The sequence below is a fragment of the Falco punctatus genome, assembly GCF_963210335.1.
Source record: "Falco punctatus genome assembly, contig: scaffold_103, whole genome shotgun sequence".
Taxonomy (NCBI): Eukaryota; Metazoa; Chordata; class Aves; order Falconiformes; family Falconidae; genus Falco; species Falco punctatus.
In genome coordinates this window covers 128,206-199,477 of record NW_027660142.1, presented here as the reverse complement: position 1 = coordinate 199,477, position 71,272 = coordinate 128,206, and the positions used below count along the sequence as shown (strand labels likewise).

At 45.9% G+C, this 71,272-nt stretch overlaps 2 protein-coding genes and 2 long non-coding RNA genes across 8 annotated transcripts in view; 1 reads left to right on the top strand and 3 right to left on the bottom strand.

Annotated features, from left to right (window-relative positions):
- Positions 1-3,926, top strand: part of LOC308057850 (endogenous retrovirus group K member 5 Gag polyprotein-like) — a 5,838-nt gene extending 1,912 nt beyond the window's left edge. The window contains exons 1-3 of one of the 2 annotated variants that reach the window (XM_080411872.1): positions 1-449; positions 597-670; positions 3,326-3,926. The exon at positions 1-449 is cut by the window's left edge and continues 1,912 nt beyond it. In XM_080411872.1, coding sequence (XP_080267998.1) covers positions 1-158 — 158 coding nt within the window. In that variant the 3' untranslated portion in view covers positions 159-449; positions 597-670; positions 3,326-3,926. Of the gene's footprint in view, positions 483-596; positions 671-3,325 lie in introns of both variants that reach the window. The other variant, XM_080411873.1, reaches the window with a different exon arrangement.
- An 18,753-nt stretch (positions 3,927-22,679) lies between these two features.
- On the bottom strand, positions 22,680-26,141 carry LOC308057853. Of its 2 annotated transcripts, XR_013925497.1 has the most exons (3): positions 25,723-26,141; positions 24,558-24,710; positions 22,680-24,221 (listed from the first exon to the last, which is right to left on the bottom strand). It is a non-coding gene; the product is annotated as an uncharacterized lncRNA (long non-coding RNA). The 2 variants fall into 2 exon arrangements; XR_013925496.1 differs by having other exon boundaries at positions 22,680-24,710.
- Positions 26,142-43,095: 16,954 nt separating this feature from the next.
- LOC308057848 (uncharacterized protein) lies at positions 43,096-53,551 on the bottom strand. Of its 3 annotated transcripts, none has more exons than XM_080411870.1 (6): positions 53,338-53,551; positions 50,483-51,767; positions 48,825-48,853; positions 48,650-48,716; positions 48,518-48,562; positions 43,096-44,434 (listed from the first exon to the last, which is right to left on the bottom strand). In XM_080411870.1, exons 2-6 carry the CDS (start codon positions 50,613-50,615, stop codon positions 44,289-44,291), a joined length of 420 nt encoding a protein of 139 aa, XP_080267996.1. In that variant the 5' UTR covers positions 50,616-51,767; positions 53,338-53,551; the 3' UTR covers positions 43,096-44,288. The 3 variants fall into 3 exon arrangements, with proteins under 3 accessions (XP_080267996.1, XP_080267997.1, XP_080267995.1); XM_080411871.1 differs by having other exon boundaries at positions 53,347-53,551; XM_080411869.1 differs by lacking the exon at positions 53,338-53,551 and having other exon boundaries at positions 50,483-51,873.
- A 3,878-nt stretch (positions 53,552-57,429) lies between these two features.
- Positions 57,430-63,710, bottom strand: LOC308057849. The gene is made up of 3 exons (XR_013925494.1): positions 63,213-63,710; positions 62,298-62,437; positions 57,430-58,942 (listed from the first exon to the last, which is right to left on the bottom strand). It is a non-coding gene; the product is annotated as an uncharacterized lncRNA (long non-coding RNA).
- Between the last annotated feature and the right edge of the window lie 7,562 nt (positions 63,711-71,272).

Genomic DNA, 71,272 nt, shown 5'->3' with positions numbered 1-71,272 from the left:
CACCCCTCTTTGTTCCGGGAAACAGGGACAGCCGCGTTCTGAGGGACGCGGCCAAGAAATATCCCCAGAACCCAACAAAATTCATGGCTGCCTCGGCGAGCTGTATTCAGCCACCAGAGGAAGCGCAGGAGTCGATTTGGCCGTGGCAGAACCTGTAAATATCACTGATGAAAAGGTACATGTACTTCCTTCTACAGTTAGTGGTCCTTTGGGTTATGGTTTATCTGCACTCCTTATAGGACGCTCTTCTGCGTCAAAAAAGGGGATTTTTGTTCTTCCTGGTTGTATTGATGCCGATTATACCGGACCTATTGGAATTATGGTAAAAGTTTTTTCTCCACCTGTTCATATTCCAGCAGGAAGCACTATTGCACAGCTCATTCCATTCCAAGCTACTGTCCCTCAAAAAGGAGAAAAGGACAGGGGTCAAGGTGCATTTGGCTCAACGGGTATGCCTAACATTGCCTTTTGTCAACTTATTGGTGCCGAGCGGCCAAAACGTAATGTTAAGATATCTGGTCCACAAGGTCTAAATCTTCCTAATGTTTCAATGATGATTGATACTGGTGCTGATGTTACTGTTCTTCCTTTTTCAGTTTGGCCTACCATGTGGGAATTAGATAGTGCGGGTTCAACCATTTCAGGCATTGGGGGAAGTCGTCTGACACAGGTCAGTAAAAACTTCATTCTTTTCATGGATCAAGAAGGACATCAAGCATGGGTAAAACCTTATGTCCTACACACATCCTTGTCCTTGTTAGGTAGAGATGTACTTTCCCAATGGGGAATGAGAATCTCTACAGATTTTTGATTGGGGCCATTGATAGCAGCTCTCGCCCAACCTTAAAATTAAAATGGAAATCAGAAACTCCCGTATGGGTTGATCAATGGCCCTTACCTCAAGAGAAGCTGCAACACATTCAAGAATTAGTCCAAGAACAATTGGATTTAGGCCACATCAGACCTTCTGTTAGCCCATGGAATACACCCATTTTTACAATTCAAAAGAAATCAGGAAAATGGAGATTATTACATGATTTAAGAGCAATAAATGAAAAAATGGTTGACATGGGTGCCCTTCAGCCTGGACTGCCTTCTCCCACTATGTTACCACAAAATTGGGACCTATTAATTATTGATTTAAAAGATTGTTTTTTCACTATTCCTCTGCATGAGGATGATTGTGAAAAATTTGCATTTACAGTACCAGCTATAAACCGTGCCGCTCCAGCAAAAAGGTATGAGTGGGTAGTACTACCTCAGGGTATGAAAAACTCCCCAACAATATGTCAGTGGTTTGTGGATTTAGCTCTACAATCTTGGAGAGAGAATAATCCTAACCTTATTACCTATCATTATATGGATGATCTCTTAATAGCCAGCCCTCACACACTAGCCCCTGAAAAAGAACAGGAACTTATACAGAGTCTGCAGACCTTTGGATTGGTTATAGCAAAAGAAAAGGTACAAAAACTAGCGCCCTGGAATTATCTTGGTCTGCGCATCTCAGAAACAAGAATCCAGCCACAAAAAATTATTAGTGTCCCAAATATAAAAAACGTCAACGATGTCCAGAAACTAGTCGGAGACATTCAATGGTTAAGAACTTTCTGTGGAATTACCAATATGGATTTGGCTCCTTTATTGGCATTATTGAAGGGTGGCTCGTCACCCGCTGATCCCAGATCTCTTTCACCTGAAGCTGAAAAAGCCCTAGAGAAAATTACACAGAAAATTCAAAATGTTGGAGTGGACAGGCGACTATTGAATTGTCCATTTACCCTACTCGTGTATAACCGAGACACAGAAATTGTGGCTATAATAGCACAATTGCCCGTTGATCGATCTATGATTCTGTTAGAATGGGTTTTCCACAGTAACACCTTAAAAGCCACAGTTACTACTAGAGTGGATGCAGTAGGACAGTTATTGCTGAAGGCACGAGAACGTTTGCGTACTCTCGCAGGCTGCGACCCTGAAAAAATTATTTTACCTGTGAAAAATTTGTCCTTGGCTGACTGGTGGATTCAGATTTCTGAGTGTTTTGCAGTGGCAACCCTAGGTATTCAATTAGATAATCATTATCCCAATCATCCCTTATTTAAAACTTCCTTAGTATTGGAGGAAAAATCTTTACAGCAACAAAATCCTATAAAAAATGCACTTACGGTTTTTACCGACGCTAGTAGCAAAACTCAAAAGTGTGGCTATGCCTATAGGGATGACAGGAACAATTGGATTTCTCATATAGAACAAATGGAAGGTTCAGTTCAAGTTTTGGAATTAAGAGCAGTGTTAATGGTGTTTCAGGAATTTTGCAATGTCCCTCTTAATGTTGTGAGTGATTCTAAATATGTTGTTGGAATAGTTTCGCGTCTTTCGCGTTCCCTTTTAGGGTCTTTTACGAATGACAGACTTATGGCCCTAGTTATTCAGATGTGGAATGAAATAAATTTTAGACAATTTCCTTGGTGGATCACGCATATCAGAAGTCATCTGGATTTACCTGGTGTCTTATCAGAAGGTAATGCTTATATAGACACTCAGGTGGCATCCCCAGTATTACAAAATTCTCCTCTAAAACAAGCAACAGAGTCACATGCCTTTTTTCACCAATCTGCCCGGTCTCTCCAAAAACAGTTTGGTCTGTGTCGTCAAGACGCTAGGACTGTCATAGCGGCCTGTCCTGATTGTGCCAGGTTAACACCTCTTCAACAGGAAGGTACAAATCCTAGAGGGTTACAACCTCGACAAATCTGGCAAACTGATGTTACAGAATTCACCCCATTTGGAGTACTTAAATATGTCCATGTCACAATTGATACCTGCTCGAAAGCTATCTGGGCGACTGCTCATAAATCTACCAATGCTGTTGCCTGTATTCAGCATTGGACGTCAGCCATGGCTGTGCTGGGCCGCCCAGATATGGTAAAAACAGATAATGCCCCTGCATATCTTAGTGCCAGAATAAAGACCTTTTTGCTGCAATGGCAGGTGAAGCACGTTACCGGAATTCCGAATAATTCTGGTGGTCAGGCAATTATTGAACGTGCCCATCAATCATTGAAACATTACCTGTCTGTTTTTCGAAAAGAGGGGGAGAGGAGTCCTCATGTAATAGTGGCAAAAGCATGCTATGTACTGAACTGGTTGAATCCCAGAACGGAATGTACTGAACAGCCGATTTTCTATCACTTTTCTAACAATCCCAACGATTTTTCGAATCGTGACATAGCTGTCCAGGTATTTGACCCTGTCTCAAATTGTTGGTCAGGACCTCATAATTTATTAACGTGGGGTCGGGGTTATGCATGTATCTCCACAGGGGCAGTGACCAAGTGGATTCCGGCAAAATGGGTTCGCCCGTGGATTGAAAACCGACCCACTGAAAAGAAAAAGCAGGGTGACTACGACAGGATTGACTCCTAAATGAACAGGAGGGATCAGTGGGCTCAGTGGGCACAGCATCGAGAAAGGTTATTCCGACCGCCACGACCAAATGAAGAAAAGCAGCTTGTAGATAAGTTAACATACATTATTCTGCCCATCTTGCAGCAGTCACCTCGGGAGATACAATGTCAATTACCCTCCGGTGAATTGTCTTTGTTACACTGTGACCGTATCGTGCGTGCGTTGCAGGATCTTTTTGGGCAAGGACCGATAGAAACAGAAAATTCTTGTCCTATATGTGCTACTTCTTGTAATTCAACAGTTACTCTATATTGTGGATATTGTAAAAGGGTTGGAGCATATAGGCGGAAGGTTTTCCTACGTTTCAGTTCCGGCGGTTTTTCCCTTCTTACTGGGACACATGCCCCTACTTTTCAGGTATAAATGAGGCCTTACAATCTTATGAAGCCTTCGGACAGATATTTTTAGCAGAACATCGAAACGAACTCATCTTCTGGGTTCGCATTATCAGAAAAAGTTTTGAATCTCATATAATACAACATTATTGTAAATGTGAACGATGGCATTATTTTTAGGAATAGGCCTAATGAATATTGCTTTTGCTTCTGCTTTGCATAATATATTGTTGTTTGTTATTCTTTTGTTACTTTTAGTGCCTTGTCTTTTACAATGTTTCCAAAGCTGTATTAATGCTGTATTTAAAAAGAAAGGGGGAGGTGTTGGGGCTTTTGCTGTATTGAATGATTATACTGAACTTTGAAGCAAGTGGAAAAATACTGAAGAAATAAGACGAGGGCACGGTCAGAACAGTGGAATGAAGAGGGAGGAACAAATTGCAGGTGCTTGCACAAAAACAGGGCCAGCAGGACGCGATAAGAGGAGCTGGGAAACAACAGAAAAGAGCCTACGTGCCTGAAAAAGTAGAAACAGAAATCTTGCCAATAAACAATTGTTAACCAATCATATTATTATACGCTTGTAAGATAGCCAATCATATTATCACACGCTTATAGAGTGCCTTATAAAAGTGTACCTGGTTTGTACAATAAACGGATCAGATCTTGAACTCCATGAGTATTTGAATCTGACTCCCGCTCACCCAGAATGCCCGCAGCACCGGACACTATCGGAGCGCTACTCTGCTAGCAGTGGAGAGCCAGATGAAGATGCTTACGGTAAGTGGTTGTTGTGCCTTAAGTTGAATGGAAAGGTTCTTGTGTTGAGGGTTCCTGGGCCTGTACAAGTTCAGATAGTCGTTGATGAATGGGATTCTGTATTCTGCTTTAGATAGCTTTTCCTACTGAAGAGTACATCAGTTAGGAAACTTGATTGCAGGAAACGGAATGAAGCTGCGTCAGGGGAAGTTCAGGTTGGACATTAGGAAAATCTTATCCACTGAAAGGGCGTTCAGTCAGGGCACCAAACCTGTCAAGTGCTTAGGGAGCATCTGGATGATGTTTTTAGTCATATGGTTTAGTTTCAGGTAGTCCCGCAAGGAGCATGGAGTTGGACTTGATGAATCCTTATGGGTCACTTGCAACTCAAGATATTCTAGGAAATCTTCTTGAAAAATGATCTTAACGTAATAGAGAAGTCATTTAACGTGGCTTTGTGCAATGACTGTCTTTCATAATAGCATTATTTTCTTTTGCCATAGGTACGAGGAAAGCTCTTTGCAGAGTTACAGAGAAGAAATCAATTATACCTCTGCCTCATCCTGTGAGACCAGAAGACATTGAGTAACCGTAAACTGTGATTCTCAGACAACCTAGTAAGAGTGTCAGTTTCCTTCTCCCCAAAGCCCCCAAGAACTCTACAGATGAGAAATATTAGGCTCAATGTTTTTCCCTGTGAAATACCAAAAAGCAATATTGAGAAGCTTACCAACGCTGCTTCTGTCGGTATTGGCTGCATATTCGTGCTCTTACCCTATTGTTCTTCCTTTCGAACCGTGACACTTTGGAGACTATTAAAATGGAATTGCTTTCTGTATGGTGGTGTCATGGTTTTCCTTCTCGGCCACAAAACAGTCCCCTCACTTTGTCACTCCCACGGAGCCCTGCTCCGAAACCGAAAACGTCTGGCCGCTGCTCCTACACAGAAGGTGCCAGGAAGGAGTTCTGTTGCTGGCTCTCGCCTTCCCTTTGCAGCCATATAACTGCTGCGACAAAACCTGGGCTCTGTTCTTTCTGAGCCACAAAACCAGAAATTGGGTACATCAAAATATACTCTCCAGAACTCAGAGGTCTCTGTTTCTCTGTGCCTTTTACTTACCTCATTCCCTAATTTAATTCTTGGATCCATCTGTCCCTTCACAGTCTGTCTGGATGTCACAGCTGCTGTTACTTGGAGGCATTGACCAGGCACTTAGTTCCAACACAGGTTTCTGTCACTGTCTTCCCTGCAATTTCTTGGAGTGCAGAGGAGTGAAGGCAGAGGGTTGATGAGTATTGATAACATGCAGCTGTGACCTTGCCTCCAAGGCAGTGGGTTGAGGGACATGGATGATGAGCAGCTGTAGCTCGTTCCCGCTAAGTAGTTAAATAGCCCTGAGGAGTGTGGGAGAGGGGATCTGATCCCATCCCATCCCATCCCATCCCATCCCATCCCTGGAGGAAGGAGAAACAGCACAGACAGTAGAATCTGACTGATGGTAAAAGCCTTATTGCAGCCTGATAGCTTGCTTGTGCTGCAGCAGTGGGTGCCCTGTGTGAGGCTGCCTGAGTTGGGCTCCAGCTACAGCAACTGGTGCCCAACGTAGCTGAGACAAGCGGGAGAACCTGTGACCCATAACAGACACGGTGAGAGGCGAGCTGTTGCAACTAATCAATATGGGTGTGTTGTGATATTTGTTTTCTGTCTTAACTCAGATCGCAACTGAAGAGGATGTGTATTACTTGTGCTCATAACAATCTCCAGGCAGGGTTTTTTCTTTTATTACAGTCCTGGGCACGCAGGCTTTTGCTACTATTCTGGTTTTGCTGTTCTCCTTAAGTGCCCAGTGAGGTTTGCTCTAGTATCAGTCATGGCAGTTAATGTTCTCTCGTTCACCTGTTGTGTTTTTAGCACCAGCTTCTGTAGGCGCAAGGGGTCTATTTTAGATCTTTGAGTCACCGTGTCGTGCTGTTGTGGTTTTTCCATTGGCAAACTGCTGCTGTAATTCCCTAAGGGGCTTCCTAGGTCAGGAGGTAGCGGATGGGAGCAGGTTGCCACCCTGGGTCAGTGGTGAGTGCTGGCATGTATCATCTGACCTAGAGCTGATGTCTGTCACCGCTTTAGCTCTGGAATTACTCTGAGACCCAGGGAACTCTGGTTCCCTTAAGCTGCAACCTTGGAGCTTTTCCAAGCAGTGGATGAAATTCCTGTCACAAGCTCTAAGGCACCTTAAGGAGAAGGGGGCACAGTCTGAGTTTTCCTCCATGCAGGTGTCAGGGAGGTACAGTTCTGAGCTTAGTACTGGCCGCTACTGGGAGACGCTTTCAAGTGATCCGAGTGCAGCTCTGGCTACCCAAAGCTGGACAGGGGTGGCAAATGCTGATGTAGAGTTTTGGTGGTAAACTTGACCAGCCTGTCTTAACGAGCAGGCATGTTCTTTGTTTGCAAGCACCGTTTAGTCCTGCCTAGGCTTCCCGAAAGTTTGAAGGGCCGTGGTCACATCTTCCCTTGGTCACACACAATGAACGGTTGCCTGCGCAGAGTTGCTTTTTAAGGAGCATGCTGTGGTTATATTTTCTCTGTTTGGCTTTGCGTTTGGGAAATAATGTAACAGTTACAGCTGAACTGAAGGAGCACGATACCTGATGTGGCAGAGAAGGAGGTGCGTTTTACTAATTTTTTGATGTGCACCAGTTTGACCGCAAAATGACATTGTGTCAAAGCTTGTGGCCAAGTTCCGCTGTAGATGTTGACTTGGGGTATGAATGGCTCCAGGTGTGCTTTAGGAGAGCTCTGTTGGTGTAGGTGTGCTGAGTAATTGCTCTGCTGTGTGTGCAGCTGTTCTGGTTTGGCTTCTAGGCGTGAGCATGCAAAAGAAAACTCGCCAGTGTGGTCAGCCTTGCTGTAAAATCAGAACGCTTTCTGCTGCTGCCTGGATATCCGAGAGCCTCCTGAACGTTTCAGGCAGGCAAGAGATGTGCTCCAGTACGTCTGAGAGTCCACAGCTCTGCAGTTCCCTAGAGGGGCACTCACTACAGGTAAGGCTGTAAGATCGCAGGGCTCTTTGCAAGTTACGCTGACGGAGTTTCTTTGGGTATATATTTGGATACATGTGCCAGCTGAAAAGGTATTGTTTGCTTTCCTGCTCAGTAAGCACAGGTCACTTGGGTGGTCATGGACACTTGTCATTTACTGAGGAAGTTTCCACTCGTTGGATGGAAAGGGAAACAGTTCAGAGGCACTGTTTAGGGTTTGGGGCTTTTTTGTTTGTTGTAACACCTGGAGTCTTAGCATTTTGTTCTGTGTTGTCTGTTAGAGAAAAAGTATTTTGAATTAGGAAATGTGAAGTGCTGAAGCAGCTAAGTGGCAGAACCACGCCTTGTCCCTAGTGTAGCCCTAATCCAAGGCTGGTTTAAAGCCCAGTCCAGTTAATCAGTGGGAGAGCAGAGAAACAACAGATGATCAAGTTGTGTACACAGGTGTTCTCAAATTCAGGTGTTTTTGGAAAAATTTGTCTACTGGAATAGTAATTGCTTGTTCAAAGACTTAAGTGTACTCGAAGGAGTGTGTGAGTTAAAGCAGGCAGAAAGAAGATCAAGATCTGAGGAGCAGCCTGGAACTGAGGAGATGAATCACCTGGGACAGGTGATGGATTTGCAGAACTGACAGGACCAAAGGAAACTCCTAAAAACTTCAGACGTTGACCAATGGTTTGAGAAGCATATCTAAGCCGTGCTGTATCCCAACGGTTTGAGAAGCATATCTAAGCCGTGCTGTATCCCTTTGCTCCTGCCACTCGCTGGGGTGGCAGCCCGGCTCTGAGTTGTGACTAAAGCAAGCCCAGTGGTACCCGCATCTGTTTAAATTTCTCCTGGAACAACAGCAATCGCCGGGGCTTATCCGTAGGACCCCACCATGCACCGCCCCCCCTGCACCTTGTGCCAGGGGTTCCCCATGCTGCTGCTGCTCCCTCCTGGTGGGCCGGGGGCACGGGCAGAAAGAGCCACCCAACTGTAAAGCTGTCAGATGCAAAGGATTTAGCCACTCGAACCACGCGGGTGCTTTTTAGTACGGAGGCAACGGGTAATAGCGGCTGGGCTGCGAGTGGGCGAAGGGCAGAGCGCAGGGCACCCCGCAGCCGCAGCGGGCACTCCCGGGCTCCGGTGGCGTAAACTGGGCTGAGACCCCGCCCAGTGCTCGCGCGGCCCGTGCTCAGCACGGGGCTGGTGGGGCGCTGCTGCCACCTGGCGGCCAGAAATTGGGTGCTGCAGCCGCGCGCTTGGAGCGCTTGGTTAGGGTTAGGCGCCGGTTAGGGTTAGGGTTAGACGTCGGGGTCGGGTTTAGGGTCAGACGTTGGGCGTGGTTAGGGTTGGGGGTGGTCAATGGTGCTTTAAGGAACTCTCTCCTCATCAAACTATTTTCACAAAATGTCTTCTCCAAACCACCTTCCCTACAAGTGCCCTGTATAGCTGTGTGACCAGTCTCAGTAGATCAGTACTCTAACCCTAGAGGAATTAAATGTCGGGGAGAAGTGAAGGAAGTTTTATCTGGGAGACAAGGACTAACTCTAAACTAGCTGCTCCATTCTTCTAAATCGTGAATAACTTCACATGCAGGGAACGCGTTTTCTGTTCTCTCTCTGACTTGGTATACTGGTTACACTGTAAACAGTCACCTGGCCCACAGCTCAGAGACCTTTGTACGCTGCTGCACATACTGCACAGCGAGAATCACCCTGCAACTGCCCTAGGAGGCTGGCTGTGCACCAAGTGACCATTTTGCTTTGTGATGTGCTGTCAAAGGACATGGCACTGGAAAACCTATGAGATGGTAGGAGGACTGATGCGCCGCTCTTCCTTACTGGTTGAAGTTCAGCTGTCTTGGGGTTATGTAGATCAGAATCAACCTTGAGATCTGTACAAGAAGTTTAAAGGGCACAATCCGATTTCCCTTAAAACCAACAGCAAATTTTTACTGACTTGACACTTCAGTGTTCTAGTCCTCCACAATAGAGCAAGAGATTGCCCTTCTCTGCAAAGGTTTTGGGAAACAAGAAGTTTAGCTACACTCAAGTGATGTCTCTATGATGTAAAAAACACATTTACAGAAATCACTAATGGAATAAGGCTTTAAGTATCAAAGCTGCTCTTATAGTAACTGTTCTCTCTGACCATTGTAAGGCAAGAGCTGCCACCTTTGGAGTCCCAGTTGCTGGACAGCTTCCCTGTACTTCTCTCTGCATTTACTATACTTCTTTGTGCATCCTGCAATTAAAAATGCATCCTTCTCTATTCCTCTGTCCTCAGAGGTTATTTATTGCTAATTCATAACTGTTGTGAAAGACTTGAGATACCAGAGATGTAATGCAGAAGAAAGCCTCCACCAGATTCTCTCTTTCCCTTAAAGCCTTTGTTTGTGCTACTCCACTCTGCACCACTGCTCAGAAAAATTCCGTGTATCAAAAGATGGTGAAACGACAGTCACGTATTAATCTAAAGCTTGGCTGTGTCCCAACACTTGTGTATATACTCTGTGCTACTCCACTTCCCTAACTTCCCGCCTGCCTTCCCTCCTACAATCACAGTAACAAAAAGATACCCTGAAAAACTGGTTATCCAAGAATCAGGGTATGGTTGGAATCTGTTGCTGGGTTAAAACAATTAAAAAATTGTGACCGTTGGAAAGATGATAACATTAGGCATGCCATCCCAACATCAAACAGTGCCACAGACAAATAAGCCATGGGTCTCTCCCTTAATTCACATGCATATACAAATGTGGACAAACAGCACTTTTTTTAGGATAGGCAGGTGAACCTTGTTAGCTACTCCTTTGGAAGTAGTGTTTCAGAAGAGTCTAGTGCAATCAAGGTGTGACTGCTTTTAATACATGCTAGAAAGATCAAATTAAACACTAGGTAGAACCTGCCTTGACCAATTTAGGGGGTGCTAAAGTACACACCACCTGAGCTGGCTTACAGCTGTCAAACACATTAATTAGAGCTGACACGTTCAAAAGTCTTTCAATCGTTCACTGGGCATCTCTGCAGACAGGTTTTGTATTGTTCTTATTCTCCTCTTCTAGAAACTGATGTAGTGTAGTCACTGCCCTACTAATGGTGGGATGAGCATGCATCACCTCTTCACTAGTAAAACTGCACCCCAGGAGAGAGCTGTGCAAATGCCGCTAGGAATGTTTCTGAACAATTACTGTTACAGCAATGTGAAACTGTGTACAGATAGGCCCTAGTCAGAGCTGTGTCTATACTGCAGTTTCAGATATGACTGCAAGTGCCCGTCTGCCATAGTTCAATGTTCCTAAATTAACACTGGTACTCTGAGAAGACATCACATAGGAGCTCCATCAACGCGGACCTACGTTTGTGTAGGGAATTCTCACTGAAGTTTGTGCTGCTGTGCTTTCTCTGTGATTGTTTCATGGACTACCTAGATCAACGCCGGTACAGGCAGGCAACTGTAACTTCAGCGTCACTGTGACCAGAACTCTTACATGGTCTCTTCTACCATGTACATCGTATTTGGACACAACATACTCAAAGGCATACCTACAAACAGTCACAGGCACAAGCAGAGCCTCCAGTGAACTCAAGGAGACAAATGCACATGAACAACTTTGCGCTCACTCCTCACTCACACCTCCTCCATGACTATGAATAAATGCTGGGTCAGGACCACATGAAGGCTTATCTTGTCTGAATTTGTTTTTCTTTTCTTTTAAATCTTACATTCCTAAAAAAGAGACTCAATGAAGTAAACTTGTTGCTGTGACTACACTGCAACAGAGTGCTTAAATCAAACAAAAACTTAGATGAGATTAAGAAAAGAATAACAAAAACTAAATAAAGGGAATTTCAAAAAAAATATGTAAGCAGGCATTTACACGTTTGAATCTTCTCATGGGGATTTGAGTTCCTTGGAAGATGAGCAACTTTTCTGCTCCTTCCTTTGCATTGCTTCATAGCAAATGCAGCATGCTTGTGGACAAGAGAAGCTGCCTGCTGCAACTAGTTAGCACCAACTTTTATTTGTTTGTCAGACTTCCAAACCTGAACTTTTCTACAGGTGGAGTCAGGCATTCCCATTTCTATTTCTGCCTATTTTGCATCACTGTGTGACGGCAGCAATTCACCTAGTGACTCCAAACTCAGGTTCTTCACTCATGAAACAGAGAGAAAACATCTCTGTAAAGCAGAGCGGGGAAGTACTGCTCTTCAGGTGCTCACACTCTTCATTCATTTCCATCTCATACTATAGATTTCTATAGCTCTGTTTCTCTCAAATTCAATAGCTCAGTCACTGAGCAAAACCAAGTAATTATGAGCCACAATGCACCACAAGCAGCAAATGCAGAAATGTCAGAGCATGCAGTTTGCGCATAATTTTCATGCCTGATGCCTAAAATTGTTCATCCTAAACTCTTTGGAAAATACTTAGAAATAACTATTTTGTTCACAGCAGGAGAAAAAGATTTTGTTTGTCATACATCTTCCTTTTCCTAGCCAAAACTAATCTGCATCCAGACATGGCACAAAGCATTTTCACTCACTCTTCACACTCAAAAGGCACACATGCAAATAAATACGTTGTCAGCACACACTTAGAAAACTACTCTGTACATAGTCAAAAACTTTAAAGTTTTGCACCAAAAGAAAAGGATAAAAAGGCATTTTGAACATTGTGCTGTTTGCAAAAACTATTCCTTTCGTCTGTTGTCTGTAGCACAGAGTTAGCCATAGCTGCGGATAAAATGAGGGGAACAGCTACAGTCCTGTAGCACTTGACACACGCAGTAGTAGTGACAGCCTGGCACCAAGGGCCATCCCGTGTTAGACACAGACACACAGAGATGCACGGGCATGTGCACTCAGAGAATAGATTCTGGGTAAACAAGAAGGCTAATTTTTCTTTTTTTTTGTGCCCTGAAAAAGAGAGGAAGAGCTAAAATATCAAACCTGAGGTTCTGTGCATATCAATTGGTAAGAGACATGCTGCTGAAACATTAGTTTGGCTTTATGGAAGCAGTCATCAGAAATTCAGTCGCTAACATTTCAGCCATATGGTAACGTGCATCTCATCCTCAGCAGATGAACAGATGTGCCAACAGCTGAAGGGGCAAAAAGCTGGGTTCCAACACACATTTCATTTTTCACTACCTGGAAAAGACTTAGGAGGAAGTTGGGGCCAATTATGGAAAATGAGTAGGGCAGGAAAGAGATCTTCTTAAGTTCCTGTCTTCCCTTTTAAGTACATCAAGCATGCAGAAATTTCTCACACATGCTTTGCACCCAGAAGCAATGCTGGCATTAGCCATAAACCACTGCATATAGGTTAAGGCTGCACTGACCCTCAAATAAAAAAGCCTAATCCATTGTAAATATGCAGAAGACACTCAGTTCTGTTACCACCCACTGCTTGCTACTTTCATTCAGTTTTTAAGGAGTCTGCCTCTGAGGTATGGTCTCTAATTACAATTACAGCAAAACACTGATTAGGATGCACATGGCAACATCATAGGAAACAAATATAAAATTGTCTTGACAAAGTAACTGAATGCATTTATTGGGATGGTATTGCTTTTAAATAGCCTTAATTTCCAAAGAATTATTACTTGCTAAAAAAAAGAACATCTTTATGGATCTTTAAGTTTTTGAGTGCAAGATTCTCCCTCTCTCTCCTGCTAATACCTGAGAGAGTAGACCTAGCATAACTCATCAGGGAATTTGCTGTATTTGACTGCAGGAATGCTCATTGTTCCAATATATTTGGGGGTTTTGTTGTTTACTACAAAGATTGTATGGGTTCTCAGTGAATGAATATGGAAATCAAGTCCCAGTCTGGATTAACCTTCAGACTACCACAAATACATTGTGCTTCTTGGAAGTAATCTGTGTGTTTGTACACACGTGCACATAAACACACACACACACAGAGGCTATATACATCTGCAATTTTATACCTCATTCTGATCAGATTTGTAGTTTGCTTCATGAAATACAGTAATGCAAACCAGGCCACTCATTTCTCTCTGTAACATGAATGTGACCCTATTAGCGTCAACCTTGAGAAGTCCAGGACACAGTGCAAATCCAGGTAAATGGGCTTGGTTAGGGATGTTATATCCACTTTATTCTGGGCTGAGCCTTCATTCTTTCTCCTCCCTTCACTCCCTTCGTTTCCTGGTCCCCATGGCTAATGCTCATAGTCTGCATATGCCCCTACCGTTTGCTTCCATCCTCACAGAAGAAACACCCTATGCTGTTGCTGTCAGGACGTCTGGTGTGGTACACTAGGAGGAGGTTCTAGATACTAGAAGTCGTAAGGCCAACTCTGGGACAGCAACTCAGGAGTCCTTTCCAAAACGGCTGACATCTGTCCAGATCCTTAATTCTACTGAGAGAAAAAGGGGTTTAAACTAAATGAATCACCAACGGGGGTTTCTTTGGAGGAGTCTCATCAAGCACAGGCATAGGCCCCATCCTGCTTATTGTGGTGGCAGGAAAATAAGCAAGCAAGCACATCGTTCAAACTAAGATACAGTTTTGTGCATGCCCCACACCTTTTTGCACATTTTAGACCCGTTCAGCAGTGCAGTTTTATCTTCACTTTGAGCTGATGGCAGCCACTGCTGCATGAAAGCCCCAAAATGGCTTCAGCAGCTGGAACGCCTGTATCAAGACAAAGCAGGGAAAGAGATCTGCATGACCTACTAGAAACAGCTTGTGCTCCAGTGCCCAGACATGAAGATTCACATCATCTAAGAAAAAAAGATTCCCAAAAAAATGCATAAAACCAGCCCCAAATCTCAGCTGCAGGAGCAAGACAGCCTGCCCTTGATTATGGAGATCAGCACAGAAGTCTGTTTAACTCCCAGCCATCCATGCTGAAAATTCCTCAGTATTTGCTTCCTGTCATATTCTTTGCAGAGCAGAGCTCGTATTCAAGAAGTCAAGGACTGTGGTACCCATAGTGCGTTCACAGACTCTGCAGTGTGAACCAGTTTTAGATTCCACCACTTGCCTCCTCAACTGTAACTCCAGAGTGGCTCAGGGCTGAGAGGTTCCCATCCCTGTTCCCTGGGTGTCTCAGCACCACCAGAGATGTTACCTTTGGTACCCCTTGCTGAGGATTCTTCTGTGCATTTTAACCTTTATCTCAGGAGGCAAACACAACATTTTACAGAGGACAGAGACACTCTCTCCCCTCTGTGCTCTTGTTCTGCCTCATGAGAACACAGGGATGATGGGTCCCAGTCTCCTGCTTATCAGCAGTCCTGGAAGTGGACACGGCTCCATGCAGTGCCCGTGGTCAACCGCCAAGTAAAACAGACAAGAATGGGCATGCCTGGGTGAATGCAGCTTTTTCTTCCATCTGGAGCTACAAGCCTTGACGATAAGTGTGTGACTGGGTGTTTTCATCCATAAAGAGATCTTCAAGACGTTGTTACAGGGAGTAGCTGACACATCCCATCTATCTATCTATCTATGTCACTATGGTATCTAGGCACTGTATAATTTCACATTATAGCTGATTATGGAAAACATTTCCCTAGAAGACTGTTGGCCCTTTAGTAACACTAATGCCCTCTTTTGTGACATGCCCCGGGACTGTTACAAGAGCGGGGCTTGTCTGCACTAAGAAATTTACCATTAAAATTATACAGCCATTTCATACTGCATAACTCCCACTCGGGATGCTTTTCCAAAAGAGGCACTTTTCTGATCTTATTTGTGTTACTCAACTGGGGAAAGGCATTATTCTTTGGAATAATAATAGAGATCATGCTGTTACACCTACAGTACTTTAACTACGCTGATAACTGTTGTAACTTTTTTTCAAGCCAACAGACCTTTCTCAGTCTCTGTCATTCTCCATTCATCCAGTACTGTGCCACAGGAGAAATTCTGGAAATCCAAAGAAACCTGCAATGACAGTCTGTAATCTGAGCTTCTGTGAGACCAGGCGTTTTGGGATTGGATTTGTCTCCTCCTGGAATAGACAGGAAAAATCTTCCCCAGCTGATTTCTGCTAAAACCTTGATCTGTGGCCCATCAATGAGCAACTTATTACAAAACCTACATCTTTGTATTTCAAGGTGTTTTGCTTTGGTTGGATGTACTGTTCATGAAAAGATCTAGGTGCCAGAATCAGGCTTTCAACATGCATATTTGCAATGACAAATTCAAAATTCCCTTTCCATTGATGTTCTTGGAGGCATCTTCAGACTTGCTGCTGCAGTCGCTACCACTAAATGCCACTAAATCAGTAAATCCATTTATTGAAATAGTCATACAGAGCTGCAGCAATGACACACAAACTCAATCCAATTCAAAGCTCTTCTAAGCAGAAGGAAATAAAGATTCAGCTCTGTTCTCTGTGAAACTTGAGTAAAAAAGGGTGGAAGCTTATGGATGTATATGGTAAAGAAAAGGCCATTCAGGGGACAATACAAATGAACCCTAGCAATAACTCAACAGGGACAAGAAGGTGAATGGTGTCCCACTCCTTTAGCAAAGCACTGAAAATACCTCTGGGATTGTCCAAGGCCCCTTGATTCAAGATATGTCTTTCCATCAGCTCTCTGAAATGCTCAGCAGTAACATCTGGAACCCCCATCCAATTATCAGATGAAATGCAGGAGGATCAAAGAGAGAGTTTCCCAGCTCTCCTGAGAACAAGCTGGAGCGTGGGATAATCAGCAGCTTCTGACTGCTGCTAACCACCTCTCACTCATTAGCATTTTCCCCCGGCCTCCCCACCTGCATGTGCAGTCCCCTCTGCCTCCAGAGTACCAAGGGCCCCTCCATGCGTGTTTCTTTAAACCTGCCTGTAACAGTCGCTGCCCTGACACATCCTACAAGTTTATAGCGGTCTCTTTTCTCCTCTCGCCATTAACTGGAGGCAACGCCTTTTGGGACATACTTGCACTGCTTGGGAGTGGGGATGAGGGCAACAGATGGGAGGGTTGGGGGGGGTCAGGAGCTCCAGGGATCCTGGTGCATCTCCAGACGGGTGACACCAGGCGAAGAAGGTCCCCCGTGGAGAGTCAGCCAATTCACGACAATCACACCAATATGGCTACGTGCCGTGCTCACTTTATTAAACAAACAGGTCGTATTTATAACTTAAACCGGCCGCCCACCCGACTTTACACACAGGTGATTGGATAAAAGACTCTGGCCATGCGGGCACCCGTGTCACATGCTGCAGGCACCTGATCAGAGTGTGCCAATGACTGTGTCGATTCTGCGGTTCCCAGGACTTGCTCTGCACCTGGCTTCTTGTTCACGCATAGCTTGTTTTATTTCTCACACTGCTTGTTCCAAGGACAATTTAAAGTTGCTCTGCAGCTTCAACTAACAGGCCTTGGTTGTCCAACCTGGACAACGGTAACATATGTCCTCGGTCCTTTAAAAATCCCTCTACACCCCTCCAGCTTTCCTGTCAGTCCCTTCAGGTACGGGGAGCTGCTCTAAGGTCTCCCTGGAGCCATTTCTTCTCCAGGCTGAACAAACCAAACTCCCTCAGCCTGTCTGCACAGCAGAGGGGCTCCAGCCCTCTGAGCATCTCCACGGTCTCCTCTGGACTTGCTCCAACAGCTTCATGTCTTTCTTATGTTGAGGGCCTCAGAGAAGACACAGCACTGCACGGGGAGGGTCTCACGAGAGCAGAGCAGAGCAGAGCAGAGGGGGAGAATCCCCTCCCTCGCCCTGCTGGGGATGTAGCCCACGGCATGGTTGGCTTTCTGTGCTGCAAGCACACGTTGCTGGGCCAAGTTGAGCTTCTCATCCACCAACACCCCACAGTCCTTCTCCTCAGGGCTGCTCTCCATCCATTCTCTGCCCAGCCTGTGCCTGCGCTTGGTATTGCCCCAGCCCACACGCAGAACCTGGCACTTGGTGCCTCTTTCCTACTTTCCGTTAGATCTAGAGATGTGGGTGACTTCCCTTCTACGGAACGTGCAGCAAGAGCACTATGTCAAATCAAGGTTCTCTCTCTTTGAGTTTCAAAATTTTTTCACAGATTGGTACTTGCATAACGGCTGCTTAGAAAAGAAATCTTTGCCCAGAGGAGCCTGCTGTGTGGCCCAGCTCCCAACGAGGTGTTCAGGCCTGGACATAACTTTTAATACCAAAGTGCAAACCACTTCTGTTTTGATGGAGTTCTGAGAGTTCCGACACCGTTTAGGTAACAGCATGAAATGTTGGCATGTGGCTGAACTCTGTTGATTCAATAGCTGGTAAATATTCCCTGGCCAGCCTTCCAAAAGTAATCTGCCCAGGGGGATGCAGGAGGCTTGGCAGCAAGTAAAGCAGGGCTCTGCAGGGTAGGGGGGTGGTTTCTCATTGAACGTGTCCTCAGGGAGACTGACATGTTTGAAGCAAATGGGAGGCTGGTGGAACAGGTGCACACAGCCAGTGTGCATGTTGTAAATAGATGTTGTGATTGCTAGCCTTAGGCTCTGTGTTAGCAATTACTATATCCAAATATAAAAACATTGGAAAATATCAGAGCTGCACAACACAGGACAGCCCTGGGAAGCACAAAAGCCAGGAAACAAAACCAGTGCATTTACAGGTACCTTAACTCCGCATCTTCGTGTTACATGGTTTGCTGTTAGATGCTGGCAAAACAGAGTGTATTACCTCTGGAAGAACTAAATTCTGCAGCAGAGTAATAGTGAGTGCTGCTTATCGTATGGAGCCTTCCCCTCTTTGTAGACAAGTCAGCTAAGAAGTTAATTGTATTTGTGATTGTTTCGCTAAAAATGGTCTGGCGCTGGAGGCTGTCCCAGTGTGCCTCCCCAGCCAAGGGCAAAGCCGTGTCTTTTTGCTACTGTAACGTTTTTCCTTGCTTGCTAATACCGCTGTAATGGTACCCAGTAATTTACAAGCGGAGCTGCAACCCTTTGCAGCCTGGGGTCAGATGAGAAGATGCCGACAAGTGATGTTACAAGGTGGGACAAGTGCTTGCCCCTGTGTCTCTCTCACTTTCGTGCACTCTTCAGCCTTTGCCCTCAAGACTGAAGCCTTTTGGCCAGGAGGCTCCGTGAGGGCCATGGCTGCTTCTGGAGTGCCTTGTGCAGATTATGTAACAGATAATAAAAACGATTATTGGTAATGAATTATTTAAGATTTTGTTACTCCCCTGTTTTCCTTTTTCCCGACGCAAAGTTTCCCTTACTTTCTGCTATGAGGTCCCCCTTTTTTTAACTTATTACTGTGAGATTCTGCCTTATTCCGTCCTGCCCCCCGCTTTCCATTGCGAGGCCTCCGGGCTTTTAATAGGATTTGGCAGTAACCTTGGTTTGCTCGATCTGCCCTCAAGATCGCTAGCGACCACCCCTTGGTCAGCAAACCCCCTTCCCAAGGTACCTTTTCCTCCTGGGGACTACGCTGCTCACCTGACGTCTCCATGCATCTTACCAGCCTCGGTGGCCACAAGCCAGCGATGCGCCACTGCTCCAGCGGCGTGCTCAGAGGCTCTACCTGGGAGGTGTCCTTTAAACACCCCTAAAAAACCCAAATCCAGCCACACCCCGGTGACAACAACAAAGCCACAAGCTCTACCTCCTGCACCAAGGGCTTCAGAGTCGAGAGGGAGCACCCACGTCCTCGTGAGCACCCGCTGGCAGGGGCCACTGGGTTTCCTCTCTCACCTGAGGCTACCACCCAGCACGGTGCACCATCTAGGCTTCCCCCCCCACCCTCACAGCCGGCTGGGGAGCTTCACAGGTGAGCAAGAATGGCTCCCACCAGGGCAGCGTGCCCCCTGGGCTTTGCCGGGGATGTGCAATAGAGTTCATTGCATGTGACAAACTGACAGGGGGCAGGAGGCAATGAAGAGGTCCGCCAGGCAGCTCGCTATCCAAATGCGGACGCTCATCTCCCCCCGAGCTCTCCCCATGGCCAGCCCCACGGATCCCACACAATTCAGCCACCCGCCCCATCTCCCTGAGGGGAGCAGGTTTGCAGGCGCTTGCCTGACCTGCAGCTGCTCCATCTGCCTCTCCAAGGCTGCCACTTTCATCTTCCAGCTCTTCCTCAGCTGCTTCTCTTGCTGCAGCACCTCTGACTTCTCAGAGAGCTCGTTCATCAGCTTGCCGCACCACTCCTGTAACCTGGCCACCTCAGCGTTTTGCCTGCACCAACAGAAGCAGCGTTATTGCAGCCCGCAGGCCAGTCAAGCATCCCTGGCGTTACCCAGGGGGAACACATCCTCCTGTGGGCCTGATAACAGGGCTTGAAACATCTCAACGGTTGTGTTGGCCTGCTTCTCGGACACGCCTGGTCCTTCAGGGATGGGGTGGAAGGAGCTGACACATCAATTTCAAAAGCTCCTCCATCACAGGAGACATTCCTTTCTCATGAAATAGAAGACGCAAGGATCTGTGTTCCCAGACACAGGAGAAAGCACTCTAAGCAGCTGGAGTCTGCTCCGTAATTAATTGACCACTGTTAATCACCAGGCAGTAGGGGTGGTGGTGGGTGGTGGGCTCTCAGCTTGCCATTCCCTCAGCCAGAATTCAGCAGGACCCCTTTTTCTTGCCTGACCAGAGACAGGTCATGCACATACCGCACAGCCCAAGTGTGATTTGCACGTCCCTTCTCCATCATGACCCCCAAAGCTGCAGTGCTGGGGGGACAGGACACGTGTCTACCCAGTCCTGCCTGCGTGGAATCTCTGGTGTGTCTAATATAGAGGCTGAGCACACGCAGACTTCTCTGGGAACAAAATGGAGGCGGGTCTGGCCTTCATCCCCCTTCCTGGCCTTGGTTCTTCACACACCCCAGAGGTACCAAGTACTCTGGGGGCCTTTTCCCCCCACCAGCTCCTCAAATCCCACTGATGTCAGCGCCAGGCTCAGCAGCTTTATTGTGAGGAGGCAGGCACCAAGCTGTGACGTGGTCTCTGCCATTTCCCAATAAACCAACTTGAAATAAAAAAAAAAAAAAAAAGAAAAATTATTTAAAAAGAAGAAAACCTGGGGGAAAAAGGGTGGTTTTGTGTGGAGTTTCAAAAGGAAAGCCACAAGAAGGGGAGAGAGAAGGCAGTGCCCAAGGACCTCCACCACACAGCACCCGCAGGGACAGAATTTCAGGGGTGCGCTGAGGCTTAAGAGAGCAGGAGCAGCCTGCGCTGGGCTGGCGAGGCTGTGCTGCTGTGCCCTGTCCCCATGCTCACGCTGCTGTGCCCTGTCCCCACGCTCAGCCTGACCCCATGGCAGGGGACCTCGGGGTGCAGCCAGTGTGAGGACACTCGTGGCTGGAAGGGAAGGCTTCTCTCCTTTGCGTATCTTGGAGAAAAAACAGAGGGGATGGCTGTTTGCAGCACAGCAAGCAAGGCGGGGAATAAAGGATCTGCTCCCGGCCACAGCAGGGTCCTTCTTCAGTGACCCCAAACACCTGGCTGGCTTGCAAACTTAATAAAAAATTAGTAAATAATAACGGGAAAATGAAGCAAGGATAAGCTCTTTTCACTACATCATTGTAAATGCATCGACACCCAGAAATACACAAAAAGATACGTGCCAAGAGCCACCCATCAAAGAGAGGCTTCCTTCCATGCTGGGTCTCACTTTCACACTTCTTGCACTCCAACAAACAAAAAAACCCAAAACAAACCAAAAAAAGTAAAAAAGAAAGAAAAAAAATAATTTCACCAGTTGATGTACAAACAGAGTCTTCCCTTTTCACAGATCTGTGGGTTCTGCCTGCCCCGATGTGGTCGGTGCGGTGCCCTTGGGAACAAACGGTAGTTGTACAAAACAGTATGAAGATTTTCTTACAAACATATGCCTCCAGTGTTTACTGGTTGGGTTTTTGTGTTTGGGGTTTTTTTTAAGTTTCAAAACTAGGTTTTAGGTCACAAATGGCTTGCAACTTTTTTCTACAGTAAATCAGGCATATATTTTTAGTTTTAGTTTTAGGAATGTGTAAGGCATTTTGGTAAGCTGACAGTAAGGTCTAGGTCACAGACTCATCAAGCTGAAGTCCCTTCCTTCAAACTGTCCTCTTCCCCCTGGAGAAGGAAAAGAGAGGTGGGTTACTCAACTGGGTCTCAACCTTATTCTCATGGCAGCTCAAGTGTTATCGATTTGTTAATAAGTTAAGATTGATTGATTATATTAGATTGATTGATTGATTTTATAAAATCATTTAATAGAATTAAAATATAGAGGAATAAGAAAATTTTTATGGAAAATTTACAGCTATATAGTAGAAGTAGTTATGACATCTTTTGTACGTCCTGTACCAAGGCTAGAAGAAGGGCCTGGAACTATTGTGGAAAAACTTAGGTAATAACTTTAGGGTTGAAAGGTTCCTTTGTACTTAACCAGTCTTCTTTACGTAGAGGTGCATTGAAATGTCAGAGGATGAGATTAATGGGAACTGGGGAGAGTCGACTGGAACAGCTTGTAGGTGCCTGCCAAGAAACTGTGAACTTTAGTAAAAGGTAATTCCGGCAGGGGGAGATCGCGACCACCGACTCATATACCACCTACCCAAATCGTACCCCAGACCCATTTCTAGACCTTTCTAAGCTTTACTGCGCAGAATCGGATATAGGAGGAGAGTATGTAAATGATTTATGGGAAATGTTATGATTATGCATGAATATTTAATGAATATGTATATGTATGAATATGTATGAATAAGTTCTATATATGGAATCTGAGTGTGGGACCTGGTGTGCGTTGATCGTGAGAGGACTCGTCAATAAAGAAGTGTCTGCTTATCTACATCACATTGGTGTCGATAAGTTCTTCATTCCGAGATTTCGGTAACACAAGCATCAAAGCGTTTCACAGATGGGCCAGGTCCTGCCTTTTGAGAAGGGAGAACCATGACCACCATCTCCTGTGCTCCCAGAGCTTCCCAAAAGCCACCCAGATGGTTTCTGGCAGCAAGTGCCACCTTGTCTCCGGTTTTCAACCGCTGCCTGACAGGCGCTTCCCCCTGCCCTCCACCAGCACCAAGGGGAGGGATGGCTGTGGCTACCACCAGTACCGTTTCCTGAAGCTGTTCTTTACACTTCTTCATTCTCCCTTTGGCCAGTTGGTCCTGGGTAACCTTCAGTCGCTCCTGTAGTTCGCTTGCTGCCTGGCCCCGGTTCTTTCTCTTTTTTTTTTCCTAGTTTTTCCTACATGGGAGTCAAAAGAAGGCATCTGCCTGAGTCTCCCTTGGCCGTCTGGTGACACTCCCCCCTCCAAAACATCTCGGGTCACCTCAGGTCTCCACTGAGCTGCCTCGGTAGCCACAAGCCAGCGATGCACCACTGCTCCAGCGGTGTGCTCAGAGGCTCTACCTGGGAGGTGTCCTTTAAACACCCCTAAAAAACCCAAATCCAGCCACACCCCGGTGACAACAACAAAGCCACAAGCTCTACCTCCTGCACCAAGGGCTTCAGAGTCGAGAGGGAGCACCCACGTCCTCGTGAGCACCCGCTGGCAGGGGCCACTGGGTTTCCTCTCTCACCTGAGGCTACCACCCAGCACGGTGCACCACCTAGGCTTCCCCCCCCACCCTCACACCCGGGGGGAGCAGGTTTGCAGGCGCTTGCCTGACCTGCAGCTGCTCCATCTGCCTCTCCAAGGCTGCCACTTTCATCTTCCAGCTCTTCCTCAGCTGCTTCTCATGCTGCAGCACCTCTGACTTCTCAGAGAGCTCGTTCATCAGCTTGCCGCACCACTCCTGTAACCTGGCCACCTCAGCGTTTTGCCTGCACCAACAGAAGCAGCGTTATTGCAGCCCGCAGGCCAGTCAAGCATCCCTGGCGTTACCCAGGGGGAACACATCCTCCTGTGGGCCTGATAACAGGGCTTGAAACATCTCAACGGTTGTGTTGGCCTGCTTCTCGGACACGCCTGGTCCTTCAGGGATGGGGTGGAAGGAGCTGACACATCAATTTCAAAAGCTCCGTTTCCATCACAGGAGACATTCCTTTCTCATGAAATAGAAGACGCAAGGATCTGTGTTCCCAGACACAGGAGGAAGCACTCTAAGCAGCTGGAGTCTGCTCTGTAATTAATTGACCACTGTTAATCACCAGCCATTTCAGACTTTCTACAAAAACAGAGTGCCAAATTCTTCCCCCTAGCTCCTGGTTGCTCTGTATGCACCAGGCAGGTCTCGGTTCTCTGCAGCACCGCTCCCATCAAAGAGCCAGCGACATTTCTTCTGAAGTTGGTGAGCACAAGCTCTCCGAAGTGTGGAGAAATGCTGCAGCGCCTTCTGGTCCCCTCTGCCCCCTCCGCTAGCATCAGCACAGGTGACTCCAAAGCAGAGAGGGCTTCCCCTGCCCTTCCACTTGGGAAAAGCATCCTTGTTTCCCCTGCCAGGCCCACAAAAGCCATTTGGCAATCTCTTCCTCACTCCCTCCTCTACCTCCAGCTAGCTGGGGCGTCTGTAGAAGCACCCTCAAGAAAGGGGGTGGCCAATCATGATGGACAGCCACCCCCAGGGCTTGCCAGAGGGCGGCCCCAGGCTCTGCCCCCCACCCCCACCCCTAGTCTTACTTGCTCTCCATCTGACTTCTGATCTGGCAGGAGGCATCGCTCAGGATGGAGTTCTCCTGCTGCAGGCGAGCCAGCTGCGTGTTAGGGCCATTCTCCAGCTGCTCCTGCAGGGTGCGGATCTAGGGAGAGACCAACAGGGGTTAATGCCGCCGCTGCCAGCCCCTCAGCTCTCCCCTGAGGAGCCCACTCCATGGGCAAGAGGGACTGGCAAGGAAGCCACAGCGAGGTGTCTGCTGATGCTGACAGCCCCTGCGGCTGCTGCATCCCATGAGGATGCTCCCACATCCCTCTTCTAGCGTGAGCACCACGGCTCAGGAGCACTGCGGGGCTCTCGCCCCTCCCCGAGGCTCTGGTCCCCTCGTCCACCTCGGTCTTCTCCAAAAGACCAGGCAGCTGCCACCGAGGGCCAGCCGGCAGCCAGCGGAGGAAGCTGCAGAGCACCGCGTGGGGCTCACCTTGCCCTGCAGCTGCTGCGTTTCGCTGACATGGTCCTGGTAGCTGGCCTGCATGCGTACCTGCACCGCTGCCATCTCCTGCTCGCGGGCCAGCAGCTGCTCCTTCAGCTTGCCCTCCAGGGTTGTCGCCTTGGCCCGCTCGGCCGCCAGCTCCTTCGAGGAGAGAAGCCACCCGGTCAGTTTCAGCGTAGGAACTTCCCTGCTTTAAGGGGACTCGAACCAAGTGGCCTCCTAGCTCAGAAGACTTTAAGAAGTGTAACCCTTTCGGCGCTGCCCCCAGGCCCAGCTACACCGTCCGCACTTACATTTCCTCCTGCATTAAGCTTTGGGCTCAGTGGCCACTGGATGCCACTGTTGTTCCACATTGGGCCAGCTAAGAGACAGGAGTGATGGCCTGGAATTTTATTCCCCTCCCCGGCCCCAGGATCAACATCATCACATCAAGTTTGCGGCAAAGCAGGAAAACTAAAAAAAGAAAACACCCCCACAAATGAAACACAGACTCCCCCTCCGCCCCCTGCCAAGGCAGGGGTGCTCTCTTGGCCGGCTGGGTGATGCCGTGCCGCTGCCCTGGGCTGCCTGCACAGGCCGGGGTTTAGCACAGCACTCAGTGCACAGGGTGGCTTCGCCCTCTCCTCTCCTGCCTGCAGGCAGATGGACCTGCTGCAGCAGGGTCCTGGCGGCTGCGGGGCAGGAGGTGCTGAGCACGACGCGCCGGGGGTCCCTTCTAACTTCAACACCCAACGAGAGGTGGAGGCAAGGGGCTGAGTCAGGCAAGGCGGCTGTAAATAGGATCAGGCTCCTTAAAAAGGGACTGTTCAACACCTTCTCAGCTCAGGGGCTCTGCCAAGAGATGAGAAGGGCTTTATTGTCCTCCGTAAAGCAGCAGAAAGCTGCAGTCTCTTACGGGCACGGCTTTAGCCCGCTCCTGCTGCGGCTGCCAACAGGGCACGTGCCTCCCCGGGCTGGATCAGGCCCAGGAGAGGAGCTCAGGTGGGCATCTCCTCCCCTTTTTGGGGAGAAAACAGCAAATGGATGAAGGGCCCAGAGAACCCCTGGGCTTCACCTCCAAGGGCGGGTAAGACGCGGGGAGAGGGAGGCACATGGCGAGCCGTGAGGCGCAGAGCCTGTGCCAGGGGTGCTGGGAGGGCTGCGCGGCACTTACCTGACTCAGCTCCTCCACCTTGTTTCTGGCAGCGGCTGCAGCCTCCTGCTTAGTGGCGAGCTGCTTCTCCTTCTCCTCCAGCTGGCGTTTCAGGACAGTGACAGGGTCACCCTTCTGCTTGGCCTGCCGGCACAGGGTGGCACATCAGCGGGGACCACCACCTCCGCATCCAACCCCTCCACCCCACACGCACAGGGTCCTGCCCTCTGCTCCAGGGGAAAATTCAGCTCCCGTCTCTAAGGCTGACCCTCGGGGGACAGCCTGCCCGAAAACGGGCTGCCTTCGCCCCTCCGCACCCCCGGAGGCTTGGCCCAGCCCTGGTGGACACGACGCTGCTGGCAGCCCTACCGCGTGCCAGGTGTCCTGGACGATGCCCGCTTTCTCCGTCAGGATCTCGATGAGCTGCTGGGCCTCCCCCTCACTGAACACCATGCTGCTGACTGTGGACACAAGCGTCTTGTAGGGCAGGTAGAGGGGCCCATCCGAGTCCGCAGGTGCTGGGGAGGAGAGAGGAGGGTTTGGGAGTGCTTGAGCCAACGGCAGGGCTGAGTAGCATCACCTCAGTTGACTTCAACCCCATAACTGCCATTTCACGCCAGCAACCGCCCAGATGTCCACAGCCAAGTTTGATACCTCTCTAACTGAAAGCAACGTGACGAGTGCTGGGGACGGCACCCACCACAGACAAGTGTTCCCTGAGCCAGCTGCCACCTCTGCCTGGCTCTGCTACTGCTCCTGCCGCCCTGCCACCACCCTCCATCACACTGAGCGATTCCAGACGGAGCTGGGCACGCTTTGCTAATGCCAGGGAGCAGAGACATGGTGGGCATCAGAAGCTGGACTCCATCGTGACACAGCCTCGCTGGGGGACTGTCGCTCCATGCAGCGGTGCCAGTGATGCAGAGCAGCAAGGTCATCTCCTGCCTTTCACCAGGTAGGTTCGTTCCAGCTCTTTGCTAAGGGAACGAGATGACTCCAGCCCTTCTTCGATCCCTCTGCCGGCTTACCCGACGGGGATATATGCAGAGGAACTTGGCCTTACCTGGCTCGCTCTTCTTCTTGGATGCAGCCACCTTCTTGACAGGTCCATTATGCTTCTGCTCCTCATGGGCTGGAAGAACATTGCTTTTCTTTATGGTGACAGAGCTGACCACTGGAGCACTTTGGTGCGCCTCTGGGACCTGTCCATTAGGTTTCTCTTGATTTTTCTTTCCTTTTCCTTTTTTCTCAACAGCTTCCTCTTTCTTCTTTTTCTCTTTTTCCTTCTGCTGAGTCTTCTTAAGCCCTTTGCCTTGCTTGGCCAAGGCTTCCTCAGAAGGACGGAGGACCTTCTCCACGAAGGTGAACACCAGGAAGATCCCAATGGCCGATACCAGCATCAAACCTCCAAAGAGCACAACCTTCAGCATCTGAGGGTCATAGACACCCATCCTGCCTTATTCTTCTGTGCCTGCAAGACACCAGAACAACAGTTGCAGGAGCGGTCTGCAAACTGGGACCATGCGCGGCAATCAGTTAGCTGAGGGGAATTTGCTCGAGCTTGTCTAGACAACAATTAACATGATGAGGCATGTTTGCAGAGCACAGGGGGGTGGGAGACGGATGGCGCCAAGGATGGCGCCAAGGAAAGGTAACACCTTGCTGTTGATTGCTGGTAGTTAACCACCAATCAGGGATTGCCTGGTATGCAGTGCTTAGCTTCAAGAACCAATTAGTTTGAAATGCGCAGCTTTTGAAAGTGTTTATAAACTCGTGTTTCTGTACAATAAACTGACATTTGCTTGCATCAAGCTGCGTCCCGTCTCTTCATTCGCCGCAAATTGGTGACCCCGACGTGATCCGTTTAAGGATCTATAGTGAAGGGCTCTCGAATCGCCTATCTGAGTGACATGCAGCGAATCCCACAGAACTTTGAATGATCTGCTGAAAGGAAGCAGGAGCCGGCCAGAAATCCCTCCGGAGTTGAGAGGTGAGCTGTGGGAAATCCGTAACGGGGAATCAGGCTTCGTCCCCAGAAGGAGACGTTTACGAGCTTATGAAAGGTCTTCTTAATAAACATAAGAAAAATATCTCTGGGCAAGACCTTAAAGCAATGCTCAAGTGGGTGCAAGTAAATATGCCCGCAGTGACTGCATCTACAATTTTTACGCGGGAACTTTGGGACGACACAGGGGTGAAATTATGGGATTCTGCGACAAAAGGCAATATTGAGTCCCACCGTCTGCTTTCTTCATGGAGAGTTATTTTTGAGACTATGAAAGCAGAGGAAGGAGAGGAGGAGGAATCGCAAGCTCCTATAGCTCTTTCCTTATCAGCCTCTAAGTCACAGTGCTCTAGACCCCTGGGTGTCAATGCAGTGGGGTATCCGCCAGAAGAAGATCCTTTTGACGCAGGACCGATAGACTGTGAAAAAGAACCTGATTTATACCCTCCTGATCTACGTGATGTGTGGACAAAAATAAAGAAACAAGCCTTAAAGGAGGGGGATTTAGAAATGGCTAAAACTATAGTTGCTCCGGTCTTGTATTCTCAGGGTCGGGCAGGGGGAGCACGATGGGAGCCTCTTTCTTTTTCGGTTGTTAAAAAACTGCGCCGCACAGTCACAGAACATGGTATTTCTTCTCCCTATTTTATAAGTCTGTTATCTTCTGTGTTTGATACTTATATCATGACTCCTCATGATTTGAAATCTTTAGCACGATTGCTATTAACCCCGACTCAGTATACGTTGTGGGAGTCGCATTGGAAAGGAGGATTGCAAGCACTCCTGCTCACGTATGTTAATCATAATGATCCTGTATTAGCTGCACTGACAATAGAACATCTTACGGGCACCGGTGCACATGTTGATCCGGTAACACGGGCTCAACACTGCCCCCGTGCGACTCTCGAGGCAATTAGAGAAGAGGCGAAAAAGGCTTTTTTCCAGGTTCCTGACGTACAAAAGCCACAAAAAGCCTTTACTAACATCACTCAGGAGTCTCGAGAACCTTATATGCAGTTTATTGATAGACTAAAACAGGCTTTGGAACGTCAAGTAGATAATGCGGAAGCTCGGGATATATTGCTAACAAAACTAGCTGTTGAAAATGCTAATGCTGATTGTAAAAGGCTATTGAAGTCTCTTCCCAACCCAAACCCCACTCTGGTGGAAATGGTGGAAGCATGTAACCGAATCGGTACGGTTGACCACAAGTTTGAAGCTATGGCTGCTGCTTTTGCAGCGATGTGTGGTGTGGGGAATTGCTATGGTTGTGGTAAGCCTGGTCATCTAAAGAGAAATTGTCTTGCTCGGGCTGCGGGGAATAAACAACAACCTCCTGGTCCTGGAGTTTGTCCGACATGTCAGAAAGGGCGTGATTATGCTAATCGATGTCGATCTAAGTATGATTTCCAGGGACAACCGATACAGGGAAACCGACCGCGGAGCGCGGGGCAGCGACGCGCGCAGACACAAGTGCCACAGCTGACATTTCAACAAGCTCGGAGAGAAGCACCGACACCTCAAGTCTCTGTCCAGCAACCTCAGGCAGCGCAGGATTGGACCTGGCAACCTCACACACAGTAACGTTGCTCGATTCCTCGGTTCATTTATTATCAACAAATGTCAAAGGATCATTACCCCCTGATACACAAGCTCTGTTAATTGGTAGATCTTCCACAACATTGTCTGGTCTATTTGTTTTACCAGGTGTTATTGACTCTGATAGTGTGGACGAAATCAAAATCATGGCATGGACTCCATTTCCACCCTGTACGATACCTCAAGGTAGTAGAATAGCGCAATTGATTCTGATCCCGGCAGGGGTAAGCTCTCTTACCACTGATCACCCTCTGCAGAGGAGAGGAGGTTTTGGTTCTACAGGGTTGCCTCACATTTTGTGGGTACAATCTATTTCTCCACAGCGACCTATGTATCAGTGTACCCTTATTTACAATGACCAACAAATAGCACTAAATGGGATCATTGACACTGGAGCTGATGTCACAGTAATTTCTCAAGCCAAATGGCCTCCGCAATGGCCACTGACTAATGTCTCTCAGACACTGGCTGGGATAGGGGGGACCGGTAACAGTCGTCAGAGTTTGGAACTAATTCGAATTCAAGGACCAGAGGGACATGTGGCTTCTGTTAAACCTTTTGTGCTACCTGTCCCTATGGTTTTGTGGGGACGTGATGTATTGTCACAATGGGGAATGTCCATCCGTACACATTTTTAGATGGGGCCATTGAAGTGCGTGACACCCTGAAAATAACCTGGAAAACTGATGTTCCTATTTGGGTGGATCAATGGCCCCTTCCTTTGGAAAAACTTCGCACACTTCAAAACTTAGTCTCAGAACAACTGTCCAAAGGACATATTGTACCCTCTACCAGCCCATTGAATTCACCAGTTTTTGTTATTAAAAAACAAACTGGCAAGTGGCGCTTGCTCCATGATCTCAGAAAAATTAATGATGCTATGGAAGATACGGGAGCCCTCCAACCTGGTCTCCCGTCTCCAACTATGATCCCTCGAGATTGGCATCTAACTGTCATAGATCTTAAAGATTGTTTTTTCAGTATCCCATTGCATATAGATGATACCCCAAAATTTGCCTTTTCCATTCCAAGCATCAACATGCAAGCTCCATTGCAGAGATATCAGTGGGTTGGACTGCCACAAGGTATGAAAAATAGCCCTACAATGTGTCAATGGTACGTTGCAAAAATACTCAGTCCTGTCCGAAATGCTATGCCTACTGTGTTATTGTATCATTATATGGATGACCTTTTAGTGGCAGCACAACATCACGAAGTCATGGAGAAAGCTGTAGCCCTTGTCACAGATGCCGTGAATTCGGCAGGTCTCTGTATAGCACCAGAAAAGGTCCAGAAGTTTCCCCCTTGGAAATATCTGGGCTGGCGAATAAGAGCACACACTATTGTTCCTCAACCATTGCAGATCAATACCAATGTAAGAAACCTGCATGATGCACAAAAATTACTGGGAACAATAAATTGGGTTCGACCATTATTGGGAATTTCTAATACAGACTTGGGTCCTTTGTTTGACCTACTAAAAGGGGACACTAATCTTTGTTCTCCACGTAGTCTTAACTCTGAAGCAGATACATCTTTACAAAAGGTTGCCTCAGCTATCGCTTCTCGACAGGCCCACCGATGGGCTCCTGAACTACCTTTTTACTTGATTATTTTAAACCCTGCACGACAGCCTCATGCCCTGATATTTCAATGGGACCTTCAGAACTCAGACCCCCTGTTAATTATTGAATGGATCTTTTTACCTAACCAGTCTACAAAAACTATTTTGACACAACATGAAATGTTTGCCTCTCTGATTGTTAAAGCTAGATCACGCCTGTTAACCTTATCAGGGAAGGATTTTGTCTGTATTTGTCTACCAATAACAACAGTATACTTACAATGGCTTTATCAGCAATCAGACACCTTTGCTATGGCACTTGCTGACTATACAGGTCAAATAACTTCCCATCCACCTTCACACAAACTGTTTAACATTGACTTTCGTCTGATGTTAAAACCCAGAAGAAGCGAACAACCCTTACAGGCACTTACTGTCTTTACAGATGGATCAGGCAAATCACATAAATCTGTTCTTCTATGGTGGGATGATCAACGGAGACAATGGGATTCGGACATAGAGACAGTCTCCGGTTCACCTCAAATAGTAGAACTGAATGCAGTTGTTCGTGTTTTCCGAAAATGGAACGTACCACTCAATCTTGTTACTGATTCTGCTTATGTTGCAGGTATTGTTACACGAGCTGAAGCTTCTGTGCTGCGAAATGTTTCACATTCACAACTTTTTACCCTGTTACAGGAACTTATTTTCCTTTTGGACTCTCGATCTGCACCTTATTTTGTTATGCATATTAGGTCTCATACCTCACTACCTGGTTTTCTTGCAGAAGGTAACCGACGAGCTGATCTATTGACGTGACCAGTTCAAGTACTGCCAGACCGTATTGCACAAGCTAAACTGAGTCACTCCTTTTTCCATCAAAATGCTGGAGCTCTTAAACGACAGTTTGACCTTACTTCTCACCAAGCATCAAATATTATTGCTGTCTGTCCTGATTGTCAAAAACATTCTTTCCCATCAATTGCTGCAGGAGTTAACCCTAGAGGATTACAAAGCCTACAATTATGGCAAACAGATGTCACACATTATTCTGAATTTGGTAACCTTAAATATATCCACTCTTCCATTGATACATTTTCAGGTGCCTTGTTTGCCTCTTGTCACACAGGGGAAAAGGCACGAGATGTTCGTAGACATTTAATGCGTGCTTTTGCTACATTGGGTATTCCCTTAAAGATAAAGACAGATAATGGTCCAGCTTATGTTTCAACAACTATAAAAACCTTTTTTGCCCTATGGGGCATAACTCATATTACTGGCATTCCTCATTCCCCCACCGGTCAATCTCTCATTGAACGGTCTCATCAGTCTCTAAAACGTTTATTACAACAACAAAAAGGGGGAATGGGAATGGCTATTCCGGAGGAACGGTTACAGAAAGCATTGTATGTTTTTAATTTTTTGAATTGTTCTTTAATAGATAACAACCCACCGATAGTTCGACATTTCACTGCAAATGCCTCCTTCGAGGCACGGGTTAAAGCCCCAGTATTGGTCCGAGATCCAGAAACAGGTAAAATTATGGGACCATATCCTCTTGTTACATGGGGAAAAGGTTATGCTTGTGTCTCTACAGAAAAAGGACCTAGATGGATCCCAGCGAAGAATGTAAGACCTTTCCGTGAACCTTTACCGCAGACAACTGATAGCGACACTGACCCTACAGAATGAAATAAAAACTGTGTGAGGATTACTGTTTTGCATTAATGTTAGATACCCAAAATCAGGACATAGAATATAGATTTCGCTTTTTACAGCGCCTAGAACGAACACTATCACCCTGGATCAAACCACTTAACAAAGGTAATACTCTTGGACTAAGCATGGGAACAGGACAACTCACAGGACAACTCGGACAATGATTCCATTGACACTGATGAGGGGAATGGAGGATTCATAATGAGAGAACAACTAGGTATTGTGAAGGAGAATAGGAAAGATAAACATGATTATTTAGTGTTTAATAGGTGTCTGCACAGTTGTAGAGATATATAGCTATGTAACTACATGAATGATTCCTGCCCTGAGCCTGGTGGCGCATACAGCTGCGGTTTGTGTCCTGGCTCAGAGATGTAAATAGGGGCTTCTCTGTTATGGTAAAGTGTCTCTCTTTGCATAAAAAAGAGGGAATGAAGGGAATGACCCCAGAGGTATGTTCAGAGAAGGCATGCTATGTTTCGGACTTTTTGACTGAACCAGTTCTTGTTTGGTGTGCCCTTCCACCTATGTATAATATTAATCCAAAAGAAGATGATATTGTTTACACTTTGTCGATAATTGTTTTTCTGTAGATGTTAAAGTAGTAGGAGGCTATGATGGGAACGTGTCGCAGCGGTTCTTATCTTACCCAGAGTAACAGCAGGGAAAGCATTAAAGAGTTAAATCACCTTGTTTGGTAGGCAGTTAAGAATGTGAGTCAAAATTGCCACTGTTTTTTGTTGTTGGTTCAGGGACATGGCTGTGAGGATTTTGATGGTATGTGCTGCGTGGATTTTAGGCGCCCCATTGCAGCAACATGTTATCAAAATCTGAGAAAATTTCAGCCTTTTTGGCATTCATTCAATCAATTGGCAGTATTGTTTGTTTGCTATTACCTTGGTTGCTGTCATGTTTGCAAGGGCCCTGCAGAACATGGCAAACCTGGTACTAGCTGTTCAAAAACAAAAAGGGGAAATTGTAAAATTGTACGGAACAAAGACAGTGGGTTATTTTGACACTGATAATATGTCTCAGTTTTTTATTTGTTCTATTACTTATACCTTGTTTTTACTTGTTCGGTTTCAAAGGTTCTTTTTGTGCAACAGGAAGGGGGAGATGCAGGAGCGGTCTGCAAACTGGGACCACGCGCGGCAATCAGTTAGCTGACGGGAATTTGCTCGAGCTTGTCTAGACAACAATTAACATGATGAGGCATGTTTGCAGAGCACAGGGGAGTGGGAGACGGATGGCGCCAAGGATGGTGCCAAGGAAAGGTAACACCTTGCTGTTGATTGCTGGTAGTTAACCACCAATCAGGGATTGCCTGGTATGCAGTGCTTAGCTTTAAGAACCAATTAGTTTGAAATGCGCAGCTTTTGAAAGTGTTTATAAACTCGTGTTTCTGTACAATAAACTGACATTTGCTTGCATCAAGCTGCGTCCCGTCTCTTCATTCGCCGCAAACAGTGGGGAAAACAAAGAGGCGCAACGGCCTCTCTGTGAGCAGCGAGTTTCCCATGTCCATCTGTGTTGTGTGGGCAACCTGCTGACACCCCCCGCCCCCTCCCAGGTTTGCGCTCCTCCGCTGCGCTGCCTGCACACAGTGCTCCAGCCACACCGCAGGGGCTGCTTGCACTGGCTGCAGCAAGCTCCAGAAGAACCAAAGAGGGGGAAGAAAAAAGCAGGGATGCAATCAGAGACAGCCACGAGCAAAGTGCCCATGACATGTCCAATGGGACGCTTTTGCACAACCCTGGGCAATACCTGCAGCCCTGCGGCAGTAAGAGAGCCCGTTTCCAGACTGCCTGGTACAGTTTGGACAAGACCTGGGCTCTCCCTGGGCCACCTGGCCTTATCTCTGCACCCATAGTGCATCCAGGGTCTCAGTTTTGGAATAAAACACCCCCCTGGAAGGGGAAAGCATGCACGGGAGAGCTTTCCCCAGCTTTGCAACAGCCCTGGCCGCCTCCCTTTGCCACCCGCAGCTTGCAGCACTGCTGGCCTCTGCCCAGCCTGGCAGGGAGGACACACAGTGACCACATCCCACTGGGTCGCTGCTCCCAGCCTCCAGTGATGAGAACCACCCCAGCAATGATGCTACAGACGCCACACAGAGAACCAAGACGCTACCATCTCCTTGCAATGCAAACACCAGGAAAAGGCCTAAGTTCAAGCCAAAAAAAAGCAAAAGCATGGTCATTAACCATCTCATCTCCCCAGCAGATGCCCACAGGAAGAAACGAGACTTGCAAAGGGAGCACTGGATGTGGTGCTTCTCTTTCCACCTCTGCTGTTAACTGGCGGGCATCCATTCCCACCCTCCTCTCCATGCTCAGGTTCTCCACCCATAACACACGGAGCCACAACGGAGACTGTACTGCCTGGTCTGAGACCTGGCAGGCAGGGTGCAACCCCACGTGGAGGAAGATGCTGCTGCCTCCACTCTTCTTAATCGCTAACCGAACCCCGTCCCGAGTCTGGAAGCCAGTCTCTTCCCCGCTGTCCCACTCGTGCGTTTCCCCCATGGGCATCACCTCCATGTGGCTCACAACTCCCCCCCCCCCCCCGATGCTGCAGTCAGGCAGTTCATCTGCGCAGGGGCACTCCCCAGGAGGTGCCAGGCTGCGCTTTCTTGTGATCAATGCATCAAGCCCTCGGCTATCAGAAGTTCCCATCCCTGCGCTTAACTGTAAACATCATTGAATTTCCTCTTTAAGAGGTTGTGGGCTGGGGACGGAGGGAGTGGCTGGAAAGGGAGGAGGCAAAAATAAGAATAAAACTAAAGAGATCAGCATCTTTTCAAAACCTCAGTGCTCACAGGGAGAGACCTCAGAGCCTTTCCCTTTCTCACAGCCGACAGCGGCGAACTCACTCACAGCCGAATCTGCACTGGTGCAGCCAGGGGGTGACAGTGCAATGGAAACGTCGTCTCCAACCCCCAGGGGGGTTGTTGAGGGCTGTTTCAATCAGCAGCCCAGCTCTCCCTGCCCGCCTCGCCAAGCATCCCAGACAAAGCAGCAGAGAGCCGGCAGGCGGGCAGGCTGCCAACGCCAGCTGGAACCAGCCTCCCTCCGGCAGGACCAACTTTCTACACCAGGGCACCGCGCGAGATCCCAGCTGATACTACAGGCATCGCTATCCTGGTCCATCCCAGTCGTTTTGGATTTCAGCGGCCTCAGCCGGCTCCATCCCAGCACAGCTGGTGCCAGCCCCCTCCCTCCTGACAACGCAGCATCACTTTGGGATGGTCCCCATCGGGACAGAGGGATTATTCCTAACCTGCAGGGTGAAAAGGGATGGATTTCCTCTTCCGGGCAGGAAACAGAAACGAGGGTCCAGAGAACATGTACCCATGTCCTTCTGCTGGCTTTAGGGCCAGACCAATGTGCCCCGGAGCTGACCGGGGCGGAGCTGAGCACCCTGCATTCCTCACCTAGCAACCCCAACAATGCGCTGGTACCAACAGAGCTGCTGACCTCACACTGCCACCACGTCAGACTTAGATCAAAATTCACCACACCAGCTTAGGGCAAGGGCGTCACTGATGGCTGGCAAATGCTCTCCAGCCCCGTCAGCTGCTCCCGCCACCTCCCAAAGCAGCTGGATGCTGGATTGGCCTTTGGTTTTTGGTTGTGGATGGCTGGGTTTTTTGAGATACTAGTGAGAGATGAGAACTTCATAAGTGAAATGCCCCGTGATGCAGCTCAAATGAGCTCTGGCTAAAACTTACACTGTCTGACTGAATTTTAGAGGCACTAGAACTGTGCGCAGGACAAGAGCAGGTTTTGCAGTGTCTGTGACACCATAGCTGTACCATGCAGAGCAGCACATCTGCACCATACAGGCTAGAAACCATTAGATTCCTTCTAGAGCTGCTGCTGTGGCAGAGGACGTTCAAGCCTGTGTCTGTTGAAAGACATGATCTCAAACATCCTGTGCAACAGTAGTAATTAACAATGCGCTTGATTTAGAGATGTGGTTGTGATTACTCATTTCAAAGGGCATTGCATCTCCACGTGGAGAAGCAAAGTTCTGTTCAGCCTGTCAGACACCGTTAACCAAGGAGTAAACATGTTGCTGCAGCATTCAGAGATTTCATGCTCAGTCGGCCTGGCTTGTAGCCAGGGAGCGCTGACCCCCTTCAGTTCCTCCTGCTGCACTGGGCCAAAATCTCGCAGCCTGCAAGACAGACAGGATCGTTGTGCAGCAGTGCCAGCCTTCACACGACAGCTGGCCAGTGGACTCGAACTAGCCAGGGAGGCTGTGCTGCACAGGTGGAAGTTAAAAAAAAAAAGAAATCCTGAAGAAATTCAGCTTTTCTCCACATCAGACGGGTTTGGGTTGGGCTCCCTGATCTCCAAAAAAAGAATCCATTGTTGATCCCTTGGAGCAGCAAAGCCTTTCTGGTCTCTACAGCCCAGATTCTCACTCTGATTCTTCCACCCACCTCTCCAGAGCCAGCGGGAGCTGAGTCAGCCATTGGAGCCTGCCTGCGTGTAGCTTCCTCACCCGCCATACCCAGGGTAGCCCTAGAAAGGAGAGATGCGCTCCTGAGAGAGCCTGCAGTGAAAAGGGGAACAGTCTGAGCACGGATGTAGTGAAAACGTTCTCCCCGGTATTTCTGCATTGCTATTTGGCGTGTAGCCAGAGGTCTGCTCTGACACACGTCAGAGAAAACCATCCAAATGCCTAAGCCAAGGCAGGGCTTACCTGCTTGGTGACCCGATTGCCTCTTCTAATGTTACTACCAAGTACATTTGATTGATTACTAGCATGCTGGAATACCACATTGAGTGTTTTGCCTCTTTTTTTAGGCATAAAGCATGAATGCCAAGCAAATGGGCCAGAGGACCTGCCCCGAGCTTGCACTGCTGAGAAGCCAGGAGGCTCCCTGGTCGTAGCTTTTGAAGCAAGTCCCTTGTAGATGTCATGCAGTGCCACAACTCTACAGGCATTCCATGTTTTAATAGATCAGTTATGTAAAGCAACCACTCTAGGCAAGGGTTTCACTAACTGCAGGGAAGCTGTCTGGTAGAATAAAGCACATTTTGGAGATGTAGCTCGTATGTACAAATGACCCTCAACAAATCAAATCTAAGGATTTCTCTTGGTTTATTAGTATTTGCATTGGTTGTCCAGCAGCCCAATACTGTCCCCAATGGATTAACACTAAAGGTCTCCAAAAATGTTGGTCCAAAGCTGCAAAGTGTCAATGTATCATGGGATGAAAGGGGGGGGTGGGGGGTGGGGAGTTGAGAACAAACTGGTTCCTGTTCTTAATTTTCTTTGTTGTAAAAAGCAAAATTCAGTCAGTCTTTTTGAGGCTGCTGGTCAAATGGCCAAACTCAGAAACAGTTTCCCCTGTAACCACTTTATACAAAACTGAAAACCTGTAGTGAAAGTTAGGCTAAAACAACCTGTTGGCACAAAAACTGGGTTAAATTCTTAGTGCTAGCAGTTGCAGAGCAGTACTAATAAAGGCTAATCCTGAAGTGAAACAGACATAAAATAGACACATTTTTCTGGAGAAATAGTCCTAATCCACTCTTGTAAACTCACGGTGCAGTAATAATATTTAAAGGTTCACTTGTTCTAGAGGTTCAATGTTCTTGTTATGAAGTGCCTTGAGTTCTCCTTCAGCCTGAGGGATTCTATCAACTACTTTTCTGTTGACATAGTTTAATTTAGAACTACCTTCGTTTCTCTAATACACACTTACTAGTGGGTCAGATGCTTCTGAGGCTTCTACAAATGCAGATACTTCTATCAGAGTGCTCCAGTTCTATGGGTAGTACAGTGAAAAGAAACCACATCTCAAAAAGTGGTATTCTCAGCCTCAGGCTTTGGTCACTTGGTCCATTTGTTCATAATCACTATTGATCTAACTTGGTAGAACCAATCAGCCTGACTAATATGGCTTGATCTGGGCTTTTTGTCTGTTAGCTTCTTTACTTCTGTAGAAATGCATGGAAATATCACCTAGACAGTCTGACCTGAAATTGAAATGCCTTTTGTATGGGGGGTAGAGAACATTCCTGTGCCAGCTCCAGAGATCTTAAAAGGCTTCCACGTTTCACCGGTGGTTGCTTAAAGCTGTTTCCTTTGTGCGGTGTGTACATGGGAGTTGCATAGAGTTTTCCTCTATGTCTGTAGAGAAGAAGAAAAAAGAAAAAAACAAAACAAACCCCTTAGCCTCCCATGCGTTACTGGGATATGTTCTGTGCGTGCCAAATTCAAGTAGCCTAAATAAATGGGCTTTCCCTTCCCTGGGTCAGTGAGTGATTCCTCTGCAGCCTGCGGATTAGCCCTCCTGCAGCGGGGCCAGCGCTGCCGGCTGAGCGTGCCAGTGCCCCGCGTCAGCCGGGGGCTCGGGAGGCTGGTAAGTGCCTGCTGCAGCTGCCGCACGGGAGAAAGGATGGGGGTACGGGGCGGGGGGAGCAGGCTGGAAGTAAGAGCTGGTGGAGGTGGATGGAGCGGGGCGCGGGGAAGCAGGTTCACCTGCCTGCTGAGTGACAGCCAGCCTGCCGCGGGCTCTAGCTCCCTGGCAGCGCCTGCTCTCGGCCCGGGGTGCTTCAGACCCAAACGTCCACGCCTTGGGGAGCTTCCTGGGAAACTTGTTGCAGTCCGAGCAGGAGAAACCCTGCACATGTCAGTCACTTCCCCTGTGAGAACGGGGGGGGGGCTTTCTCTGGCCGGCCGCTGGAGCCCAGGCGCTTCCAGGCCGCCCCCTCCCCTGAGCTCTGGGCAGCTGTGTGGGGACAGAGCGGCACTGTCCCCACCGCTCCCGGCACAGCAGCGGGCTGCGCTGGCTTAGCCGCAGGGCCAGGGAAATGATGGTCCGTGACCTCTCGCAGCATGTGCCCTCTCTGGCCACACTGCACAGTTCAAACCTTGAATTCAAAGGCAGGCGGTGACGGACTGCTCTGACTTGGCACCCACACAGGTCACAGCGTTGGGAGCACAAGGGTTTCTGATGCAAAGAGACCCACCAGAGCGAAGCTTTGTGACTTTCAAGAAAAGCAAAGTGGCCTGGTTTGAGCTGGGGCTTTTCGCTTGTGTTTCAGTCAGCTCTGAGCTCACCCAAAAGCGGCTCGTCGTCGTCCTCATCAAGGGCTCCTCCTTGCCGAGGTGTCTGCAGGACTGGTCTCTGTCCAAAGTCCAGGTTGAGAAGGAAATGTGGTGACACAGCGGGACTGGTGCTGCCTGACAAACAACGGGAACTCTGAACAGTGAATGCTGTACCACTTATCTAAAGGATGACACACCTATGTTTAGTTAAAAGTCGGGAGATGTCCGAGGACCCTTATTGCCACATGACGGATGCACAGACTGCTAAGTCCTTGGGTTGGTTATCTTAAGAAGGGACATTCTGTCTTAGATTCCTGTTGTACATGCAACGTGGCGAAGACAAAGACTTTAAACATGGCCGTTGATGAATAGAGTCTGGGCAGAGACAACTCCTCAAGGACAATTGCACAGGCACGAGATATGTAAATGAATTCTCAGAATTGTAATGAATATGTAAGCAATTTCTTGGAAAACTAATGAATAGATCTGAGTAGCTTGTATAAAGGGGGGACTGAAAAGTCCCCTCAGGGTGCATGACTTTGGTGGAGCGATCCCCCATGCACCCAGCGCTGTCGAATAAAGATAACCTCCGCTCGCCTGCATACTGCTGACTGATTCTTCAAATCACCCTCTCCTGACAAAGGGCATATTAACTTAATGAAAAGGAAAACACCAACTGCACGGAGATCACTAAAATCACCTAGAAAAGGGAGTAGTAGCAAACCGCCAGTTCCTACTTTTCTTTTCTAGGTGGCCATTTCCTACAAAAGTAACTGCTTTTTCCAGTCTGCTTCTCTTTCTGGTTTTGAAGATGCATTTTGCCTCAGTATTGACAAGGAAATCACAGGAATTTGGATGGGTTTTTTTTTTTCTTTTTTTTTTTTCCCTTTTCTTTTTTTTAGAGCAGGCAATAAATTTGAACCTCCATCATGAGCTTAGTGTTTTCTAAGAAGAAATTTTCTTCACTTTTTGAGAAGCAGTGGACTACTCACTATGGCTTTCACCACTGAGGAAACTACTTCAACTACTACAATATTAGAAAACCTAAGACACTTACATAGTACTACAAATAAGAATTAAAGATTATTTCCTTAGCTTACCCTTTCATTGGCATTTTAATAATTTTGAGCTCTCCCCAGATGAAAAATTCTTTTTGTCTTCGTGTTTTCATTCTCCATTTTCAGTCATACTTCCTTACAGTAATCTTTTGTTTCATTTGCCGATTAGTGATGTTATTTAATTTATCCACACATTCCTGTTTTGCCACCGCCTGCACTTTTGAACATCTTTGTTTGCTTTTTTCTTCTCAACCTATAAAAACAAAGTTAAGCTTCATGTATTTCTTAGTATTTCTAGAAGACAGAAACACCACATCCAAGATTGATTAATTCAGGGTTTACCTCTGAAATAATATAAAATGAAATCTTTTTTGTAATTCATAGAGAAGCATTTTCACAAAATTACACTACAAAATGTATTATGTCATTGGGGGTTCTTCAAATTCACTCATCATGAAAGACAACAAAAATACAGCCCTTAGAAAGAAAACAATAGTGTCTCTTAAAACATGAACAACAAAAAAGTGAAAGCATTACTGATGGACAGAGTTAGAAGGACTGCACAATGTTAGTTGTAACACCACCAGAAAAAAATCAAGTGGAACTGTGCTGGGCTACTGCTTCCTGAACAAGGGGAGGAAAGAAAAAAAGATCCCAAACCCACAAACACAAATGGTTTCACAGGAAAGAGGAATTTTAGTGAAAGGCAATGAAGACACACCACGCAGATATCACAGCACATGAATTATTAGTCAAGACCCTGTTCAGAAGCTATTTTCATTCTTTGATTCAGAATCAGAACCGACATATTTATATGGATTTCTTTTTACGGCAATGAAGTGATAACTACTTGCACTGGAACCGAGTGCCACCTGCTGTTAAACTGGAACAATAATGCATTCCGTTTTCCAAAAATGGGGGAAAAGACAACTCTCCACTGCTCTCTTTATTCACAAGTCACCTATTTCCATTAGAACAAAACCCAATTTGTAGGAAGCATCTTCCCCTTCATGACAAATAGCAAAAGTGAACAGGACCGTTGATCCGGAGGGAGACTAAAGAGTAGCAGGTGAACCACCTCTTTTAGCAGCTGTACCTTCTCTTTCTCCAAAGCCAGGAATACTATTTGCAGCATTCCTACCCTACCCTTAAATCTTCCCGTATCTTGGTTTAGTTCTTCATCAAGATTCCTTTTCAGCATGACGTATGATTGCTGAGCATTTGCAAAAAGACTTTCCATTTCTGTTTCTCCTATTTTGCTGTCGATAAAGCAGTCCCTGGGAAAATCATCACTAAATCCAGAGTCTTTTCCAAGTTCCCTCTCTGTTACAAAAAGTGCATTTTCATCACGTGTAGAAACTGGTCTTATTTCAGGAATCATATTAGAAATGTCATCCAAAAGACTTGTTTTAAAGCTGTATCTCGGGGAGTATTCACAACCTCCCACTGCATTACTACTACTTCCAGTTTCATTCTCTTCCATTTCCATAGGAGGCTTTTTTTTTCTCTCTGCATTTGCTAGAGGCACCTTTGTATCATTGATATTATTTGTGCAATCTCCTTCACCTGTACTCCAGGCATCTTCTGTGTTTGCATTTCACTTATCTTGATCAGAAAGGACACCAAGACTTGGATTACAGTTTCCATTTTGGGTACTTTTCCACCTAGCATAAGTTTAATGTCTCCAAATTCACCTTTACTTTCTAAGCTGTTACTTGATTCTGTTGCATGAGATGAAACAGCATGAGAACTCTTCAGCTCAGCACTGAAGCCATCTTCTGACATTTCTTCCACAAGGGAAGGAGTTTTCCCAGTTTCATTAATTTCACCAAGCAGCTGCTTTAGTTCTGCTGTAACGTTTTTAAAACTTGTTTTCAATTCCCTCTTCTCATTTTCAACCCACATTCTTGCATCTCTTTCTTTCCAAGGTTTTGGACTTAGAACTGCTTGTCAGCGCCGTGCAATTCCTCATTTTCTGCTGTGAAATTTCTGATGTGAAATTTCTGCCTTATCAGTGTGATTTTCATGTGCTGTTTTTTCTATCAAGTTGATAGTTTCTACAATACATTTATCCTTAAGTAAACAGGTACAGACAGAAAGATTATCAAGAAAAAAAAAATTACAGTTGATGTATGCAATTTCTGTTGCAAACTCATCCTATAATAGAAATAAGGCATTTTGAAAGCCATTTTTATAAGAAAAATCAAGGGACACCCTAGGCATTAGGGTTGCTTTTACCTTTTAGCCTGCTTGCTTTCTGTAACTGCCGGCGCTTGTCACAGAGCATGTTTATTTTTCATGTTTTATTGCTTTAATACCGTTTTTCATTAAAACTGCCAACATTTTTCTCACCCACCCTCCTCCCTCCATCGTGCTCTGCCGTCTGGCATTGTACAGTCCCCGGCCACCTAAGCTAACCCAACGGGAATGAACATGACAAGCTTCTTACCGTTCACCACACAGAGAACTGGCTAAGGGAGGATTATTTCTTCACCCGAGCTTCAGAAATAATAAATTCCACTCCAAGGTGCAAAGGAAAGGATTTATTAGGGAAACCTGCCTGCTCCTGCCCTCATCCCAGGAATCAGGAACCCAAGCTCACAGGAAAACCGCACCACGCCTTAACCCTACCCAGCCCCCTCAAGTCCCTGTCCCCACGCTCTGTTTCTCAACAGCTCCAACTGCTTCTGCCCCGTGTCACAGTCCTGCCCACACGCCCCTTCCCCTCGTGGTGCCTCCTGAAGAGGGCCTGCAGCCTTGGTGTCCCAGCGGGCTGAGACCGTCATGCTCCTCGCGCTCCTCTCGTCAGCCAGGCCCTGTTCTCCCGCGGCAAAGACCCCTCCGCTCACAAGAGGGAAGGAGCACCTCAGCCAGACACCACCTGTCTCACCCTCCCCCTTCCCAAGCTCACTGGCCAACTACTACCACCTTGCAACAGGCTTAAGTCCTGCGCTTTGCCTGCTAGAATTAGGCACGTCCCTCTCTCGTGATGCCCGGCTGTGGGGTGGAAATCATTTGCTACGCTGTCCCTTTGGGTGTTCCAGAGGACGCCAGACCCCGCTGTGCAGCCCTGCCCCGCACACCCAACACAAGCAGGATGCCTGCCTTATTCCCCTCTAGGATACCCTCCGAGAAAACCCTTTTCAAACACTTCACGTGGCCAAACAAGAGCACATTTTGCAGAGGCTTGGGAAGCATCAGAAAGGTCACCACATTTCAAGGCGTTCTCTTTGATCTTTGTCTTACAAAGAGGAAGACCGGCGTGTTTCATCAAACAGATCAGCGTATTATAGACAAATCTCCCTCTTCACTTGAACATGCGTTTTGCACAGGCAAAAAAACCCGCATTTGCCTGCACTGCTTCTCAGCAGTGCACAAGAGGAAAAACACCCCTCAAAAATTAAGCAAACCAACTGAAAACAAATCAGTGTAACAGCAAGCATCCGACATAGTGACAAGGATTTTACCCCACCATAAGACGACTGTATCCAACTCTCCTTCAGACTGTAACGCAGCCTTCACCTACAGGACTCTCTCTTCAGCAATATTCACAGACTGGTACGTTTTCTTTACCTTAGTGTATAATACAACTTACTGAATCAGACTGTAATCCAAAATATTTGGGCTTACATACCTGCACCCCATAATATTCAATGGCATCCTTCACATCGTCTTTTTCAGCTGATGATGACATATGAAAAGTAGACCCCGAGTTCTCACCTGCAGTGAAAACCCACACATTTTTATAACCAGCATGACTTAATACTACTTATTTACACCTAGAGTGCATCTTGAATCATCCTACTTGTGACAAAAATCTTAACATAAAATAAATCCCCTCAAATTTGTGCACTCCGAGACAAAATTATCATAATACAGATTTAAGATGCATCTGGGTGAATCCCTTTCTTCCAAGGCATTCTACTTTTTAATGTATAAGGGAAATTTGCTGAAAATCACTACATATGGGCACAAAGAGGCCATTCCTGTTTCTTAAACATGCACAACGTCTCTCTCTCATACGTAGATATACACCTCTGTATCTCTGACACACAGTGAGCCACACAGTATTCCTCCAGCAATTTCAGTTTCTCTATGTGTTGCGCACAGAAAATCATGAACAACAAAGTCACAGGCTTGAAATCTTGAAGACCCCAGTTTTATTCCTTGCACGACACAAATGTGTCTCTAGACATGGATCTAGACAGAGTATTTCAGTCAAACTGCTGCCCCATCTGTTCCAGAAGACATGGACGGGCCACTGAATGAAAGACAGGCTTGTGAAATGTGGAGAAATAACCCATGATCCAGATGTTTTTACTGTTGAAAACTGGATTCCATCCTCTCCTCTCTCAGAATTTCTACGTAATACTGGACAGGTCACAAACTCCTCGGAAGCAGTCACTCACTCAGTCTGGGCTCCCCATTATGGGGTGCCTACCTTGAATCTCTGTTATATCTGAGAACTGGACTCCAGATAGTTCCAGACACAACTGAGAAGCAGCAACTCATTGTATTGTTTGTGTGGAAGGCACACTGAACATTTTGAAGGAACAAGTATTCAGAAAGAAACAAGTCCCAGCAGGTCAAGTATGGCATCTAAAACCAGAGATGGATTCTTTTCACCTTAATCACTCTGCATCTCCTTTCCTGCTCCATAATCCTACGGCTTCTACCTAATAGCCTTTCAATACACAAAGCTTCGCTGCTGGAGAGGGACACAACATTCTTCCCACAAGAAAAGCGAGCAAGACAGGAAGAACATAGACAAAATCATAAAAGTACAAAAGGGTCCACTATTTATGAGTCACAAGGCCAACCTCACTCTTGGCATTTTCTCCTGTAGGTGACTCCTTTTACAAACTTTCATTTTCTATGTGCTACTCCTAGAAGCCTCTCCACCCACGTACAGCAGCGGGTGGTCAGTCGGTCAGACAGACGGGGCTGCTCCTACTCTCCTTCCATGAAGGTACGCTTACCAGACTTCTTCTGTCACTTCACCAATGTTCACTCAGGTCACAAACAGAAAAATGCAGGCAGCTTCCTACCATGCAATTTGATACGCGCCATCACTCCCATCATGTAACATGGGCACCACAATTTTGCTTAGAAGATAGACTTAGATATTTTGTGGATGCAGGAGAGCTGTGACACCTCTCCTGTCTGCACAACACAGACTGAATAAGCTTTTCTGGTCAACTGTATCTGCCTGAAAACGGGATAAAAGCAGACCTGCGAGCACCCAGAGTTTTGTACTGCCCTTCTAAGGATGCAAGTCACATTCTCTGTTCAGAGTACGTAGGTGTCTTCGTCTTTTGGATTCTGTTTCAGAGTGCAGTCACTTCAAAATTAGGTGCCATGCTGCTAGAATGAAAAGCAACCCTAACTCCTGTTCAGCCTTGCCATTCACGGTCAACAGGAAAGATTTCCGCAGCAGCTATTTGAGTCTGAAGTCTCCCTTTTTAGGTAAGATTTTAATAACATTGGAGCCCCTAAGAATCCTTTTCCATAGGGTTTAATCAATCTTGACATTTCTGTATGATGGGTACAGAACAAGGAAGAAGCAGGAAAGATGAAAGGCTACAGTGTTCTTCTACCTGCAAAATTCCAGTTCTCATCGCGTCGGTAACTCGAGTCAGTAATTATTTTTCCAACCACTGGAAAAATAACTCAAAAAACATCAACTAAAAAGCTAAGGACTTCTCCCATTAGCTGTTGCAAGTAAAATTTCTTCTTTTCTTGGAGCAGTAATTCATGAGTCTATTTTCTGTGTTACTGGCTTCTGTCAACACTGTGAAAGAGGATGACTCCTCATTGTCAAGAGTTCTTCACTTTTAGCACAGGGAGAAATTCTTAGTTAAAACACTGGAAGAACCCTACTCCAAGGCTTCTGAAGAGCCCGTCATTCAAAAAAATGTATATAAAAAATTCACAGGGTAAACCAGAATCCAGTATTTTTGCCTGTCATTCCCCCACCTTTTACTCTGTCTGCTCTCTAGCTAGCATTGAAAGATGACTTCTAGTCATCGTAGTTCTTTCCAATTAGTCTTTACCTCTCCACTCTATTCTGAGACTTCCCTCCTCATAAATTGTACATAATGTACATAACGACTTTTTGCAGATTACAGTGGACAGCAGCTACTTTGCTATACAGAAAACATGAGAACACCGCTATTTTATTTTGACTCAAAAATAATTTTAAGAATGTATTCCTATGAGTCAGTAACAAAGTAAATAGAATAGGAAATTCCATCTCTCATTGGATATTTAATTATGCAAGATACTGTACCTGTTCTCCAGATTTATGAAATCAAGTTGTCAAGGATGGCATTCAACCCCTTTAGAGTCAGAAGTATTTGTGCTGCAGGAATCACGATGCTTTGCTGAAGCAACCTAAATTCCTTAAACCCAAATCCAAACATAAAATGTTTGAAAGAAAGAAATTTTTACATCTACTTCTTAGCACCTGACCTTCAAGATAACATATGGGTAAAAACCAGCATGATGCAAATGAATAAAGCCACACAGGAAAAACAGCTGACATGAAACGAGCCATGAAAAGGCAACCTTTCCTTTCTGTGTTTGTAAAATTGTAACGTACTGGTCCATTATGGGGCTACACTCCACATTACTGTGGAATACAGACATAACCAAAACTCATGTTTTAACTGAACAACCTCTAACAAATATCTGTGTGTCTTACCAGAACACTGTCACTGCAAAATAAAGGGCAAAAGGGGACCTGTTGCTTACCCATTGCAAACACATGAAAGGGAGAAGAGCGAGAGGAGAAGGAGGGAGATACTTCTAGAGAGAAGTTGCATCTCTATTATTGTCAAAAGAACAACAACACTTTTTTTTTCTTCCCCTAAAGCGAAGATGCCAAAGAACTTGGAACTATTTGTATTCTATACTTAGAAGTTACAAGTCCACTTACTTGTCTACATATCTGTTCACCTCTCTCTGGTTTATATTGTCAATAGCCAATTGTAGAAACTCTAAAACCTGAGTGGCAAATTGTTTCTCATCTGATTAACAAGTGTGATTAATACAAAATACAACACAAATTATCAACTATACAAATCAATAAACCTCAGAACAAAGACATTAAAAACCCATTAAGGTTGCATATCCTCTCTCCAATACATAGCCGACCAGCTAGCTGCCTCAACTTTAGCCTTGTTTCCGAAGAAAAGAGAATTCCTGAAACACGCTGACACTAATTTCCTCCCATCTTGTCTCTCTTCCTCACTTCCTTCCCCTGCCTCTGAGCCTGCTGGTCATTTTCCATGATACAAGAGAGGGAAGCCTCAGAGGAATGTGTTTGTACATGTTTCAAAACAACTGCCAGGCAGGTAGAGATAAAGCCAGGCAAGTAATAATTCCTGAAAACTACAGCTACGGCACGAGCCCAAGAATTACCCTTTGTGGCTCACCTGCAGCTCCTGGACAGCCTAGCCTGCAGATCCCTAGCCTGGAATCAGCCACAGCACATGCTCAGAGAACCAGGAAAATCAGGAAGGGGGGGGGGGTGCGAAACTGAAAGAAAAGCAGACTTCAGGACTGCCTGAAAAGGGGAGATGACAGCAAGTACGGTGTAGGAAGCGTACATCACGGAAGGGTATGGACAGTGCTGAACAGCAGGCTAGTGGAGGGAGCAAACACATACACAGAGGTATATTTCAGTAGACCTTCTGCTCCCGGGATGCCTTGCTAGAGCCATTCATTTCGTATTAGAAAGAAAATGGCAAGTACAAAGTGTCTGTCCATAAAAGAACGCTACAAAGAGATTGTTATGAATACCTTCAACACCTTCTGCATCTCCTAAGCCAAATTCCTCCAATAGATCTGCAAAACAAATCAGATGCTTTAATAAATACTCCTATCTAGAAAGGCTATGAAGCTAAACCCAGAACCACATGAAGTGAACATTACCTGATTTCTGTTGCTTTTTGTTAGGAGAGGTTTCATTCCTTTCCAAAACAGATTCAGGGGCCTTCAGCTATGAAAGACAATCCAATGACAAAAAAAAAAAAAATCACACTTAAAGTAACTCTATAATATTTAATGAGCAGAACAAGTAGTCAGTCTGACATGAACAAATACTTACCTGGGAATTGTTGGGTTTCTCCAAAAAGCCTGGAAGTGAAAAATGTTTTAGAAAGTGTTATTTTATTTAATTTTTTTTTAATTCATAAAATTTTTACTCCATTCAACATCAGTAGTTTCTACAACTAAGTATTAGTTGCAAGCATTATTTCATCGAGACTGCGATACTTAACATTCAATTTACCTCATCATCCAGCATTTGTATCAGTATACAAGAAATGGACAATGCACGCTTCCCATCATGCACCTTGGATTTAAGAAATAATACTCACAGAACTAGGACAATCCATAGGCAGCAATAAGGATTTGCTTGTTAACAAAACAAGATCAAAATACTTATTTTGAGGAGCTGAATCCTGCTTTCTACAAAGATTATTTCAAAAGCCAAAGCTGGTCTGCTGTAATGAATTACCATAAAATAACACTACAAATTATATAAAATAACAGCTCTATGACCGTGATGTTGAGGGATATTTTCCTTTCCATCGATAGGACAGAGAAAACATGGGTGCAGACATAGAAATCTCATACACATCATTCAATGAGGAAGAATCAAACTAGTTCTTATCAGGTTGTTCTGGTTCAGCTTGCAAGGAAAGAAAAAACCCAAATTACAATTGGTTGTAATCTGCATTTATAGCACAGTTCCAAATAGTTTCATTTTTTTTAAGATTTTTTTCCAACATTAAATCACTTACAAACCCACACAATCTACTGGCCCACCTATATTTCTCAAGTCCTCTGCTTTAGTCATCTTAACAGTTTGAGTCCTTTCATGAAAGAAGCGTATGGAATGTTATTAAGAATGGCTCCATAGCAAAACTTTTGTATTTAAAAAAATAATTAAAAAACAAACAGCATTTGATTTCAGGAAACTTGGTGGTCTAGCAGTATGGAAATACCTTAGCAAGATTATCATAGTCACCTTTTATCCCCTTTTTGCACTGATTTTAAACTCATCTTAGTAGATTCATACAAAGCAGACTTTCATGACAACTACTCGACAAGTAGATTTACAAACTCCCAAGAGCTTTTAAAGTTTTGCTTCCAGCTTACTAAACTAAAACTGGATTAGCTTCTTCAGCTATTCTATTGTACTTACACTACAAGCAGGACTGACCATTTAATAAAAAGAAATCCTTCAGATGAGAGTTCTACCCCAACAGCAAAACTTCCCTGCCATTCTACACTGCAGATGCTCAAGAGACAGCGTCACAAAGTACAGGCAGAAACCCTGAACTTTTAGTCACATTTTAGCTCCTAGGCAAAGCATAACAGAAAGGTATAAAAAAATTAAGGCGGGGGGGAAAAATGCTTAGCCAGATCATACCTTTCTCCTGCTACATTATCATCCAAGAATGTTTAGGTGTTCAGACAGGTCAGCCCTAAACCACATACACTTTCAGCACTATGCCACAAGAACCTGAACCCAAAGAGATACAAACACATCCAAAGGGCACACGTAACGCAAACAAGGTAACTTCCTTTACAACTTGCCAGCAAGCGCCGTGATAGCTGGTGTTAATTAACAAATACTAAGCACTTCATTGCTATAGCGCGCACCCACACCGTAAGTGCATTCCTAAGGCAGACATCGGTAAAAGCTCACTTCAGCCTGTACGTGTTTACAGACAAACATTTAGTCCACCACGAAGTTACCAGTGTGGCGCTCCCCTGAAACAATCCGTGAGCGTGCTCCGTGTCTGTCTGCAGCTGGAAGCAACACACCAGGTGATCCTTCTTCCGGACTTTCAGAATCTGTCTGTGTAACATAAAACACGGGCGTGAGCATCGGTACAAATTCTCAACTCATTTCTATGCAAAATGTTCCTGCTAAGCCAACTTGCACAGCACGGAATCACAAAAGCCTTTGATCAGCCCCTTGGAAAGGGCACGTCAAGACACAGTATATTGGAAAATCACAGCAGACTTGTGTGTTTTCAGATCTTAGGCAAAAACCTCACAACTCATCTAAACTAGTCTGTCACGTTGGCAAACTGCACAGCTGCAAGAGAGAATTAACACGGTAACTCGAGCTGTGGGTTGTAACTGCAGGTCTGGGGGGGACCCAACTTTCAGACTGAACTGGTACCCGATACTCAAATTTGTGCTGATGTTCCCCAGGCACACGTCCTGCAGTGGGGAGCGAACACATTGCTACTCCCAGTTGCAAGGGTTGAACAAAGACTATTTGGGCTGAACAAAGACGAGCAAGACAAAGCTTACAGAAACCAAGGCTACCTAAACCCCCCCAATAATATTTTAGCCTTGTATTTTTAAGAAGGAGATGGGGAAGAGTTCCTTCTTCCTCACAAGAAAAGTCAGAGGGGGTAAGCTACAGACTCTGCCCGCTTTCTTCTAACCCATTCCCACAGACAGGAAGAACTAAAAGGGCAAACACAGCCAGCACGTGTGGTATTTCTGTTGAACGCTACTCTCAAAAAGGGCCAAAAAGGTAGAAAGGCTCTTTCCCAAAGCAGCTCATCATCTAGGCTGCAGACCCTAAGGGCAACCACTGAACACGTCAGCGGAATAGAGTTGTGTGGTGAAAAAGCAACAATCCCGCCAGCCCCCGTGAGGAGCTCAGACTATTTTAAGCAGCAAGAAACTTCACTGCCGCAATACTGTACCAGAAACCCAACTCCAAGGGCCAGCTGCCATGAGACCCAAATCATTAGCTCGACCTACCTTCACCCCAAGCCTCGCTGAACAGCTAGCACACAGCACAAGTATTTCAAGGGCCCCCAGTTACAAACATACAGCAGAACCAGGAGAAGGGGAAATAAGCCTCAGCCGCGGCAGGGCCCAAGCTCCGAGTGCTTCTGGATCTCGCTCCCCACCCCCGCCCCACTGGGAACCCCGGTGTCCTTCACGGGAAATACCTCAGAATCCCAGGGAGATTCAGCATCTTCCTCTTCCTCTGCTCCCACTGCAGTCAGGGCACCTACAAAGGCAGTAAGAGGTGAGACACTGAGCCCTTCTATTTCACTCTGCTTTTCCCCATCACCCCTGCGCCCAAAAGATGCACAGCGGTTCTGTTGCTGAGGACAAACTAAGCAGTGAGTGTTGAATTCAAGGGTTTCTTCACACCCAGCGCACAACATCATGGTACCTCCTTTGGATCGCCACCTCTCCAGCAGAAGATGGCTATGCACAACAGCTGACACAGCTACAAGCAGCACTGAAGACGTGTTTGGGTCACACTCTGGAAAAGGCTCCAGCACGCTGCAGCCCTGTGGCATACAGAGTTTAGGTCACCTGCTCTCCAGTCCACAGCTCCAGAAATTGCCATTGACTACCACCATCCACTGTACAAGAAGTACCATAGAAACACCACCCGACACATCTTCACGCTAAAATCACCAAGAAACAATGCTCCTTTTGTAGCACTACCAGAAAAGACCTTCCTTGACTAGCAGTTTTTACCCTGCACCTTCCCAGAAGGTAGACAGCTAAGCATTGCCATTTATAAAGAGGAGAGGCTCACAGCCCAAAAACTCACCCCAAACACACAACTTGTCTCTATCTCAGGGGGCTAACATCCGAATCTCTTCTCTACCAGACACACGCAAGGCTCAGTCTCAGTAGGTTCCTGGCCAGATTAAACTATCTTCATTTCTCTGTTTTAAGCTAGTCCATTAGGTAAAACTGATTCAGGATTCACTCTTGTGGAGACATGCACACAAAAAACGGGAAAGGAGCTAGAGACCAGTGAGGGCACCCGTCCTAGCAGAGGGGAACTGCTGGTTCCAGCCTCAGCTAGGACTACTCACACTGTGCCAAATGCAGGCTTATGGCAAAATGCACAGACAGAAGAGCATGTATAGGCACAACACCTGGAATACAGCAGGTTCTGCCAGGCCCGCTCTGTAGCATTTGATCAGCAGCTACACACGCTCTGGTAACATCTACCACACCACTCTACTCTCTGGAGACAGACAGTGGAAAGTGTGCCTTCTCCTCCTGCTCCAAGACCTGAGGTGAGTACCAGAGTGCTCAGCCCTGACTGACATGGCAATGCTTTTGAGCACACTCAAGCGTGGCACTGGAGAGACTTTCTACGTTTTAAAACTGGACAAGGTGAGGCACTGGAACAGAACAGCTTTCTCTCAGATTGACTCAAATCTTTCCCAGGCTTCAGCCAAGAGCAACCACAACTTTTCAGTCTGACAGTACGGTCTGCCAGAAAGGGGAATACTACTGTCACACCCAAGACTCTCTAATCCTCCTCTTTTTCAACTGTGCGTTTTGGTCTGATCGCTTCAGGGAGAACACAGCAACAAAACCAAGAATGACACCTGCTCCATGTAGCATCGTTTGGAATCCAAGGCCACAATTTGTTCTTCAGGAACGAATGAAAAGGAACAAAAGCTACTTTCCTCCTTGCCAATGCCCACTAGGGTTCACAGGCAAGGGAAAAGCTTACTGTTTCAGAAGTCAATCACCATTTCAGTTCATTTACTGTGCATTAATATTTATAGAGGAAGAACTGGGATCAGTATTCACTAACTCACTTCTCTCACCAGTGTTGTCTTTGGAAGCACTGTGGACTTGATGGCTATCATTACAAATAGAGTTTTTCACACCCTCAACAACTGCAGTTCGTAGCTCTTCACCTGTGTCTTCCTTTTCCTGCTCCTTCTCCTCTTCTTCCTGTTCAGGTGATTTTTCCTAAAAGAGATTGACCAAACAGCTGGAAATAGCAGAAGCAAGCACCTTCTTAGCCACCCATTGACAACTTTAAAAATGCTTTTCCTGTGTAAGACAACAGGGAAACTTTGTTGAGCTTTGTTTTACAAGGCCTTCAGTTTTTCCATGGGAATCTCTGAGGAGACAGCAATGACATTAGCCCTAAGTCATTAGCCCTGGCTCTGCAAAGCTCCGGAGAAGCAATTCTTCATGTCAGCCTAACTCTAGCTTTCATTTCAGTTACATTGTTTTGGAACACGCTCCTTTTCCTCTACTTTGCTCCAGGAAAATCACTAACTTCCTGCTCTCAATCTTACTCAAACTTTTTGGTTCCTCACTTTCAGCCATCACACCAGGTATTTTACTAAATGGCAATAAATCTTGACAGATAAAAACTGTACATACAACTGAGAAAAAATGAATTTATTTCAGAAAAATTATACTGCCTATTTGTTTTCCTGCAAAACCACTGCAACCAATAAAATAATATCGAAAATACTGCCCAATATTATTCTTATACCTAAGAAACTGCTTTGGTTAGGAGTAAAGGCATTTTCTAATATAAAAAAAAGGATGATCAAAAGATGGATATACGTGAAATATCAACAGAAATCCAGTTTACCTTTTGGTTCTTACCTTTATTACCCTTAGAAAATACCTTTGTGATTGAATCATCCTTATATAACTTACTTTGGTGCCTGAGTGAAATGCTGCTCTTACATTTTCTTCATGCCTATTCAAGCACAAGTGTTCACCTTCTTGTTTCAGTGCTTCACAGACTTTATTATCTACTTCACATTGCTCTTCTTCTGTATCTTCATCATCTACATGTTCAAGAAAGACAGTTTGTCTTTGACTTTCAAGCCTTGGGTTTTTTTCCTGCTGACAAAGAACTATTATCACTTTCAAAGCCATTACTGAAGCTTGACTTTTTCTCCTTAAGACCACAACTATCTGAGAGAAGCTGAGGTGTCTCTTTTTTCCAGTTTGTCATCTTAGATTCTGCAAAAAGGGAGTCATCATTTCTGTGAAACTTCGCCTGAATCGTGCTTTTCTTGTTCCAACTTTCTTGTTTATCTTGCAAATGATTTAGATTTTGAAAGACAGTTTGCTTTGGTACTGACTTGCAAGATACTTCATTATTCACCGTCTTTGGAGACATGGCAGTTATGTCAAAACAACAAAAGGAGTTATGTAAATGGCAACAGGCATGTTACCAGATTAATGGAGTAATCTGGGAACGTCTGGAAAAGGAACCAAGTCAAGGATGGGCAGGATGGAGGAAGGACTTGGCCAGGGACAAAGGCTTAGGAGGGGATTAATACCTTCATTTTAACAACATGACTTATTTTTTCTGAAGTGACCAAGTGCTGTGTTTTCAAAATGCTACTTTTCTCATTTACTAAAGGAAAAGAATTGTTTAAGAAACTACTTAGCAAATCTACTTTTATATATTAGTATACTATGCAATCTTTTCCAAATAGCTTACTGTTTTTCCTGAACTGCTGGGAAACATTCATTAACAATGTCAAATTTGGCTTCTGCAGCTTCTGTAAATAAATTATTTTTTTTTTTTTTTAGAACACTAACGACAACAACAAATCCTTTGGTCACATCAAATCTTGAACACTAAATGTAATCAGGCTGTCCTTTTGATAGTGGTCAGGTGTTGGCTCCATCCTATACTTCTAACTACAAAAACACTCCTCACATATGCAATTCAGTGAGTATTTCACCCCCAAAATACCATGCAGGCACCCTTCTGAAAATTGTTTCCAAAACTATGGTTACATGCATAGCAGTTCTAAAAATCTGGGTTTAGTATTTGTAGTACTTCAGTAAAATTCAGTTATATTTAAGATCGCAGCTTCTGGATGCTTACTTGCAAGTGTGCACAAGGGAAGTAACTGTTAAGAACCCTAGGTTTAATGCATTAATTAGTCCCTGCAAGTACACTTACCAGAATATCCTGAAATTTCAAAAACATGCCCAAAAAATGCATAATTTATATTTAAATCAGTGCAAGAAAATGAAATCATGTTAAAACTAAACATGCTTGCACCTCTGGTATTACAGAGTAGGTTGAACTAGAACACCGGTTCCTCGTCGCTGCAGAATCCCAGAGCAACAGAACAGATGCTCCACACATCACTGCAGAAGTTAATAATTCTTCAGAACACTAGCAAAAAAAGCAGGCCTGAGAGCTTGTAGCTGACAAAAAGAATACTGCCTAAGCATTAAAAAAAAAAAGAAAAAAAAAAAAAGAAAAAAAAAAAAAGAAAAAAAAAAAAAGAGGGAAAGCATGCAGTGTGAGATTACATGCAAGCACAGAATGCCATCTCAATAGAAGAAAAAAAGATGACCCATTTGAGTAACTCATCCACTGAGCACTCTTGAGTAACCTGATGAGGAGGAAAGGAGAACTAGGTGATGAAGGATTTCAGTACCTCTTCATTAAAAAGTGCCCTTTATCAGTTAGGATTCTATCACAAAATTTACAGGAAACATTAACAGTGTTTGGGGAAGAACAGAAAAGGTTATATTAGTAACTTATAAACTTAAAATCCGACTCAAATGACCAAGAACAAACAAAACTGTGGTGGTTTATCTCATCGCCTATGGCTCTTTTGCCTCAAACCACAAATCTACTGCATGATCTGCCACAGCTACAGGTCTTTTAGGAAAAACTCACAGCAGAAGAAAGGCTGGCAGGTCAGAGAGTGCTTCTAAGGAGAAAACAATATTGGCTAGAACTGTAGTTTCTTTCAATCCCCCAGAAAACTTGCCTTCAGATCACTTATTTTTATAGGACATTTACTGTAAGTACACCATACCTTGGGAGAAAAAACGAGTTCTTCCTCAGAAGTATGCCAACTGACATCACTCCCCTCTTTCTCCAAGCTTCTTAAAAAGTAAAGCAAAATGAGTACTGTGTCTCTCCAATCATTCCTCAGGTATGTGCTGGGTATGTTTAAAGTCTTACTTGATTGAGTCTCCTTGCGACAAGTCATCTATTGCTGTGCAAACACGAATTGACATGTTGAAATTAGATTTGGCATGCTAAAAATCAACCAGCACATACAAACATTTAACCTGGACAACTCTACATGTCATAGCAGAATGAAACTTTGGGGAGTCAACTTAACGTAAGACAGCATGAATGAATGCATGCATTTCCAAACAACTGCTTTTTCAAGTCACACTGAATTGACAAAACAAAAAAGACTAGAGTTATATCTCCTTTGAACTTTTATACCTAAAAGTTTAAGAACTACCTCTAAACTAAAAAAAACCCAGCATAGCATGAATATGCTGTGTTAATAAACAGTTAACAAAATACTGGTGCTTTAGCAAGACAGTAAATAAATGAACTGCTGAAGTACTCATACTGCACACACAAGCACACACTGTTGACAGAGATTTTACTGGTTTATATACTATACTAGCTGGTGCTCTACCCACTTACAGGTTATCCTGAAAAGGTAAAAAACATCAAAAAGCATAACCAAGATCTAATGCCTATCCTCAGGCAGAAAAATCCCCACCAGTTCTCTATGCTGTACCAAAAAGGGTATTCAACAGGCAAGACAGGCGTAACCAGGGCAATCTATACTACGCTCCAAGCTTTCATCCATGTTAAGACAGCAACTTGCACACAGGATCACAGGATAAATCAGGTCACAAGGGACCTCGGCAAGTCTCTCAGCCAACCGCCTCCTCAAAGCGGACTCAGCTCTGAGGTCAGATGAGGCTGCATAGGGCTTTTTCCACTCTGATCTTGAACCATTCAAGGAGGGAGACTGCACAACCTCTCTGTTTTACTGTTCTCACCATGGTGAAGCTGCCCACATTCCATTAGAAATTCTTGTTTCCATTTATGCCTCTTGTACCTTTGCTTCATGTGACGCACCACTGGGAGGCACCTGTCTCTGTCTTCTCCATACACGTACTGGAAGCTGCTACTGGGTCCCCTTCAAAGTCATCTCCTCTCTACACTGAACAAGCCCAGTTCCCCCAGTCTCTCCCCAAAAGGCAAGTAGTCCTGCTCCTGGCAAAGTTTGATGGCCCTCCACTGAACTCGCTCACGGATGAAAGACCACTCTCTCTTGCACTGGGGCCTCAAAATTATACCCAGGGAGCTGGACACAACCCAGGGACTGCCAGGTAGCAGCGTACAATCCCCTTCCTCAGTCCCCTGGCTATGCTGCTCTTCATACAGCCCAGGACACCGTTAACCTTCTCAGCCGGCAGGGCACCCTGCTGGCTCATTCTCAGCTCACTTTCTGCCAAGACCCTCTGGCTATTCCCAGCAAAGCAGCTCTCCAGCCAGGCAGCTCCAGCACGTGCTGTAGCAAACGGTTGTTCCTTTCCATGTGCAGGACTTCGCATCTGCCCTTGTTGAATTCTGTTAAGACAGGCCTGACAGTCCATTTACCCAGCTTGTCAAGATCCCTCTGAATGGCAGCGTGGCCCAGATGCACATGTTGCAAACTCAACGACAGCGCACTCTAGCACACCACTGACGTACTAAAGAAACCTGAACTCTAGGAATCCAGCCTGAAGAGTGCGAAAACCTCTCAATTACCAACAACTAAGATGAAATAAAAGGCCTCTTCAATTCCCAGGACAGAAAGGAAAAAAAACAACAAATAGAACCTCCACATCGTATCCATTTCAGCATTCCTCAATTCCTCGATAATTAGTTCTCGTTAACTATCATCACAAAATGAAGTTGCTTATAAATAGGAGATTGGCGGCCTTCCATAAAGTTGTATGATGACAGCCAAACCGAGGTCTTAGACAAAATCATTAAAAGGAAAAGAAAACAAAGGGCATATCATGTTGAGTAAGTTATCTGAACTTTTGCTTTCCATGGATAGTAACTTTAAGCAATGATCAAAACCAGTTCCCATTCTCCTTTAAAAAGCAAGAGAGAAAGTTTATGAGATAGTTTTCAGACAGATCTTGATGCCCTACTGTAGAAATGGGATCTAGAAAAGTAGTATCTAGGGATCACTTGTTTCTACTTTAATTGAAGTCCATTTTCATTTTGGAGTAACAGTAAATAATATTAAAAAAAAATGCTCTTCTATCACTAATGACACAAAGCTATCACTCAATTCAGTAATAAAGGACCCATGCAAAACACGCAAACAAAAGCGCCCAAAGCCTGCTCTCAAACCTAATTTATAAAACCAAAACCATCAGAATAGAGACCTCCAAGATAATAAACATCACAGGTGTGTTAGTATTTGTACATCACACAACATGTTCCATAGTTGAAATGCTACTGTATAGAATACCTTTCTTTGGTTTTCCTGTTCTTGATGTCTGGCTAGGAGATTGTGGCATTCCTATATCCGTTTAGGGAAAGGCGTGTCAAGGACAGACCAAACAAGGACACCAGAATAAATGTGAATTCCCAGAAATCTGGAAAACCTAACCAGTACATTAACAAAGCTGTAGCAATGGGAGAATGTACTGTGACCGTCAGCCTACTCTACAGTTACAAGAAGTAGAAGCCAAACCTATCACAACCTACAGAACTCTACTCTTAAGGGACAGTGTCAAACAATGTAACTTAATTTACTTGCTCCATTGTAGAATACCTATATTCCAATATTTTGAAACACCGAAACAGATTCTTGGCAGTTTACTGTACTGCCAATTTTGTATTTCTCTCAGCTTGAATAGTCCTTGCCCAGCACTGACTGCCAATGCAATTCCTTCATATTTGTAGAGTGTTTTATACGTACGGCACACTTAAAATCCCTCCGTCTAAGCATCCCAAAAATCTGTAGGTGCCAACAAACTTTGGAGATACACTAGCCAGCTGTGTCAGATGGTGCCTGATGCAAACACAGCCCCCTCCTACCTCAGTCTGAAGGTAAAAGCCCTGCATATATTGATTTGACCATGCTGAACTGTTCACATAGAGAAGCTATGCCACCAGCCAGAACGCAGGCATGACAAGCAGTCAGAGTGAATACCCTGTTCCCCCAGGGCTACAGGGCAGGCCACAACTGGACCAGAACGGGTGCACTGACTGGTGTGAGTGTCATGCATGTGTGCTTGTGTGTGTACGCGTGTCTATGTGTTGTGGAACAGAAGCTTTAGAATATAAATCACCATCCGCCTGCTCTACCCATCCTACTTAGTAAAATTTGATTTTTTATATCAATGAATGGTGTGGTTGTTATTGCAGCTACCCAACACCAAATGTCTTTGTGACAAGGCCATAACATTTGCCTCAGAGCAACAGGGAGTCCTGCTTATATTGATGTTACCACAAATACATGGAATGGATGTGGCAAGAGGACTCCTATCAAAAACACACATGTAAGAGTTAAAAAAAGGACCTCAAGATTGTTTCTCATTCCTTCTCCATTTCTCAATTTTCTTAAAAGGTGATACAGCAGATATAAAGCACACTGAAGCACTCGTTTCTTTTCCAAGAGCTCTAAGACGAAAAACCAATGGTTTCTGTAGGAACAATACACCAATATGCAGTGCAGCAGCTAAAAAAAGCTGCCACTGAAGACATACTAGAAATCTGAACCCTCGCTTTTAGAAAAAATGCGTAATTACTTTTTGCCAAAGAAATTCCAACTTCAAATCTGAAAAGTCTGTCTTTTGATATGCTAGAGGTGGAAGCCATTCATTTAGAGGTTTTTGCAAGTCTGTCTGCAATCAACAAAAAGGTTCATGTTCTGACAAAAAGTAAACACTCAAATAAGCATGAGCCAACCTCTTAAATATACCGACTTGCTCACTAGAAGCGAGTATTTTGAAGAATGTTCAACAAGTGCAAAAGGAATAAGGACTACATTGAAGATCCCAGAAAAACAGGAATGAAGAGCAAGATTAAAACAAAGAATTCAAAGTGGGTATTCCTGCGTTGTCTCAAGATCAGTCTAGCTTCTCCTCTAACAGGGGCTTCAAAGCTTTTACTGCAGCCTATCAAAGGGACTCAGGATGCAGGACCTGTGCTTTGTGTGTGCAAGCAAGAGACTGCAGAATCAATGCCACCAAGTGTTCCCTGCATGCTACTAATCCCTCTCACTCAACAGGCCGGGGTCATTTTCTAGGAGACTGAGCACAAGAAGAAAAAGATTCATACTACTCAAGAAAAACAAGCCCTACTATAAACAGCTTGAGACCACAGCACACTCTTTCTCCTCCCAAGTCCTTAACCCACATAAATATGCTCTTCACACTTACTAGGCCTCTTCAAGTGAGGATTTCCCATAACATTGTGGACTTATGCTAGTAGTATTACTGTCTTCAAGGAACTGAGAAAATTACTTGGTTCAAGAACCCATATTTCCCTGAGGGCATATTAATTTTGGAATCACACAACAGTATTATTCTTCAAGCCACATATTTTAAAATAACCCAGGCCTGTCAGTCATCACAATGTGGTACCACAGCAATTATCTACGTGCACAGGAGGCAGCCACAGAGTGCTGTTTGGGTAAAAGCAACATTTTCTTGATTAAACTACCTGTACCAAGCCCTTTCCAAAAATAAAATAAAATATAAAAACCTCTGCATCTTCCTTCAGTCTATCAAGAAACTTTACACATCGCTGACTAGATCAAAATAACTAGTCCTAAGTCAAAGGAACAAAGTTTGGCTCTAAATTAAATTCCCCTATCTGGGAAAAGTGAATTCGGAAAAATATGTCATGAAATACGAGCAAAACACGGGATATTTAAATAAAAGGAGTAATAAACTGTGTTTGAACACTGTCTGCTGCCCATTTGCCGCAAAGTTCTGATGTAACACCCTTAAAAAAAACAGAAAGGATAGAACTTCCCACTGTAGGGCCTGAGATGTAAAGTACAAGACAGTTCGTTCTATATTAAAAGATTAGTTTTCTAAGATTCCTCTAGGGCTATATGAGCTCATAAGCATAGACTGGATCTTAAAAATTAAGAAGCGGTTGTTTTTTTTTAAATTTAAAATAAACTCACTGAAGGAGCTGATTTTTTGATAACAAGGCAATTCAATTGTTTTTCTGGATCACAGGTTAATGTGGACTTTTAAACATTTATTTCATAAAATTACTGGAAGTAAAAGTGTTATTTATTTTTACTGGAAATCAAACTACGTCCATGAAGATACAGTACACACAGAAGTTGCATTGTTGTTTCTAACAAAGTGACTTTTCCAAGACGATTTTTCCTAAGTATGTCTCTACAGCACCTACACAGAAACAATCGTAACTGATGCTAAGAAATAAGATAACTCACTAAAAGCAGCTTAGTGCAGGTGAAACTATTAATATTAAAACACCACTGCACAAACTCAGTGGATATCAACAAGACATGTACAGTCCTGCTAACTCATCTGTTGCTTCCCAACTACAGGAAGATGAACAACTACTCAGGACGAACCTACTGCTTTTGCAATTCGTTTTCACAATCTGAATGGCCATCTACAGGTACAAGTACACACCCCAAAACCAAAACCACTCTCACCTAGTTCCTTCCCTGTCCCCCTTCTCTCTCTGAAAACCTGTACAGATGGGCAATCTGGCAGGCAGAACGCAACAACCCGGTAAGTGGCCCCGTAGCACACAAACCGCAGCTGCCTTCACCCCTGACAAGAAGCACCTCCAACCAGCAACAAGTCAGCATATTCACAAAGCTTCTTGCGCTACCCCACCTGATGCCTCCACTAAAGTCAACGGCAAACACAGTGAGCGCTGACAACACAAACCCCCTAAAGGAAAGGCCACAGTGATTTTCCTCGTGAGCTCCTGCGTGATTAAAGATCCTACCTCCTCTGTCCACAGCAGGTGCACCCAACGTCAAGCCAGCAGCTCTGGCCCGGTGAGGAATGCCAGGTACTGTGTCGCCTTGTGCACCACCTTCGTCTCTGTCTCCCCGGAATGCGTATGCCACCAGTTGTTTACAAAGACTATATAGGGAAAGAGAAGAAACATATTTGGTAAAAACAACCACATACTTGCTTATACAGTTTAATAGAACAGTTAACAGCCACTTATCCACCCTACACGTATTCATAGCCGTATGAATTCATATACTTGTATGCATTCACTGAGAGTAATACACACAGAACTTACTGCACGACTACTACCTACTTCAATATTCACTACAGTCATGTTCACTCTAGAGGTGCATATCCACACCTACGAAGCTATTAGCTCCCGCTCGGCACAGTATTTTCAGCTTAGCTGTTAAGCACACATAACCACCTCAGAGAAGGGATACGCACAGGTACAAAGCTATCCATAAGAGGGGTGAAACTGCTTAAGACTTTAACAAAAGGGATATGTTAGATCTCTGAAACAAAAGGATGGTAGTTCCTGCTCATTGTAGTGGAAGTCAGTAAGGACAATGGTGCTGGTCTGAGGAGAGGACTGACATGCATTTCAGTTTGCCACGTTCTACCTCTGGGTAACTGTAGGATACAGACATGTTTTAGAGCTTGTACTGGGCAGGTGCAAGTTTAGCATCAAAACTTGAAATCTACAGACAATTCAGGGTGGAAATTTTCTTCAACATCCAGATTAATACTAGACACAGGGAACGATACGTATCAGAAGACGTCACTGAGCACAGCTTCAGGACAGCTTTCAACACACCATTAAACCGTGCTGCTATTACCAAAAACATTCAAAAGCCACACTGACAGCTGACAACCTATTCTAACAATAAAGTCAAAAATTTACCTAGAATATCCATGAGTAACAGCATAATCCTCAGCTGTCCATCCGTTAGTGTCTTTATGGAAAAGATCAGCACCATATCGAAGAAGAACTTTTATTAAATTAAGCTGTCCACCAGATGCTGCAGTCATAAGTGGGGTTCTGAAACACCAAAAATATGTTATGAAGTAGATCATTTGACACAGACACTGTAATTATTTTTATTCCTATTTGCTCTCAAAAACTACTTTACTCTTTACTGAATGAGCAAAAGAAAAAGCAGTTTTCATTAAATATTAAGAGCAACCATAAAATGCAAGAGGGAGTCAAAACAACCAAACCTTCAATCTTCAGACAAAGCTTCCACATAGACAACACTCACATACAAACTATGCCACTATGCAGGAGATGTTTTTTCACATTGAGGCAGTGCTGCTGAGCTACCAGCATGTTTCCTGCCAGAAGGGCCACCACAGACAATGCCTTCTTGTAATCCTCTACGAGGAAAGCACCCACTGAGGTATGACAACAGCCAAGTGCAGATGTTCTTTCACAAGTCACACAGAAATAGCTGCTATGTGGCTCCCTGGGTTGTTTTCAGAGCTCACTCTCATGCCTCTGATTAATCCAACCTAAAGAATACTAAAGAGACCCATGCAGAGTTTTGACAAACCACTCACCTTTCACAGTGATCTCGAGCATGCACATCAGCTCCTCTCTGCAGAAGAAACTCTGCTATATCTTCATGATGTTCAGAGATAGCAAGAATAAGCGGAGTGTTTCCCTCCTGAAAGGGCAGATAAATACATTTAAAAATAAAAGTAAAAAAAAAAAACCAACCCTACAAGAGAAAGACTAATACAACTTTTTGAAAGAGCTTCTTCAACAAACACAAAAATTTACCTTATTCCGAGCATCAATATTGGCATTATGCTCAAGTAACAGCCCCGCTACAGTTGTATTAGGAGATCGGACAGCAAGGTGAAGGGCAGTGTTGCCGTCAGCATCTGCCAGGTGTGGGTTGGCACCGTGCTCCAGCAGAATAGCTACACATTCTTCTTGCTGGCACTGTACTGCCTGGGAACAACACACAGAAAAGGAAGAACTTCCAGCACTCTGTTACAATTGCCGCAGCTTCCCAATGCTGGAAAATAAGAGCACCTTCAAAGCTGAGCTAACATATGCCTATTCCACGCTGATTACCAGATGCATGCTTCTACGCAGAGCTGTGTAAAGAATCCTACCAGCCACCTCTCATTTAATGCACAGTTGACAAGCCCCACTTGAAAGAGCATAACATATTCCACATACCTTCATCAGCGGCGATCTGTTATCACTGTCAGAAAGATTTAGTTTACACTTGTTTTCTACAAGATATGTAACAACATTCACATGGCCATTCGCAGAAGCAAGATGCAGAGGTGTCCTAAAAATTAAACATATTAAATTAGCACAAACAGACAACTAGAGAAATAATTTCAGGCTCTGATAAATTGATATGACCACAAGTTTCACTTTGCACAAAGCAAGCTTAAGAAATGATTTCTCATTCCGTTACCAGTAACAGCAGTTGTGCACCAAACACCCGAGACTGGCCAGCAAAACCCCTCCGCAGCATCTGCTTAGTAAGGTGCCATTTCCTTCACTCTAGAACTTAATCTGCACAGATTCCTGTGCCCAGGTGTTAGTCACTGCCTCCAGCAGGACTACACCTGTGGTGCAGCAAAAAAGACCAGAGTTTGGGAATCTGAGAACTATGGCAAGCAACCCTCTAAGTTCTGTAATTATTCATGTGCCAGAAGTATCAGAGATGTAGATGGGCTTTATACAAAGAGTATTAGCGTTTCCCTGCACTTCAAGAATTTCTGCTTTTTCTCTAGCTTGCTTACTACTGCAACAAAACCAAGTACTCACTTGCACCAAAGTGCCCCCCATAACATGCAGCAAACCAGACAGAACACTGTAATCCTGAGTACAGGAAAGTAATAACTGATCCTTCAGATATGTATAACTACAATAGTCATAATAAGCCTACTACAGAGGAAGTCCTCTCCAGGGAGGGAATACTGTGTTTCCATAATACATGACCAGCATAAGAAAATGAAACTCTTTTCTTCAAGTTAAAGCCTTGCCAGAGGGAAAAAAAAAACAACCAACAACAACAACAAAAACCAAAACACTCCTTCAAACTACGGAACATCTTAGGTCTGATGTCAACTAACCAGCCTACTTATACTGAAAGAAATTGCCCAGAAAGTCCTTGCATGTGTTTCCCCCTAAATCAGAGGCACAAATCAGCACAAGCTTCACTCTGTGCAAAAGCAAAGCACCTGCTGCTCTGCAGGACACCTGTCCCAACAGAGCAGAAGACAAGCTAGAAAACAGCTGGGACCTTCCTCCCTTGAAGGTGATGCAGTAACAATCCCACAGTTCCTCAAGAACTGAGGGGAACACCAGCACTGGTTCTGAACCACATCACTGCAGGTAGGTCCTTCTCTGTATTTAGGAAAGCTCAACTAGTCTTGCAATTGTTTTGGTACCTTGCTGAGACAGGAGCACAACAGCTCCCTGGCTAAGTGGGAATGGAAAGGGAGAGGTACACAAATGCAGTGGCAGGTGATGCAGAAACACAGTAATCTGTAACACAGATACTTGTTACAGGGCAGCTGACATCCTCCTCCACTGCAACAAAGATGAGGATGAGAGAAATACAGAAAACTTCAAAGAATTTGTAATGTCTTGCTACAGACAGGGAACAGACTGGAGCATTGACAGAGGAGTAGCTCAAGAGCAACTACCACCACTTTTTGAGAAATTTCCATGTAAACATGCAGGATTCTTCATCTCTGAAGAAATGACTGACTGAGATTATCTGAAAGCTAACCAGGACTGGTTATGAAGGAGTCCACAATCATCTGAAAGCTGCTACTACCAACCACTAGGAAGCATGACAGACGTGAAGTAGTCACTATCAGCTCTGCAAACAGAAAAGCCTTCAGAAAACTTGTGGACTTGTTGCTGTCCTCCTCAACCAAGCCTCTCAGTCTGTCAACAGGAGACGGCTCTGCTTGGAGCAAGGCCTGCTGTGCTCCACAGAAGATCCACTCAGGGAACAGGCTGGCAGAGAACACCAGTGTTCAGGGTTGCCTGTCCCTGCAAGAGGCCTCCAGTAACACCAAAGTTCTTCTGCCACCCAGCCCTGGGGACACTGCCCAGATTCTGTTCCTGCTCCTGCTGCTACGCTGATCACCTACAGAGTAGAAGAGAACTGCTGATGCTGAGCAGCCACGAAACAACCCCACTGGGAAACAGCAGGTTGGCAGTACGCACTTTGAATGGCCCTTGAGCCGACAACCCAGCAGCTACAAGCCAAGCAATGAAAAGCGCTGGAGTTCAGTCTGACAGGCAGCTGACAGGGTAAATCTCCCTTAGCGATGAGCTCTGACCCAGGATCCATGACTAGCTGGCATTGTGCCTGCAGTGCTTCCAACTCTGTGCTGACTTTTGCCCGTCTCTGTCAGTGAGGCTGAGGGTTTTGCTAGACCACCTCTGAAAGCTGCCTGCTCCTAACTGATGCTGAATCAAGCACACTTTCGGGAGGTCTTATGGGCTACAGGACCCACTTTATGGAAGGAACTTGTATGTGTGATACTTGCCATGCTCCTGGTGCAGGATTTTGCTTTTGGAAATCCTGAGGAGCAAACCTGAGATATTCATACAACCAATGCACACATTTTTGCCGTTACTTTGCATTATTTCCTATTCTACACCTCTATTTCCAATGATACCAAGTCTTCCAACACTATGAAGCCCTGAAATGCAGCTGTATCCAGTGGTCACTCACAACAAACATCACACCCACAAGCACTAAGAGGGCACAGGTGGCCTTGCAACCCTCATGGCTGGTAGAGAGGGCAGTGGCTGCAGCAAGCAGGCAGGCTCTGTCCACTGAATTGCTCTCAGCCACGCTTTTCAGCAGCTTTTCAGCACTGGGCATTATCATGGCAAAACCACCACAGTGCTCATCATAGTACACTGCCTTTTCTCCCCTCCCCCCCCCCCCCCCCCCCCTTGGTTTTTTTACAGTTTGTGACTTTATTTGTCCTGTTATAACACTGACAATACAATAGCCTGGCACACAGAAGGAAACCTTTCCAGAGGAAACAAAGCTTTCTAGACAAGATGAGCCTGAAACACAAAAACTAGCTCAATTTCATACCAGGGTCTGCTAAGAGCTGGTGACTGACTGATGACTGAATCAGCCACAGTGAATGGGAAGGCAGTAAGAAGAAAAAGAGAGAGACTTTCAGAACTATTTCCATAAATGCCATCGAGCACCTTGACTCTGGCAGCTTAAGTATGCACAAAAGTGCACTCGAGCCACCTTAGCCAGCATCACCCACCCTCCAGCTGCATAAACTAATACTGGCTGGCAACACTCAGGCACACAGCCCACGTGCTGACGGACTGCATTCTTCATTGCTTTTCCTACAAATCTAGACAGTTCCAGGTGTTTTCAGGGCAATAAGCTAGCTGGCTGGCAAAAGTCCAGTCTTCAGAAAAGACAGCCCAGGATACTGAAGTACTCTGATTAAACCAGCATCTCCTCTGAATGTCATGGATGTTTTGACTCAGAGTCTTTTCAGAAAAGGCATTAACAGCTCAACACATACAAGACCCAAAACCTTCAGCTGATTCCCTTAGGCTTACGGTGGATCATGAGGAGCTATGCTGCAGCCCACGGCTTCTCCCTAAGATACAACTGCCAAGTACTTGCTGTGCTCGACTCAAAAGCACACATCCTAACACCTGCCAGAAGCAGCAGCTTCCTCTGCATGGCACTGCCCAGATTTTCCAAACCAAGGCACTAATTAGCTGTACCAAGGCCACAGAGCAAACAGCAAAGTAACTGCCACCTAAAATCAGACTGATGTTGCTTTGGCTGCAACATCAGAGTCACAAAAGGCACATCGGGCAACCGTCCACACAGCACCAATACACAGCACATTTACCCTTTCCTAAACGCAGTGCTTACCCCTCTTTTACTCCCAGCTGAGGCAGTGCAGCTTGCTCAGCTCAACTACTAACCCCACACGCTGAGGCCTCCGAGGTGCATGCACTCTGCCTTCCAAGCGTGCCTGGAGAATGGCCCTGAGGCTCCTTCTGCAACCCGCCCTGGCCAGGCTGCTGCCGCCCCCCTGCCGCTCCTGCGCCCCCAGGCAAGGCAACACCCCCGGGAACGAGGGCACGGAGGGGGCCGGGGCAAGACCGGGACAAGACGGGGGATGCTCGGCCGACTCCAAGGGCTCCTGGCAGCACAGCCCTGGCTCCCCGCCCAGGCTGAGGCTCCCCGCAGCGACGCTGCCGTTGGCTCCCAGCGCCCTTGAGCTGCCGGTGGCTGCAGCTGCACCTGCGGGTGCCGGCGCTGCCCGCAACCCCCCCACACCCCGCCCCAGCACCGCCCGGCGCTGCTGCCCCCCGCCGCTTACCGCTCCGCCGTGTCCCGCTCGTCGATGCCGTATTTCTTCAGTCTCTGCCGCACCTGACCCAGGTCGCCACGGGCGGCCGCACGGTGCAGCTTGCCCAGGTCCTTCAGCCGGAGCTCGTAGGCACCGGTGGGGAAGGGCTTGGCGGAGCTGCCGGCCGCTGCCGGCCGCCCCTTCTTCTTCCTCCCGAACCCGAAAAACCTCTTCATCCCGCGGCACGGTCCCGCCTCAGGGAAGAGACGGCGGGAGGCACGCGGCGGGCTGCGGCAGGCCCCGGGCAGAACCGGGGGATCGGGGGTCCCGGGGCTGGGCATCGGGGGATCGGGGGGGCCCCGGGGCAGGGACGGGGGATCGGGGCCCCGGGCAGCGGCCCGGTACGGTTTTCTACAGAGCGAACCACCAGAGGGCGGGAAGCCGAGCGCACAGGCTGCTCCTCAGCGCGGCAGCGGCGGACAGCGCCTCCCTCAGCGCGGGCTCTGCTGGCGGGGGCGGGGTCTGCTCCGGCGCGTGTCCAGCGCGAGTCCAGCGCGAGTGACGTCACTTCCTGCCCCGCGGTGCGCGGCGGCTCCCGCGCGGTGCCCGGCCGCGGCGCTGCCGAGCGGGGCCGGGGGCAGCGAGAGGCCCGGCGGGTGGCGGCGGCGCTGCGCCCCCCGCAGAGCACTCGGGCAGCTGTCGGGAAGCCCGGGGGGGTGCCGGCGTACCGGGCAGCAGCAGCTCCCCGCTGGCCCCAGCGGGGCCCGCGCTGCGAGCACGCTGGGGGGCTCGGTCTAGTTGGTTTTAAAAGAAAATGGCTCAAACTGGGAAAGCGCTTGTCGTTCAGGGCAAGGGCATCTCGTCAGGGAGTTATGGCCAAAACAGCTCTGCGAGCAATTCGCCTCCTAGTTTGTTGAGCAGTCCTGCTTGTGTGCCATCGTTAGCCCTGGGCAAATGGATGCCAAAGGAACGAACAGCAAGGGTTAATATAGCGGGAGGGGGGCGGGGGGGGCCTGTAGGCATCATCTAGTTACCTGCCTTGCCAGGACAGGGTCAGAAAGTTACTTTCCAGTAAATGTGGCTGAGCTGGCACTGCCACAAAAGAACACAAACGCGCACTGAGGGTATGGAAACGTGGTCCAGAAATCAAAAGACAGGTCGTGCCTTTGGTATAGATAAGTTGGGAACCATCCTCCTATTCTACTGCTGCGGTGATGGCACTAAGTAGTTCAGCATGGTGAAACCTTACTATAAGTACCATATGGTTTTGGGGTGATGTCACAGGCCAGTATACCCTAGATGGTTTGACTCATGGAACACCTTGCCAGCACACTACTTCCTATTAGAAACTGCCTCTTGCCAATGAGTTTGTGAAACATGGGAGAGATGGCAAAGAAAACCTCAATCAGAGAGAGGGACACACTTCACTGTGATTAGCGCTGAAAATATTGATTACAACAGGACAGGAATCTAGTACCACTTTTTAGGGAGGAGATTCAGCCCTTTGAAACACCTTCTTTTTCTTCATCGCTAATAATGGTACAGCTCCTAGAACCTTCATTTTCCTTTCTGGAATGAGCCTTCACAGCTTTATCAAGCCTGTTCGCTCTGGCAGTGTTCTCGCCGACCAAAGTGGCTGATGTACAGTCACTTTCTTTAGCTGATCCTCAGTGTATTAGCAGCATTCCGTTATTGCAGATGTGATCTCTAGAAGGAAGAACTATAATAATTATAATAATAATATTTTTTTTTTAAAGACTGAAAAAAGACTTTTGCTGAAAACACATCCAAGTAAATTCAGGTTGCAAAACCTGAATTCTATGAGTTTTGGGAAATGGCTATGAGCAGCAGCCATTTCAAGAGTACCTCTGTAATCAGTCTGACCATTTAATGGGGGAATGGAGAGCAAAATGCATTTTTTAATTGAGTGTATTTGTTTTCTTCCAGACATTAGAAGAAAGGCAGGATTTTATTTACAAGGTGGCAATACACAGTAAACACAATCCATCTCTGCTCTTTCCAGGAGGAAGTATTTCTTCTCCAGTGTTTTTTCAAGTGCATGCATGCTCAGCCACAAAAACTTGGGTTTATTACAGGTCACTCCACAGCCAAGACCAGGAGACTCTACAGTTCCTGTGCAATATTAAATGTTTCAGAATGGTATTACCCTCCCCCCCGTGATTACCCAGTTTTAGTTGGCAGGGACTTGGTAGCTGGCTGGGCTGAAATTCAGTTTCAGGCTTTGAAGATAAGAGGGTGCTGATGGGTCCTGTGGATATAGTATTATGGGCACAACGGGCACTATTTGTTTATTATTAGCCAGAAAGGATGCAAAACTAAAAACTAGAATCTATCACCCAGAGCAACCTCAAAAGCACTTCTGGGAACTCTGCTTCTGGGTCTCCAAGACCAGGAAAGACGGACTGAGTCAGCTACTAGTAAGCAATTAGTTACTGCATTCATTTTTTCTGCATCACCTCACACTGCATTGTGCCCTGGGAAGCAAAGACACCATTCCGAAAAGCAAACCCCCAACTGCCTCCTGCTCAACTCCTGAGCCTGAGACAGGCTTCAGGGGGTGACCTTGGGCAAGGCCAACTTCATAGAGTTGTTCCAAGTGATGGT

Excerpts from the sequence above, each read along its gene's own strand:
- LOC308057848 (XM_080411870.1), bottom strand. The coding sequence starts at position 50,615 with ATGCTCACGCCCGTGTTTTATGTTACACAGACAGATTCTGAAAGTCCG. Across the intron at positions 48,717-48,824 it reads AGAAACCCAACAATTCCCAG|CTGAAGGCCCCTGAATCTGT; the intron begins GTAAGTATTTGT and ends TGTCTTTCATAG. Across the intron at positions 44,435-48,517 it reads AGATGCAGAAGGTGTTGAAG|GTGAGAACTCGGGGTCTACT; the intron begins GTATTCATAACA and ends TTTTCACTGCAG.